General features: G+C 38.6%; 1 protein-coding gene across 6 annotated transcripts; it reads right to left on the bottom strand.

The window, feature by feature from the left end:
• Positions 1-13,091: 13,091 nt before the first annotated feature.
• Positions 13,092-54,216, bottom strand: Btbd3 (BTB domain containing 3). Of its 6 annotated transcripts, none has more exons than XM_047538559.1 (5): positions 54,081-54,216; positions 21,189-21,462; positions 20,608-20,698; positions 19,929-20,047; positions 13,092-17,086 (listed from the first exon to the last, which is right to left on the bottom strand). In XM_047538559.1, exons 2-5 carry the CDS (start codon positions 21,329-21,331, stop codon positions 16,054-16,056), a joined length of 1,386 nt encoding a protein of 461 aa, XP_047394515.1. In that variant the 5' UTR covers positions 21,332-21,462; positions 54,081-54,216; the 3' UTR covers positions 13,092-16,053. The 6 variants fall into 6 exon arrangements, with proteins under 6 accessions (XP_047394515.1, XP_047394513.1, XP_047394518.1 ...); XM_047538557.1 differs by lacking the exon at positions 54,081-54,216 and adding an exon at positions 52,325-52,507; XM_047538562.1 differs by lacking the exon at positions 54,081-54,216 and adding an exon at positions 38,304-38,322.
• Positions 54,217-72,089: the final 17,873 nt, after the last annotated feature.

The raw sequence follows: 72,089 nt of genomic DNA, 5'->3' as shown, positions 1-72,089 counted from the left end.
GATCCATTTTCAAGCTGGCTTTTCATTCCTGTGTCTTGTCCCTTGGTGAAGGACTGACCAAAACACCAACATGTCACCCCTCCAGTGCAGCTACATTGGGGTAGTTCATCTCTTACATGCCCACTCAGGGCTCCAGGAACAAGCAATGGCCTTGGATGTCCTAGCTTGGAAAGTCACACAGCATCACATCCTCTGGGCACCAGGACTCACTCCAGTTCAGAGGAGTAGACATCAACCCTACTTCCTACTTGATGAAGTAGCAAAGAATTTAGGATCATGCATAAAACTGTCATATCCTACTCATCGTCATCATCAAGCTCCCTCACTAGAAAGAAAGCTCTATGACACAGGAATCTTTGTTTTGTCCACTGCTACAGTCTCACATATTAGTCACATATCTTTAGAGAAAGAAAACAATAGGATACAGGTGTAGCCTATATATGGATGTATAGAAGAAGACTTACTTTGGGAATTGACTCATGTGACTATAGAGGCCAAGTAGTCCCATGTCACACCATCTGCAAGCTGGAGACTCAGAAAGTTGGTGGTATAATTCAGTCCAAGTTGGAAGGCCTAAGAATCAGGGGTGGGAACACTGGTGTAGGTCTCACAGTTTGAATGTGTAAGAACCAAGAGCTGTAATGTTCAAGGACAGGAGAAACTGAATATCTCAGCTCAAGAAGATAAGAGTAAAAATTTTCACATCCTCTGCATGTTTGTCCTTTAAGAGTCATCAATGGACTGAATGATGTCCATCCACATGAGTGAGGTGGATCTTCTTTATTCATTACACTGATCACCCTTAAAGACACACCCCAAAATAATGCTTTATCAGCTATCTGGGTATCCTTAGCCCAGTCAAGCTGATACATAAAATTAACCATCACACCTCAATACCTAGCAAGATATTGAATGAATGGATGAATGAATGAATGAATGAGGAATATAAAACCATGGAACCCGATTAGGCAGAAAGTACTAGAGGAAAGATTACAAGCCTTGAGGTATGCCACCACTTAGGGGTCTGATAAAGGAGAAAGTAAAAAGTTTCTTTCCTACAGAGAAATTGAGTCCTTCAGTCAGTCAAGGGAACATGTCCATCTAGAATCCATGCTTCAACCTCTGCATAATGCAGTATCTGGGGCACTGGATTCTCTGACCTCATGGTCTCAAGTGCCCTTCCTCACAATCACAGGCCATACCATCAGCATGTGAAGTCCTAGGCCCTAAAGGTATTTCTTCAATTTTGGATTGGAACAGACCAATTCAAATGTATGGGTTGAGGAAATACACATAAGCAAAGAGGCCCCTTGTACTACTAAATAAAATTTGGGGTGGAAACAGATAGGATGTGGCTATAGGAAAGGGGCCCCGGATCTGGGGGTCCTCTCTCCTCAACCACCACGTGCCCTGACACAAAACTCTGAGAGGCTGAGAATTCAAAACTTGAACCTGGCTTTCCATGCTGCTATAAAGATGTACATATGTCAAGGTAAGGTGATAGGACATATTTTACTTAGCAGTTGACTAGTTTGATTAGGATGCTAGGCCAGATTTAATATAACAGTTTGCTTAATTTATAACTTTTAATATTTAGATATATAATTTGTAGGTAGACATCTGTATAATTGTACTGGGTCCTGTAACTGTCAAAGCCGGGCATGGCTAGCTGGAGAACCTGCAGTGGAAGAGGCGGTTACTGCTACATCCAGAAGCCACAATATCTGAGACTCAACTCCGATCCACATAAACCCTTACTGCACTGGCAATTAAAATTTGCTAAAATTAGATTATGTTGCCACCAGGGAAACTGTGAGAATGCCCTAATGAAATCATGATCTAAACTTCCAGGCTTTTCCAGATATGATTATCGAAGATGAAGAATTTAGAATGCTTTCCTATTTAATTAGGAATTTTATGAACTAGGAGCCCTCATTTAAACAGCTAGGCATAAACATCAATCCCTGCATTTGAGAGGATACATAATTTAAGTTTTAAAATTCAGGAGTCTAATGTTTATGAACATCTAGTCTACATTACGTGCTGGTAGAGCTGGGTTGATCACAGACACACCTTTGTCCACAGGAGGGTCTAACACAAGCCAGGTTTACTGTGAAATGTGTTTTCAACTGAAAGTTATTGCAGTGAGTCTTGCTAGAATTGCAAATTAAATTTAAGGGAAAATTATCTCTACCCAGAAACTACATGCCCTTCAAAAACTCTTTGATCCTCTACTTGCCACAATTTTAAATATCTTTTTTTTTATTATGGAAACTTCCAAACATAGAAATATAGGTTGTACAATTCAGTGATTATCAACATTTCCTTCAATCTGTTCTGTTTGGTGGTAACTCTACAATGGACTCAAATACAGTCCTACTCTTTACCAAATGCAATGAAGATTTTTCTTAGTTTGGGTTTGCTTTTATTTCTTTAACTTTTTTTTAATCTTCTACCTGAATGAGATTCATGGGGTTTTGTTTGTTTGGTTTGTTTTGTTTTCTTTTAATCATCTGGAATCATGAAAACTTGCTCCCCTGATGGACATCTGCAGATAAATAAAGGCGTTCATCCTAGTTATGGATTTTTCACAACATTCATGTTCGGCCTTTCTTCTCCACCCATTATTGCACAAATGTTTCCATTGTTAACCAGAAAGGAAAATGCTTGGGGGAAGAAATGGAAAAGGTGACATCAATTTAACATAGCCTTTTGGAGTTAGCACAAAATGACAGGACAGCAGGAAGCGGTTCAAAAGCTTCCCCTGACAAGAGAAGCTAAATGATTCTGAGAGCTGCTCCCAATCAGGCATGGTATTGACAAGAGACCCACTCCAATAATGACCTATGGAAGACTGCATTCTGGCCATACACAGTAATTTGTTTTTCTAACCAGGGCACAGTAGCAGGACTTTGGAAGACTACACAGCCCCTGTGTAAATGGCAGTCACACAGCAAAACCCAGGGACTGGCCTCTTCTATTGATTTAGTCTATAAGAAACCACTTAACTGGGTCTGGTGACAGTGACCTTCCCCTGTATCCATCACTGTGACAAGATGGTTCCATAAGCTCTTCCACCAACTGCATCCCTCCCTGTTCTTCCCACCTGTCATGAAGTGGTCTTTTAGCTGTGACATGTGAATGTCTTTCCACAAGAGAAAGGCTCCATCACCTTCAATGTTTGCTAATGAATGGGGGTGGGGGGAGGGCAGGAAATGGGACAGGCTGCCCAAGTTCAATGTCTGTAGGAGAAGGTAAGTCTGAGATGAAGCCATTAAGGCGAGAAGGGTAGAAAAGGAAGGAGGGGTGAGGAGATTCAATGTCTTCCTATGTGAGGCTGATTTTACCCAGTTGTGGGGAGTGCAAATGCATAGTAAGGAAACTTCCATAGGGTCTTCTGGCCTCCAGGTATGTTCGAGCTTGCCAGGGGAAGGCCTGGTTCTCACAGGTGAAGAAGAAAGTCTTCAGTGTTTTCGTCTAATGCCAAGGCCTCAGACAGAGCTCTGAGAGGCAGCCGGAGTGTCCTTGTTTTTCGCTTCATCCCACAACCCTAAATGGTTGTGGGTCTGGCCTGTACTTCAGACTATTTGGAGGCCCAGAAGCTGAAAAGCCCCCAAGGAAAAGACCTGAGAAGATCATTCATGGGACTCTGGCATAAAGCTTGGTAAACTCACAAAGGCTCCTTATGGGGTTTGGGAGGCAGGCCAGGCAGATCTAACAGAACCACCTCCCCTACCGCTGGCAGCTTGTCACCATGCCACATCCCTCCCTCCACCCAAAGGAAGCCAACTCCTTTCCTTCATCCTCCTTCCAAAGGCTTTGCATCTCAGAGGAAATGGCGTGGCCTGCTCCCTCTCCCTCTCTCCTTCTCCCTCTCCCTCCTTCCTCTACCTGGAAAAGTGGATATTTCTTTGCAACTATAGGACCAAGCTCAGTTACTTTTCTACCCAGTTTCTAAACTCTGTCCCCAAACATGAGACATGACAAAGAAAACCCACCACAAATATTGCCCCCCCCCAAAAAAACACCCAAAGTTACATAGTAAATCTGTATATTGTAACCTATTAGAAATAGATGCAGTTACCTCCGCTTGGTTATGCTTTTGTGGGGTGTTGTGTTAATGGTGAGCTGTTTCTCCTGACTGCAGCGGGAGAAGCGTGGAAAAGGGATGGGAAGCTTTAACATTCTGTAGATGGGAAGAGGTTTGGCCTGGGAGGTACTCAATTGCAGCCCCAGTTTTCTGTAGAGCCAATCTCTGAAAAAGCCACCATGTCACACTGAATGTTACCACCAATGTAAACTAGACCTATGGTCAAGACTTTTTATTAATGATAACAGCACTGAAGTATATTTAAATACATCATAAATGTTCCATCTTGGCATTTGTTTATTTAAAAAAACATGCTGGCAGTCTAAACAAATGGAACAGTCTAAGTTGGTAATTCTCTCTGGATTTCTGACAAACCTATGAAGCAAATAAATCTCAAAATTGAGGTAAAAGTGCAACGATTCAGTAATTCTTCCAGTAACTAAGTTTCTGACTAGTTACCAAAAGTAAGCAAGTACAATTCCTGGGTGAGTGCTGTGGTCTGGGTCTGAATGTTTGGGTCCCTACTACTCATTCACGTGGGGAAATCCTAATCTCCAGGGTGATGGTATTGGAGGTGGGACCTCAGGGGAGTGATCAGGTTATGAGAGCGAAGCCCTCAGGACTGGGATTAATGCTCTCATAAAAAAGCCTGAGAGACCCTTCACCCTTTCACCCTGTGAAGACACATCTAGAAGCCACCAATTATGAATCTAAGAGTGAGTCTTTTCCAGACATTAAATCTGTCAGTGCCTTTATCTTGGATTTCCCAGCCTCCAAAAGTGAGAAATGCATTTCTGTTGCTCATGAGCCACCCAGTTTATGGCATTTTGATGTAACAGCTCAAACTAAATAAGACAGTTAATAAGGAATTCAGCAGGATCTGGGAGACTTCAGCAATTAAAACTTTCTGTGCTATGGAGAAAGGACACTGGGAAAGCAGCAAGGGAGGGGCTTTTAGAGAGGAAAGAATAGAAGACCAAATGCATTACTTCTCCCAAGACCACAAAAAATCTGGCTTAGGAATGTGACACCAGGACAAACCAATATTGGAAAGGCCTCATGAGAAACCTGTTCTGGAAGCCAAGGCACAGTGGTGCACACCTTGTAATCCCAGGTACTCAGAACCTGGAGACAGGTGAGAGGATGACAAGTTCAAGGTCAGCTTGGGTAACAAGCTGACTCAGGAAGGAAGGAAAGAAAAAGAAACAAAGCTCCACTATTTGAGGAGTTCCTTGGTGACAAGCTCACATACTGCAGAGATTAATCAAGTCTTTGCCGAACAGTCCTTCGGAGTATGGTGATGGGTCCAGGTCACTAGCAGGTGAAACTTCTCAGGTCAAACACTCTGGGTTGGTCCCACATCAAGGAGTCATGAAGAGATGAAGAAATCAGAGAGGAGCTCCAAGTGAAAAGGCTATATGAAGCTTCTTGCTAAACAGAGGCCCTATTCTTTCTCCCTCCTGCAGCCAACCCTTTCTGTAGAGTCTCTCTGGCCCCAAGGGGTGGCTGGACTGTTATATCAAACTACAACTCCTTCTTTCCTGCCCAAACTCGGAGAAACAGTACTCATTCTCTCCCCATCTTCCTGTGTCTGGATGAAGTTGGGGACCATCTAAGGAAAGTTTCCTGGGGGTGATGCTGTAAATAAGGATAAAGAAATGAAGAAGAAAGGCTCCTTCCTATTTGCCCCACAACCTTTTCTTGCTTTACTAGGGTCTGGTTTCCAGAGTAAAATTGAATAGTGGGGCTAAAAGAACTATATATGAGAATGCAAGAGAGGTCATAAATGAAAAGACAAAAATACTACATCTAATGAGGCATGCACTAACTCCAGAAGAGGGTTCCAGTTTGAGGAGCTGGAGCTAGGGGATGAGACACGGTCTGATGAAAAGCTCTGCCTGGAGGGCAGGATCCTGGGAGGGAACTCTCCTTAGCAAAGTCAAATAGCTACATGGTGAGGAAACTTGCCAAATAAATATTTGGGAAGTTTATTCTGTGAGAATGAAAAAGAGATTCTACCTCCACTCCCCTATGAAAGTTTCAGTAATATCTTTATGTTCAGTAATGCTTCTTGCACAAGTAGATTCTCTTTAGTAATCTCTGGGTGGTCTCAAGTAGAATTGAGTCTGGGGTCCAATTTCCAAAGGAGTTTAGTGTCTGTCTGTAGGCTCTTCCAAAACTCCATTAACATGGACTGACAAATTGCATGCAAGACCCAATAAGCCACCCCTCTAGGGACCACAGTCCTTGTCTTGTGACTTTGTAACCCTTCTCAGTAAAGAGGAGGAATCTAATTCCTCTACCTCCTGCACCTGGGTGGTCTTGTGACTTGCTGTGGCCAATGAAATGCAGAAGAGATAGTTTACAAATTCTAAGCCCAAGTCTTAAGAGATTGTGCATGTTTGTTCTTGTTGCATGTGACTCTTTTGTGCCTTCACCTTCACCATGAGAATGTGCCCAGGATACCTTGCTAGATGAGAGATGATCAAAGTCAAGTTGCCCCAGCAAAAGGTAGTCAAGTTCCACATATGGGAATAAGCCCGGTCAAGACCCGCATAGCTGCCTAGAAAATCTGGGGGAGCATGATGCATTGCCATATGCTGCATAGATTTTGTGCGTGCGTGTGTGCATGTTGTGTTGTCCAGGCAACAAAAGGCTGACAAAAATGTATTTCATGTGCAACATTCTGGGTATCAGATCAGAAGTGAGGAAAAGGACAGGGAACAGGGCTACAGATCAGGCTGGACAGGACTAGGTCAAGACCAGTGGGCAGGAAGGAATGTCAGCTGCATTTGGATGTTGGGAGAGAGAGTAGCACAGGCAAGCACAAATCTAAAGAGGAATGGGCACACAGGACTCAGAACTGGACCTAGACATGGGAAGGCATTGATCATGACCTTAAGTAGAGTATGATATGTCTTTGAGAGTTGGGACAAGCACAGATGGGCTTCTGATGTATAAATGCAGGGTTAGGGGTCCAGGAAGACTGTCAAGCAGGAGGAAGACCAACAAACTGAGATCAAGATTAAGAAGTTAAGGAATCAGGAGGCTGAGCCTTCTATACTCCTGGCTTACATCCATGATTTCAACCTACTTGAAACTGAAAAGTTTCAATTTGAGATGCAAAAAATTTGCAACTGTACTGAACACATACAGACTTTTTTTTTTCAAGCAATACAGTATGATGACTATTTTTGTAGCATTTTCATTGTATGAGGTATTATAAATAATCTAGAGATGATTTAAAGCATGTAGAGGTTTAATGTAAATACTACACCATTTTATATAAGGAACTTGAGTATCCACAGATTTTAGTATCCGAGGGGGTCCTAGAGCCAATCCTCCATGGATGCCAAGGGACAACTGGATTTCATCAGTAATGCAGATGGTTTTGTTTGGGGTCAGCTCCAGGGTTCATGAATTCAGGGTATAAGCATTGGGCTGATTAATGAGAGTGTGTGATGTCAGGGTTTCCAAGCAGGGAACATGGTGCTGAAGTTTTAAGTCCATGTGTGTGAGGGTAAAAGTCAGGATCGACTACTTCAGGGGCTCTCAACCCTTGAGTGAATCACTGGGAATCCCAGCTCCATATAAATCAAGGCGACAGGCTCTGCCCTGAACCCCCTAAATGAGACTCTCTGGGGGTAAGGACCTTACAGGTTTCTTTTGCAAAATGGCCAAGAATCTGATCCTGAAAAAAGAACCAGGAATGAACTTTGGGAAGCTAGCACCTTTGGGAAATGAGATCCTAGCATTGGCTCAAGGACCTTAAGAGTCTGCATAGATGGGGGTACCGATGGGGAAGTTAGAGAAGTGTCATGAACTGGGAGGCTTCTGGCACACCTGTGTTTACTTGAATAAAAGCAATTAACAACTCAAATATTCCCTGTAACATTCACTTCACTCATATTAAAGGTCAAAACTGCTTTTGACACATGATAAATAATTCCAATGATAAAACTGATTTTAATTCCAACATATTTGGAGAAATGTTACAGCCAAGATTGCCTAAGATTGTAGGCCACAACACAAGGTTATTTTAACACTAGAACTAGTAAAGCGGATTTTTTTAAACTTGCAAAATGCACGCCTCTTGGAAAATGTCTCAAAAACTCGTTATGCACACATGCGTTCAGCTTTTGCAGACGAATTTTCTGTGGACTCCTAGACAATTCCCTAACCGAGAAGGCGTCTGATGTGCTAGAATCCATCTGCATCAGAATAAATCATTTCTGCATCTCATTAACATGACAAAATTAAAATACTTATTAGAAACCTGGTTAAAGTACGAGAATTCCTCAATAATACAATCCTTTGTAGCTTCATATACTCTGAAGCTATTGACCACAGTGATTTAAAAGAACAGCAACAAAATTACTTTTTAATTGTCTGTATTGATGACTTGTTAAAGGGTATATAAAGGAAAAGCTAACTGGTTCATGTCATGTGTATATGAGGAAAATGCATAGATTTAGTTTGTGGACTTTTATTTTTTGTTCCACTTGTAACACTTACATGGTACTTTTCTTTCCAGGCACTGCTACAGAAAGACTGATTGAATTAGTTTTAATAATAACCCCCTGAGGAAGGCATTATTATCACCACCACCATTCTGGAGGGACAGGAGACTCAGAAAAGTTGAATAACTTGCCCAAGTTTCCATGCATATGAAACCAAGCTTCAAAACCAGGTGTTGGTCCTGCTCCAAGTTATGAGTAAACTGCTACACAATGTCCACTCTCTTTCCTTGCCTTTTACCTACAAGAATATAAAGACAGCCCAGCTCAGTGGCACATACTTGTAATCCCAGTGACTTGGGAGGCTGAGGCAGGAAGATCACAAATGCAAAGATAGCCTTAGCAATTTAGTGAGACCCTGTCTCAAGATAAAACATAAAAAGGGATGGAGGTGTAGCTCAGTGGTACAGTGCCCCTGAATTCACTCTCCAATACCAAATTAAAAAAAAAAAAAAAAAAAAAAGGAATGTAAGTACAGCACCAAGAGGGGGTATCTATAAATCAATGACCTAAAGAGGATAAGAGGATAGTACAGGAAGTGCTTTTTCTTCCTGTTCCATAAGAATAGATGTAAGGCAAGAGGTTCCATGCCAACTTCAGTCAAGTTGCTTTTTCAATGGAGCCCGGGGATCTCCTCTGCATACTTCCAAATCTTCTTCCTTCTCTCCATTCCCAGCCCTGCTTTAGTCTTCATTCGCATTACTCAGACTCAACTGTTCCATTTGCCTCTAGTATGATCCATCTATCCTTCTAGAGTGCAGACCAGTTTTTAAAACCAAAACTGTTGTCTCCTCTGACTCAAATCTCTTCAATGTCACTGCTTTATTTTGTAGATAAAAGTCAAACGGTTTTAGCCTGATGCATGAAGTGCCAGTTCCTGCTCCTGCCAGTCATTATCCTATTCCAAACCTGCCACACTAGGTAGTTTCGTTCTTCCACATGGACCTTTAACTGAGCCGTATTGAGCTGTTTGCCATTCTCCCCCCTCTGATTATTTCATTCCTGGAATTTCCTCCCCTCTTCCCAATGACAATCTGAATCGCCAACCTAAACCTAGATACTTCTAAGCTAGCCTTCGAAGCACAGCTTGCGCTTTATTTTTTATTCCTCTTTGGGGCTGGTCTGCATGCGCCTTCTCAATCACATGCAAACAGAGACAAGCATTCTTATCTTGCAACTTACCACTACTGATCTGTACCCCCAAAACACTATCTGTACTCCTCTAAACACTATTCAGCTCAGAGATACGCAGTCTGATCTGCAGAGCAGCATCATAAGGAACAATTTTTCAGACCCCACTGAAGACCTAACAAACTAAATTTCCAGGTTGGGGTCTAGTCCTCTGATTCTTCAGTGTGCTAGCAGTAAAGCAGCACTGCACTGGACTTCAAGTTCCCAACATCATACACTCCACCACATCTTATTGGTTTCTGACTCCCTGGATCAGCACCTCTGACTGCCTGGGATGAAGCAAACGATCAATAAAAGATCAATGAATGAATGAATGGTGAGTTAATCCTCTGAACGATTAAACCTTCTCTCTCTTCCGGGAAGCTAAATTGTGCAGGAAACACTATAAATATTCTTCAGTCCACCAAGCACCTACACATATTCTTAGAATTAGAATTTTCCTCTAAGAGTGAAAATCTATGACAAGTTTTAATTTTGAACTGGTTAAGGCTTAGTGTGTTGTTTCAACATTATAATAGGATACTAAATTAATGTGAAGTTAGAGTTGTTTAAGACAAACACAAAAACAAAAGTTAAAATTACATAGTATGCACAGAAAGTCTCTACATTTTCAAGTATTCTACAGTATAGCAGAAGGTGGTGCCCTCTGTTTCAAGCTTTGAAAGATTCTGTGAGCTCCCTTAAATAATCATTATCTTTAGGAAGGAAAATGAAAATTGGAAAGTCCCAAGACTACTACATATCAAAAATATTATCTCAGACCTTTTTAGTTTCTTACAACAGTCTTCATGCTACATGTTGTTCACATTTATTTCAGCCCTTTATATTAAAATTAATAAGGTCACTCCTGTGACTTTAAAATCAGTTTTCCAAGCATGATTTCACTCCTTTAAAATAACTGATGAAACAATTGATATAGAAGAGATAAACTTTTAAATTATAAAACTGTCCGCCAAGATAAATGGATAAATAAATGGTGGTACAATGGAATATCACTCAGCCTTAAAGAAGAATGAAATTAAGGCACTTGCAGGTAAATGAATGGAACTAGAGAATATCATGCTAAGTGAAATGTCAATCCCAAAAAACAAAAGCTGAATGTTTTCTTTGATAAGCAGATGCTGATTCATAGTGGAAGGGTGGGGAGGTGGGGAAGAATAAAGGAACTTTGGATTGTGCAGAGGGGAGGGGAGTGATGGGGTAGTGGGGATGGGAAGGACAGTAGAATGATGGACATTATTATCCTATATGCATGTACACTACTGGTATGACTCAGCATCATATACAGCCAAAGGAATGAGAAGTTATGCTCCATTTGTGTACAATGTGTCAAAATGCATTCTGTCATATATAACTAATGAGAATGAATTTTTTTTTAATGAAAAGAAAAACTGTCCACCAAAGTAATAGAAAGTACATCTTAACTTTGAGGCAATGTTCTGGACTGATGTCACACCAAGTGGAAAAGAACATCATCCTTATGGTAACTTCTAACACACCTGCTCTGCTCACTACAGCCTGAAGAGAAATTACGTAACTCAAGAGTAAACTAATATTTAACTACTGGCATATAACTATTTTGCTATGTCCTATACACAGACCAGTTTAAAGTACAGATTTGACAAAGTAAAGAGCAAGCTATTTTTAACCATTTTGAGGTTAGGTAGGGACTTTAGATGGCAGAGTATAGAACAGCATCTGCTAGTAAAATTCTTCCACTGGACATTTAAATAGAAAGGCAAATAGAAAAATTATTTTAAGATATTCAGAGTCTGCATAATTAGGAATTATATCCTCCACATCACACTCTACTCCCCAAAGAAGTTTAGAAAAGGTTGCCGAGGAGAGATGCCCACATTGGAAAAATGTACCCATTCTCCAGAGATCAATTTGTAGCTGCTGGTATCTTACACAGCTTGGCATACCATAAGTGGCAGTCTTCATCTCTTCACATCTACTTCCATCTTGCCTTCCTGGCAACTTCCTGGTTGAGAAACTTCACCAGGGCTAACGTTAGCTACAGAAATCAGGAACAGCTTAAACAGCAATAAGTAACTGAAGAGTAGACTCAATTTTTGAGAAAATTCTACAGTATTACTGTTTTTTGACTATAAAAGAGTGGTAGAGCAAGGGAAGTAGTTGTCAACAAACATAAATGACTCTGAAAAGAATGTTGAAATGTGTGCATTAGAAACTCAAAAAGCATGCCCATCTTCTATGGAAGTACCTCAAAGGCACTCAACACCTTGCTCTAACAGATTTTTCAGAACCACCACCCTGAGTTCTATACCATTTAGTTCTTCAGAAACACTTTCCATCTTTCCTGTTTTCTCCCAAGTGTTAAGTCAATGATTTTTCCAGGCAAGCCAGACTGTCAACTGGGAAGAAAGTGTAATTTCAGTGACTTGTTGATCTTGAGCTCCAACAATGGAGGAGGATCATTCCCAACTGTCTTGGGATAATGAAAACAAACATATGGATTAAGCTTAAACAGCAACAGAAAAGAGATAATGGCTAAGACTTTCCTGGATTAAAGATCTTTACAATTCATGTTGTAACTGCGATTAAGCTGATGTGAATGGGGAATTACCTTCTTCTTTGGAATAATTCCAAAAATCTTTTGAACAAGTATGCTGTAGAAACTAAAACCCAAGATGATGAAGAGGTTAACTATACACATAGGGGTTTCACAATAAAGTCTAGCAGAAAAGCAACAGAAAGCTACAGAGAAAAACAATATACATGTATATAATTATAAATGAATACATGGGTATGTTACGTGTATAAATATATATATATACATATGATATGGAGAAACAGAATGGAAAATTGAGTACATAACTGTATTCAAATTTCTTGTATGTCACTTTATCTTTTTTATTACTAGACTAACCTATTTCACACTGAGAGAAGCAGCCGTACTGGTCACATCAGAAGCCAGATGCCATTCAGTACAATACCCCGTTAGTACAGGGAGATCCAGACATTTGATCAAGTATAGCTTCAGAATGCTAGCCAACCACAAATTCCATAACAGGAATATAAATGCATCCATTCACTCCCTCTCATTAACTTAACAGTTAGGCTTTGAATAATGCAATTGATTAACATATCCATTGTTCTCCTATGCTTTTGCCTCAAATTTTTACTTCTTTAGGGATCAAAGATATCTGAATACTTAGCAAACGAATGCCCCTATAAAATCATCTCTGTAAAATGTAGTAGCACCAAAAGTGCCAGAATGAATTTTTTACTATTTCAAGGGATTGACAAAAATGCTGAGAAAACAAATCTATGAACCAGTTTTATTTTATTTGCATTTAACATGAGTATACACATTCATGTGTCTAACAAGATCTGCACTGTTACATTAAAAATACAGTACAATAACATTCAACATGAGGTACTTCATATTTATATATTTTTCCTTCATAAATAATGCTGTAAGCTGCTAAAGTCAAGCACACTGATGCATAAGTTGCTACAGTGTCTTGAGTTAGCTGAGCTTATTAAACACCTTAAAAAAAAAGACAGTTCAGTGCAATAATTATGTAGAAATTAGACCATTTACTTAAATACTATTTTAAGATATACTTAAAGAATGTTACATTAGAACTGCTAGCCTAGTTACCCTTTATCCCCAGTATGAACAATGACAAAGACTGCCAGATACATTGGGAAAAGCATCTACAGCGTACTCTGTTTAATAAAGTTGTGTTTATACACTAGAGTTGCCTGCCTTGTCAGAACAATGGTTTCTAATTTTAAAAGCTACAAAATTCAAAATCACCAAAGAAAACAAAGCAAGCACATTAGCTTTCATTCCATTTTGTTGAAAATGCGGAAAGGAGACTTGGTTTAAAATATGTAATTTTTTATTCTAAATACAATTTTTAAATTTTACCCACAAGCCAATCAGATGGTGAAAGTATGTGTGTGTGTGTGTGTGTGTGTGTTTCTCTGTCTTTTAAGTAACAGAAAATTAAGTTCTTCTACACCCAGTGTACAGGATCTCCTGTGGCTTTCGGCCAGCCGTTTCCTAGCTGTGGAGAAGACAACTCAAGCAACAGCAGTGCTGACTGTGAGCAGAAGGAATGGCACCACTCTAAGGCTGACCATCACACTCACCTCTTCAACTACGAAATTAGTGCTGAGTAACATTTCTTCTCCTCTGGCTTCACATCAAGTGCCTTCTAATCAGCCCTACCATTTTGCATGGTAGCTATGAGTTACTGAAATGTTTAACCATACTTTAAGAACAGAATCCTTTGCACAAGTATTTTTAATTGAAAATTTATCTTTATTTCATTAATACTTTGCCAAAACTACAACCTACCATCTCCATAATAAGAAATAACTTAGATAATTCTAGAAAGCTGTCCTGGGAGTATTCATCTATAGTCACCGGTAATAGCTTTCAGTCATCTATGCTAACAGACGTAGGTAAATGGCAAAAGTGATTAAAACATTTCCCATAATCCAGTGTTCTCCTCCATCAAGGGACACTCGCCAAAGGCGACAGGCCCACATCTACGGGGGAAAAAGCATCCCAGAAGCACAGTGAATAAGTAAGGGCAGTCACTCATTGGGCCTGGCCGGGACCAGCAGGGGGACCATTGTGTCCCACCTCTCACTAGCCAGGCAGGGAGGAGGCAATTCCTGAGTCGGCAATCGCACTTGCATGTGCACATGGGCTCACAGGTGCACACACACCCCAGGACTAACCCCTGACTCCAGACAAGCCAGTTTCAGGCTTGCAGAGCAGGAGAAGGAGGCGGCCAAGGGACCACACTCTAGGTGGCGGAGAAGCCATCTCAGGATCACACTGAGCAGAAAAGCTGCCCAAAAACACATGGATTCTTCAGCTGGCAGTGATCACACTGGGCACTGCCAGGGTCACAGGCACTAAACCAACAAAAGCCATCACTGAAGGAGAATTTTTTAATGAGTTTTTCCCTCCTTTGCTTACATTAGCCATGGACAAATAAGAAAGCCAGATGTGATGCTGATGCAGTGGATTTAGGTATAACAAAGTGTGTGTTACTCCAACCAATTTTTTAAAACCCTGCAGGCATATATTGGCACTTTAAGATGGCCAGAGGCCAGATTCTAGCAGTCCAAAAAGAGGACAGAACTATAATCAACAAATAAGATAGCATATGGTCAAAGATTAGATAACGTATATTTCAGGTTAAAAAAACAACGAATAAAAGTTTTTTATGACATTAACATGTAGTGCTACAAAACCAGTTGTTACTTCATTCCTCTAAAGAAGTGTTTGGTCCTCTTTTAATGGGGAGAAAGGGAACAGGAATTCTATACAGTACAACTCATAAAAACAAGCAAACAGTGGTAACTCAAAGCTATGTGGCAAGAAAAGAGTGGCTTTTTCAAACTGTATTTCAAAATGCATTATTAATTAAAGTACTTGTAGTATGGAATTTTTTAGGTTCTCTTTTAAAATCTTTAGTGTAAATTAGCAGGTCTGCAGTTTTTTTCTATCGACAACAAAATTTTGTAATTTCATTACTTCTAAGAGAAGTAATGTTCATATTGTGTTACCTTGTGTTCTTAAAAGAATGTCTCCTTTTAGCAGAAGTCTTTGTGTATAAAACACCACTCAATTCCTTACTTTCTTATTTTACACTGCCATTTTGAGTTAATGTGCAATAATCTTAAGAGTTTAGGATAAAACAAAAGCAAAACCAGAAGGAACAAATTTAAAAGGAAAAATGTAAGAGCCAAACATGACTACTGTCTACATTCTAAATTATTACTTATTATAAAGTAAAACTTCTCTTAAAATTGTACACTGAGGTTTATCTGGTTTTCTTTTTTTGGGGGGGTGGGGCTCTGTTTAAAAATAACTCTTGATGTTATTATTTTAGACTATTTCCATTCATCAAATAAAATCCAAAAGGAAATTTGAGGTGATCCAAAGTTTTCTTTAGAGAGATGAAATTGGGAGGTCGGCGGGACATCTGAGAGAGCATCATCTCCCCAAGTGTACAGACGCAACTCTGAAAACCACAAAGCCTTAGTAAGAACTTGGCCCTTTTAAGCATATAGTTAAAAGCGGAATGCTGCATTTTAGCCTGTACATTAATTAAAAGGGTGAAAGAAATTAGAAACTGCCTACCGCTTCATTCATTACAAATTACCTGCACTGATCACATATCTGCAGATGAGCTAAGCATCAAGCAAGGAAGGGCCAGATGTGCACCTTGAGCTCACACTGCTTGGGGAATTGAAGCTTCAAGCATAGAATATAAGTTCAGGGATCTGCCCTCCTTGTACCCCAGTGCCATTGGTGCTATCTGAGGAGCACTGAAACTGGACAGTCACTTTGCCACACTGAACTTCCGTCATGCCTTCTTGTCCAAAGTAGCTGAGTTCATTGCCATCCAGTATCACACTGGCTGTATAGAAGGTGTCTGGCTCTATCTGCACTGGATACTCAAACCACACAGGGAAGGTATTGCTGGATCCATCTGAGAAGTACTTGCTCAAGTTCTGCCCCAGGACAACACCCTGCCGCTTGAGTTCAATCTTGGCACTGTATTCTGCAGAACCACAGCTGGAGCCATACAGCCCAAAGCCCGCAATGAACACTCTTTTATCAACAGCAAACTGGATGCTGTCACAGCGACCCCGATAGCGCCACTGGTTGCTCCGATAGGCACATGACTGGAAACGGTGACAGCGCTGGGGAACCAGGCCCTTACGGGCTTTACTCACAAACTGCAACTCTGGCTTTTTGGCTGCAGTGTACCAGAGGAAGATGTCGTTGGTCTCATTGAGAGTTAATACTCCGGACTGTGCAGCACCATTTGCAAAGTCATCAAGGGCCATTGTGGGTATGCGGATCAAGTAAAGTGCCTTTCCTAGGACCTTACGTTTATTTTCAATGCTCAAGGCTAGATCTTGTCGCTGGCATTCTACTTCAGCCCAGTTGAGAGCTGCCTCAAAAACCACGATTTCTTTGGCATTCAGAGTTTCCCTGCGGAGGATACTTTCTAGTGTCTGGAAGTCGATATCGCAGAATCCCTCAGACTTGAGAGCTAACTCAGCCTGGGCATCGATCACCTCCCAGCAACGCTGGGTCAGGTCAGGCTCCTCAAACAGACAGCTCTGGGAGAGGAGCACACAGGCATTCTTGGCGCTCAGGCTTGTCTCCAGGAAATTAACACAGGCTCTGGCAAGGTGAGGGACAATGTACTTTTTGGCAGCATACAGTGTGGCCAGCACTGTGTCAGCAGCCAAATCAATTTCATCACAATAAATGTATCTGAAAGAAAGCATACAACATATAAATGGAATTTTTACAAAATGAGCACGCTCCACAAGAAAAGAAGCAACTACTTCCACCTTTGTTCCAAGAACATCATCTTATGTGACAGTTCTTATAAACATGCTTAAAGAAACATCTAAATTATATTCATAAATTATGATTATCTCAGTAGTAAGTTTGTATAATGAAAGGCATTAACTTAGTCTTACCATTCTGGCCCATGTTTCATTAAGTTACATTTAGTGTCTTCTCAAAAAAACTAGAAGATACTGTAAGTATTCAAAAATTGACTCAACTCAAAAAAGAAATAGCAAAATTGCATTACATGTGTTATGTTTAAATAAAAACAAAATGCCTTTACTACTATAATTTCAGCAGGAACTGAACCTTGACACTTTTGAATTTTTCCTAAAGATAATAAAACCTGATACTAAGTATTTTTCAAGTAGATCCAAGTTCAACAAATTATCAAATATGGACTTCACCCAACAGACTCTGTACCAGTTTATTTTTTTAATTAAAAACTTCTAAATTCCCCCTTCACATAATATGTTCTTTTCACCTTCAGAATTAAAGAATACATTTTTTTCCATATGTACTAATTAAAAGACAAAATGGGAAAACTTAAATGTGCAGTTTCTATGTCAGTAAACCACTCCTATCTCAGGAGATGAAACACTTCCTGGTGTTTTGGAGGATGGTGGTAGTCTCTCAAAATGGTATGTGAAGGCAGAAATTGTCTGCTTTTAGTAGACTGTTAAGGTTGACATAAGAGTGAGAACTACACAAGTGATAAATACTAATAACATTTAACTTCATAATTTTTCTTGCTAAAGTACTTTATCTAAAGTTTTCCTGTACTTATTCTATTTCATCTTAATAAAAAAACACATAACTCAAAAAAGTATCAATAGCTTCTGTGACAAAATACAGAAATTCAAGCATGCAAAGAGAAAAATGTCCACAATCACAAATGAAACCTGCCCTTTTCCTCCTCAGAAGCCTTTCTATCTCTGATAGGCTAAGCCAGATGCCACTGTTAAGCCTCTTGACAATAAACCTGCAGCTCAGTTCTGCTTTGACCAAGAGCCAGGATCTTGGGGAGGATTATGGAACATGGTGAGGAGTTTGTAGCTCTTACCTTGGAATTGTCAAGGGCACAGTCAATCCCTTTTCTTGACAATCCCTTCTCCAGGAATACTGGCTTCTCATCCACAATGTACCAGGGAGGAAACCTGGTCACCAGTATCACAACCATGGCATGGCAGCTAAAGGCATCCTACAGCATTTCTGATTCCTACCACTTTATGTGGACTGACTGCATGTACAACTTTAAAACACTGTATTAATATATGGTGTAGGCAATACATCTGTGAGAAAAGACACTCGATCAATGTTGAATCAAATGAGTTAGGTGAGATATAACTCTTGGCCATCTTGTTTGTTTCCTAATTATGCATATGTCTAGAACGACTCAACAATGTACTTGACTGCAGTGAAGCCCAAAATGCTGAACTAGTTAGTACTGCATTCTGCTCAGCAACAGAAAACATTGTCAAAGACACTAAGCTGACTTCCTATGATGCATGGTGGGTGAGGGGATCCTTGCAGGTAAAACTGGTTTCTGTATACACATCTCTAAAAGATGACAAAGATGAAAAATGGTAGATGAGTTTAGGTTTTGGTACTTCATATGCTTTCTTGCCTTTTATTTCCCTGTCTCCTACTGTGAAGGTCCTAGTCAGCAGCAATTAGATTTCAAAATCATAATATGATAAAAGATTAAATACTTTTAAGTTCTAGAACTATAATTTTTCAGCAGGCAGTAATAATACATAGCAACATTTTAAACTATTTATGGTAGCACTGTCCAACTTGTTGACCTACTGAATAATTTTTGTCAGTAATTTTATTTATTTCAGTGAAATGAAATCCCTAGAGCAGCAGATGACCTTGAACTCAATCTTAGCATTCTAGAAATGAATGCAGATTAAGAGAAAGCATATAAATAATATTTAGAATAACAACTAAAATTTAATCACCGAGTATACTATCACATTGTCTAGCATTGGTACGTGGTAGAGAAGATGATTCCAGTATCTGTTTGGCATATACTGGAATCTATAAAAGACCCTCTAGATATAAAGCTAATTTTAGTAAGTACATTACATATACTTTTGTATTTCTAGATTACCAATTGAAATTTTTCTGTATATATCCACATGAAATTATAGGAAACTATTTATAACTTTCAAAAATTTCTCCTCCACATCAAATGCAAATGCTTCTTATCCTGGAGAAAGTGTCCGATTTTACATAAGAGTAAGTGTAACACGTGTGCAAAAAGATTGGATTAAGTCAACAGACAGTGAGTTCTGCATTTGTTGTTAGGAGATAACTTAGAAAACTTAGAAATCTTCCAACTCACTCATAATGTTTAAATAAGGTATATAATTTCTGGAATTGTGAAATAAAAATATATTTCTTTGAAGACTTCTTCACACACACTGATTTCAGAGAGAACATGTGCTATTAAACAATGCCTACACCTGAAAGTTATTCTTCTTTAATTACAAGTCATTAAGAACCAAATTGCTATACATGCCACTTGCCCCCACATCCTGTGCCAAGGTATGGATACATGCGTGCATCAATCCACATTCTTTCCAATTGAAGATGAATAGCAGTTTTCTCCAAAAACATGTACAAGGTAAGCAGCACCCTCTTTCTTCATCAGAGTCTCCTTTTTTGTAATGCAGAACTTACATTTAACTTTGAAGCCAGCAGCGTACAAATATAGCATAAACAAACTCTTTCCAAACATAGGAATAATGCTTACTTCAGCATGGCGAGAAAAGCAGCAGGTTCGACATCTGGTATACGAATTTCATCTTTGTCCTCAGCAAGTTCTCCGTAAAACATCGCGTGGAACACAGAGCTCCCAACAGCTAAGACATACTGTGGAGAAAGGGAAATCTTATTTCATGCACTAAATTGAAAGCATTTTCAGCAAATCAATCCAGAAAAAAAACTCTAAGCAATCAGGTTTAGTGGGTATAGAGTACCTAAACCTGTTCCTTTGAAAAAGTCAAGATACAGGGTATTTTGGCAGGGAAGCATAAGATGTTCACATAAAATAGTCTCTATGCTAATTATCACAGCGCTTTGAGAGATTAATGCACAGGTCCCCTCATTGCAAAATAAATACAATAAAAGCTTATCTCACTGATTTCTAGGAAAGGGGTCAACACATGGCTTTCCTAACCTGTCACAACAACTTCCCAGGGCTGGAGAGTTAAGAGGGTATGTTTTTGTCAGAGATACAAAGCAGTACAGTAGAAAACAATGAAAAAATTAAGCGCGGCCAAAGCCCTTTGGAGAGGGTATGCTTTCTCTGTAACTGGGTGAAACATGCACTGCCTGCCATCGGCAAGCTGCCCACACCAAGTTCCAGGCTGACTGAGAGGGTCCCTTTTTGTAAATCTCAGGACAAAACCAGTAATGCAGCTGTTGCTTACTTTGTGTCCTGGCAACCGCTGAGTCCCACCTGGTGGCCCAACCACAAAATGTACATCTGCCATCAAATCATTATTGAACATCACCGCATTTCTATAAACAGAGGCAATTCATTAATTCACAGCAGCCGGCATTCTTAATCCCCTTCCCCAACATGCAAACCCCACAAAAAAGAATCACAAGCTAAGCAATAGTTTAGTAACTTCAAGGCAAAATAAAAAATAAAGGTCCTAACTGAATAACTGTTTGTAGTCATTGCAAACACACAGGAAGTACCAAAAGTTTAAAAAAGAAAGTTATACGAACTTTTCACAAGGCTAAGGAGAAATTAAAGGTTTCTGTTTTTCATGGCCTATAGAATATAACCCTGTCACTTAAATGTTACAGCTTGCAAAAACATTTTTATCTAAGAGGAAAACAGCTGTACTGTTTTGGAAAAGATACAAGGCAGTTTTCCATTACCAATAAAGCTTCTGGGAAAAAAGGAAACACGGATTTGTGTTAAAATACATTACAGGTTATTCAAAGCAGAAACTTCAACACAGGAAAACTTTTAAAGTAAATGTGCTGGCCCAGCCCTTACCTTTCTCTAATGGTGGGGTAGAGACCTTGCCAGTTGGGTGCCGGGATCAGGTTGTTGTTGCTGAGATTCTGCTGGTGGTACTGCTGGACAGTGGTGCTGCTGGAGTTGGCTGGTTTTTTCCGGGGAAATATATCAGCAGCCATCTTCTTCTTCTTTTTAGTCTTCAAGGTAATTATTTCATAACAAACTGGGGGCAACTTGCTGCTGCTGCTGCTAGAGCCGCTGCTGTTATTTGCTTTCTTTGAGCTTTTCTTGGACCTGTTCTTTACCGTCTCTGGAAGCATCAAGAAGAAGGTGAGACATTTCATGTTCTTTTCCTTGTCATCTACCATGAGTACAGTATGTTTCTCTTTACAGCTAGATATCCCAAACTGGTTCAAACATCAAGGAAAAGAGGCTGGCTGGAGCCAAGATGTTAAGAAACCAACAAGCTGATATTTTGCTTCTTTTCTCAGCCAGGCAAGGTGACCTTTTCACTATGTTGAACAGAAACTGGCTTTAAGTTTTATCCAGTACTGGGTCTGTTAAATACATCCCCATCATGATTCCTGTTTCTCTTACTTGCTCATAAAAACAATCGTTTCCTAGATCACCTGAAAACGCTACACTGAGCAAAGACGACAGGCACAGAGCTGTAGCACTTGTTTTCTGAATTAGGTTAGCAAGATGTGCTGGAGCCGAGCGAGTCTGTTCAGCCGGCTGAAGTTGTGTGGTGAATGGATCGGAGGAGAGTAGGTATTACAGCCCTGCAGATGGAGTCAGACAGCCAGTGCTCCGAGCCAATAGCTGAAGTCACCAATCATGATTGGACCAAGCAAAACAGTGACACCTATTGTAACGTGCATAGTTCTGATATTAAAGGAACAGCAGTTGTATTCTCTGCCTACTGTATATTTAAATAAGACAAACAATGTATGAAATATATTTGAACACAGGAAGGGAGGAGTTTATGCCCACAGATTTTTTAGTAGACTATACATTTTTATTTTCACAGCTAAACAAGCAGAGTCAATTAACAAAGCATAGAACAGATAGCTATTCTAGATTTCTGGTAAAAATCTTTTTTCCAGCAGCATTTAGTTTCAAATATTTTAGATAAAGTCCTCTAGTCCGTAAGTTAAAAAGGATTAACAATATCAAAACCATATCAAACATATTTATTGCATCTGAAAGAGGAAGGAAGTAGTTTTCCCTTCTTTTTCAGTGTCTTTGAATGCAAGTTATATTCTAGTACAAAAGAAGAGAACTAAGACCACATATTTAGTTTACCTTTCAATGTTCTCTAGCTCCTATATAATGGTCTTTAACAAGAGTCCCAGGTCACAAAATATTGTTAATTAAGATAAAATTATCTACCAGTAGGCTGAGCTGCACCAAAGCATAAGACAAATTCTAGATGTAAAAATAACATTCAAATGAGACAAATCTGGTAATCAGTGTTTAAAGACTGTAATTCACTAAAAATATGTCAGATGGTGCCCTGTTCTGGATCTCAAAATTCCAACTTAACTGTTATGTCTACATTTAGTCTTGTTATAATTTTGAAGAATATAATCTACAATTTCTAACACAAAACCAATAATAAGGCTATTTAAGATGATAAATGTCTTATGCTACCTAGTTAAAATGCAAACAGGTTCTCTCTGCTTTGGATCAGAATATAAGCTACAGTATGGTTTTCAGAAATATAAATCCTCCAACAATTTCTAGTAAAAAACAAAAACCAAAACACCTGTGTAGACTCTACATATGCATATTTATTTGTAAAGAGGGACTAATGAAGAGATTTCATCTCCCTATTTGGATTACTCTCACTTATGGGAGGTGCAGCAGCCATTTGCCACCCCCCAATCTAATGCACCCTTCTAGACCACAGTCCTGCTTCTTGCACAATTTTTATGTAAGTAATGACTCCCTAACAAAGTGAGAGTTTAGCAAATGAGAGCTATTAGTGTTAGTATTAGAATTAATAATCTAATAAAGATAATACACCAAAATAGTCTTTAAAAGCCCAGAATACTAAATCACTAAGTTGAACTAAACAATATCCTCCTTTCTGTCATTACTATTATTCTTAAAATGATTTGCAAAGCCACTGCAGAACATAACTGTGTAAGAGAGCCACAGTCTTTAGCACGAGGTTACCCATCCCAATTTTGGATGGACCCCGAGTGCTGCTAATTTATTGTGATTTGCAGCAATTATTGTATTATCAACCACAGGGCTAACCATATCATACATCTATACACTTACAAATGACCTTCAAACACATTTTAATGAACGAAGATAGAGGGATCTAGAAAGGAGTTTAAAAAGCACCTGGAAAAAGACATGAAGAAACAAGTAGGCTCCTGTTTGAGCTACCTACTCAGAATATGGTTAAAAACCAAAGGATTTTGATTCTTCCTTGCTACTGAACTTTTGGATCACATCACTCCTCAGCAAGGCCCCACCCTGGACAGGCTCTTCTGACTGGAACTCATCTCATACACATTTCTCCTTAGGTCAGAAGTAACCAGAATGGAAAGGGAAACCAGGCACTTTGAGGAGACATCGTTAACGGGGCAGCTGAATGAGACAAAACAGAAAAACATACAAGAACAACATAGAAGGCTCTGTAATTTTTATTCCCTTTGCATATAACTCAATATTTACCATAGAGCCTCCAAAAAAAACATGATTTTTTTGCAACAATAACTGGAAGAAAAAGAGTACATGCAAATACTTTGAGAAAGAAAATTAAATAACATTTTAGAAAATAATCTTTCTGAAATTAAAAATTCTAGTTATGTAGAATATTAAATTTTGTAGAAAAGGTTGAAAATGCCAGTTAAAATGAAGTAGTGCTAAGTCTGAATCACCTAAAAAAGGGCTGCAAAGAGGGGTGTTATCAGTTTTCACTCAGGTGAATGTATGGACGGATGAGCACAACTGTTTAAAATCAAGACAACGGAAAAATTATCTGATAGCTATCTTTTCTTGCCACAGTAATAAGTCAGGTAATACAGGTTCTTGCTACGAAAAGTGTAGTCCCAGGATCTGCAGCAGCATCGCCCAGGATCCTTTACTGAATGAAACCCAGAATCTCAGTCAGATTCTACATCAGAATCTGCATTTTAACAAGACCCTTCACATTTATAAGTGGTATGGCATTCAAGTTTGAGGAAAAAACCTCATAGAGAAACTAAAGGACATTATAGTGTCTTCCCAAAGATCCCATACCAACACATGCTGCCACACTTTACATTTCAATTCTCAAGTTAATGAACAAACAATTCAAACCATTTTAACTTGGTTTGGACATAAAACTAAGCCCTTAAAATCTTGTTCTAATATTCTTCTGGTTAAATTTCAACATTTTAGGATTTGGGGGTGCAGACAGCCAACTGTCCCAGGATATCTGTTAATCCTATGGAAAAGAAGTTTAAGATCAGATTATTTTAGAGAATAATGAGAGAAATAATTTTAGTGGGAAAACAAAGGCCTCGAAAATGCCAAATGTGAAGCAGATGAACTATCTTTTAAAAATAATCTACTTCACAATTCTATTTTAAAAAATTAGCAATGAAGCAGGGTAAAATTAGTAACAAAGTAATGTGGTTCAATCCTGGTTGGGCCACTTGAAGTAACACAGGGACAGCGGGACTTGAACAAATCATTCAGCTTTTAAGGGCCTCAGTGTCCACAGTTATAAAATGAAGAGGTTCATCTATAACAGAAAAGTGTTTCTCATCTACTAAATGAGTTTCTCCAACTTTGTGCTCAATCCACAGTAAGTACTGCATCCTATATTCTGACAGTATTAACACAAACATATAGATTCATACAAATCAAAAGAATTTACAAAACAAAATTTACTCTGATATTTTCTACTTTATTTTTTATTTTTGTTTTAATGTTGATCTTGACCCGTTCAATTGTTCTCATCAAACCACAGTTTAATAAACATTGGTCTAGAGTATTTTGAGGGGAACCATCAGAGTTACCATCCAGCATATTTTTCTATCAAGAATTTGGACCAGGGAACACCAGATGGAAAGGGGAGGCTCCACTGACAATGGGGTGTCCATGAAACCCTTCAACCTGCATGCAAAATTGACAGAGTGCATTTGTTTTTCTGGAAAGAGTAATGATAGCTTTCATCTACCCTTTTGAGCAATGCATGACACCTAAAACAATAAAATCTCATGAAAAATCTAGTACTGATTTAAATATATACGATTTTATGACTTCTCCCTTCATTAAATATAAACAGTTAAAAATTCCATCTATTCAGTCTATAACCCAAACCTATCACCTACTGGGTTGAAGGACAATAAAGGATAATAAATAGCCTTGCATTAGATGTTGTGTATACAATAGGAAAGATTAGGAAACAAGTTCAAAAGTTGTTAGTTAATAATAGTGAGTTTCAGTTGAGTTTATAACTACTAACAAAGTTGAATGACAATGATTGATTTCATTCAAATTCTCAATAATAATAAAACTACCAACAAGATTTTAAGCTTCCAAAGAAGGCTTATCAGTCATTGTACTTTAGTATAATTTTACATACACAGATCTGGAACATGAATAAGATTTGGAATTAAAAGGAACTCTAGAAATCACGTAATACAGCTCTTGGCTCACAGATAATGCAAGTGGCTATCAGAAGTTTGAAAGGGATGGTGAAAAGTCCACAGTCAAGTAATGGGGTAATGCCTGGGCTAGAAGGCAGATATACTTGCCATGTTCTGTTTAATCCACTCACTCTGATTTTCACTCACAGTAATTACGCCACATCCTTACATAATGTACTGTTTGTATTTCTAATCTACTGTATAAGAAAAATACATGTGCAAAGTTTACAGAGATGATATCATGAACATGCACAGACCACAGTCCTCCAAGGGCACCCTACAGGAAAGAATGCTGAAGACACTTTCTGGAAAGAAGCAGAAGAACTGTTAACAGGAAGGAAGAGCCAGGAGGAAGCTAGTCAACAACAGAAGAGCCTCTCCATATTAAATGAAAGTTAGAAAACCAATCATTCATGGTTAACAGCAAGTGCTACATCCACAACTCACAATACTGGCAACTCTTGTTTAACATGCTCTAACTCTAGACTCTGTCTGGACTTGTACATGGTTTACTACAAGACACCTAAAAAGCAACAACAGTGAGGTTAACTGAGGTTTAAAAAGAGTAAGTAAGACTAAAAGAAACTATCACTTCCAAAAACAATTTATTGATTTATTGCACATAACAAACTGATAAATCATGATGGAATAGTATTTTGTTTTTCTTTATTTTTCCTTTTAATACTAAGCAAAATTTAGTTATACGTGTGATCTGGAAGGTAAAAAGATGAGTGACAAAATATTGGCAGTTCCTAAAGATAGCAGCAGCTGCTGGAAAATAAACTATGTGCTTTCTAAATTTGGAAATAAATATGGAATCAAGCATTGGCAACATGTATAGTGAAAAAAGCAAGAGCCAAATGACCTTAAGGCTGGTAACTTAGGATCTGTGAGCCTCATCTGCCAAATAGTTAATTATATCCAGCTCACCCCTCTCATGTTTACTGTGAAAGAAAAATTAAATGTTTGTGAAAGCACTTTGATAAAGGTGGAAAACACTACAAAGGTAATCTCTATTAGTAGCAACTGTATCCAAGCAGGAAATTTTATTTGTGATGCAAACCACAAAAACACAAAAACCCCAAATAAATCTGGCTCCCCATCCTTGTACTTTTCCAAACTGCACAGCTCCAGACATCTCTCTCCAAGCCTGCTCTTGCCCCACCTGTAGATCACATGGGTCCTGAGTGGCTATGAATCTTGCTCTGATTTTGTAAATGAGGGTCAATAATCAAGATGCATGTTGTATGTTTTGTTCAGGTCCACACCCAATGTCTGAATCCTGCAGGGTTTTTTTGGGTTTTTTTTTTTTTTTTTTTGCAGTGCTGGGGATCGAACCCAGGGCCTTATGCTTGCAAAGCAAGCACTCTACCAACTGTGCTATCTCCCCCACCCCTGCAGCATCATTTTTAAAGCTGGACTTGGAACCTGCATTCCAGGCCAGTTGCCCACCGTAGACTTCAAACCTCAATGAGACCTCCTGTTAGCTGATGCCCTGGTGTACCTACTTTCTGACAGAGCCTGAAGCTGCAAGTGGTCTCTCTAGTCCTCTACAATGTTTATGCTAGCAACTCAATTTGACCTCTCTCAATGATGAGCCAGTACAAACTCTAATACCAAGAGTGATAACTAATACAAGCCATTGAGTGAGGCATACCCAGAGCTAGTGTCTAGAAGGATGAGACTCATGGTCAGTTTTATCAATTCATCTCCTTTTCACTGCACAGACCTTCAGTTAATCCTGAAGTGTACTTTAAATTTAGGAGGAAAATGCCTAAAGTTAGAATGCCACAATTCTCAGGAGGCAGGAACAATGACTCTTTTTAAAATTCTATATGGCATTTAACATGATATTTCATGATTACAGCTCTTAAACATACTGTGTCTCAGGGTGCACCTTGTTTGGAATACTAAACAACTCATCTAAATTCCAAATTATTCTCTTTTATATGTTAAGTGCAATGATCTTGAAAAGGAATATATAAAATTTATCATGAGATACTCTAAAGATAGCTACTTAAAAAATATGACTATAAATTCTTTTGTAGAGTTTAAGATACTTTGATTAAAAAAAAGTAGTCAACTGGAAATTTTTCAATACTGTAGGTGATCCCATATATTTCCTCAGCTATGTGATTTCTATTCTGATTCTAGGTTTCAAGAATTAAACAATCTATATAATATTTGGCTGAAATAATGATTTATTTAATGCTTCCTTTATATTGAATATTATGATTTTGACCTTTACACAACTAAAACACCATGTGTAAATACATGTACCATATTTTATTGATTATAAACTTCCCCAGAAACATACATAATTTTAGCATCTCTGAAATTAGGTTATATCTTATAATTGATGGCATCAACTGAATATAACTATTAGGATTCTTTTCCTTAGTGTACATAAAACAATGGCATGTCTTACAACTAATGGCACTTTACTGTCAGTGAAATAAGGAAAGATTTATGTAATTCAAAAGAAAGAAAGAAGGTTGGTTAATTATTCCCTTAACCAAGCAAAACAGAATTCTGGCTGAACTAGATTAGAATAATTGAGCTTTCATCAAGTAGTCATTTGATAAAATATATAATCACAATTCTCAACTGAGACTGCTACTATGACAACCATTGATATGGGAGAATATCAAGATGGAAATCTCAAAATGAGAACTTCCATTGCCAGGACTGGTGAGAATTCCAGCATTAATATAATCCATTTCTAATACTTTCCCATAGCACACAATTATACATGTATACAAAACTGATTCAAAGTCTGTAACTTTCTGGGCAATACTTGCTAAAGATGTTTATCAATCTAAGATTAACTTACCACAACTTCATATATAGCCATAAACCTAGAGCTAAATGAGTCCTTAAAAGATACTGCTTACTTTCAAACAAATAGAACCTAAAAATGTTAGTTTAAAAGGGAGAAACATTATTAAATTATATTGGATCCCATTACGTACACATATCTGACTCTGTTAGGTACGTGAACAGTTTAACTAAAGAAATGTCCAGGGCTCAGGAATTCTCTTCTGAAAAGCTCTAACGGGGGATATTCTGTACCAACAGGACTTAAATACTATTAGAAATAGCTGGAACAGAACAACCTCACCCAACCATTCTGTGGCTTTTTCCAGGGCATTTGCTTTAGATGACAGAGGAAGAAAATCATGTTTTTTTGGTCAAAACAAGATAGTTTCAAAGACAATGTTTACTTTGGCTGGTGATTTTTTTTTTTATGATATTAGGAAGATAATCACCAAGAACATCTCCACAATCATATCATCAAAATCCAAAGCCCCTCTGACTTAAGAATGTCTTACTCCACTTGGGAAAGCTGTCCCTTTCCATTGAGCACATGGAATGGAATAAAGAATCCAGCAATCCCCAAACCAAATATTCTGCATCAGTCCTGATTATCAATGAAATTGCAAATGTCACAGTTCAATTTTTCCAATATTCACAAATCCTAGGGAAAACCTTTACAAGAAATCGAAGATTGAAAATTCAAGTTACCTAAATATATATTGTTAAGTCACTTAAGGATGTTTAGAAATAAAATATTTCTTCCATCCTTCTACTTACCCCCACTCCGCCAAACACCTGAATGAAACAAATAATCTTAGATTTTAAATTGTTTTGAGAAAAGGTAAGGCCAGACAATTTTGCAAGACATTTTTTTTAATTTTAGCAATACCTCATAGAAAAGACCCATTACAATTTTGTATTTTGATAAGGGTCTCATTTAATTTGTACTTAATGAAACATCATCCTTCATTTCTATAATATATGTGATTAAAATGAAATATAGTAATTAAAGGAAAACAACACAAGATCTAAAACTAAGAGGTCTGCCATGCTGAGTGAGGTATAAAAAATTCTACTGTAGGGGAAAAAAAGCTGTGAAATTAGAAACTATTTTTACTTTCAACTTCCAACATAACTTCTCTCAGGTAGATACAACAGATGAAATCACAGTCACATATATTACTAAAATGAGTAAAACTATTTCCCAACAAAAAAGTTCATGTGGCATTAGAAGCCTATAATAGAGGTTATTATAGTAACCAACTTCTGGCAAAAACTTCACATAAAATCTCTTCTAAGTCAAAATTTAAAAAATGGTTTATGCTACTTTTAATTAGCTTTAACCTATACAATCCCTTGGCCATGTTTTGAAGGACCTGATATTAAGGTTCAGTGTACTATAAATGTTGGTATAACCTTAACTAAATCAACACCAAGTAACTTTGAGAGACTCCATTTGCTGCAGGAAATAATCTGGCACTGATAAAGTACTCCCTTGTTGCTCTCATCCCTCATGCTGTTATAATCAGACTAGAAGCTGAGGAGTTTCCATACTTAGCTTGATTTCATGTGTCAGAACTAAAAAAATAAGATACTCCAAACAAAAATTCAATTCTAAGGATATATTCAGCAAGTCTATTTTTCTTTTTTGTAATTAAGATCTACTATTTAAGTAGGCCAGTACTTGAACTACCTAGAGGTATAAAATAAAATAATCTAATTGCTCATAAAATAATACTCAAAGTCGTCTCACTTATAAAGTCAAGACTATTCATGGAGACATGTTATTAATTTTGGGATTCCCCAATTTCTACATCACATAGCCATAAGCAGATGGCCTTCACATATGGACCTCACCTCTAATGAGCAGACTAAAAACATTACAGTCAAAATACACCTTCAAAGGGTGGCAACTCAACTGTCAGTACCTTAATTTTGTTTTAATAACACAAAGAGAAGCAAGCATTTCACTATAGTTATTAGATGCATGGACTTATACATATGAGATCCATGCTAATGATGATAACTGGAACCAGACCAAGGAAGAGCAGAGTGTCTCTGAATATGGTTTTATAAAGAAGAAAAGGCATTGAGGAAGGCAGGATGCACTGGAACTATGCACTGAGTGAGGAACAGTCTATTTTGCAGGGTAGGTGAATGAAGAGGACAAGTTAAAGGATTAGCTAAAAAGTTAAGGCTGACTGGAGCAAGATCATCATGTGGTTTACCCTCACTGAGAAAACTGATATTTGAGTCGGTTTCCTCTGCATAAGAATTTTACTAAGCAGCTGTGCGACGACTGGATCTAAGTTTAGTATAGAAATCCTAGTTGATGTCAGTATTTGCTTAAAGTAATACCCCCTGGTAGAATTTAAAATAAAACATTTTTTAAAAAGACCAAAAAGAGCCAGGTGTGATGGCATGCATCTATAATCCCAGCAGCTTGGGAGACTGAGGCAGGAGGATTATGAGTTCAAAACCAGCCTCAGCAACTTGGTGAGGCCCTAAGCAATTCAGCTAGATCCTGTCTCTAAATAAAAAGAGCTCAGTGGTTGAGAGCCCCTGGATTCAATTCCCAGTACCAAAAAACCAAAAAGATCAAAAAGAAATATAAAGTGGCACCTGACCAAATCTTAACTGCACTCCATGATTCTCTTCCTATAGAGGTTATCAGGTGAACTGAGTATGGGCTCTCTTGCATGTCAAAGGCATGCAAACCAAGCATCTACCCAGAAAGGATAAATTCTATTTCACTTCTCAATGAGGGTAAGCAACTTAACTTGCAGTGCATTTTAGATCTCCACGACCTCACTCCAACTCAACCTCACCTCTTTTGATTTTTTCTCTTCATTCACTTATCCTATAACCATACAATACCCTCACACTACAAATGGTTCCACTGCTTCATGCCATCCTCACTGTCTTTACTTGCCTACTGAACTACCTACTGAAAGTCTACCTGCCCTTCAAGATGCAGTCTACAGGGTAGAAACCTAAGCAAGGAAGGTTTCCTGGTGCTTCCAGACTCTTTATGGCCAACTGCAATACTTTCTCACATTCTATCCTGCCTTATGCTGCCTGACAAGAGTGTGCATTATTATCTGAGGACTATATCTTATATTTCCAATGAAAGCTAATAGTGACAAACACACACATCTGGCTTTTCAATAGTTAATGTAAGAAAAGGTTCAAACCCAACACTTTCAAGTCCAATTAGTACTGTAGATTGTATTTGTGGAGTGCAACTAGTCTAGAGATAAAATGGTCTGAGACTGAAGTTATAATTTTAGTTGTCTGAGTTGCAAGTTTAAACTATGTGCAGTGGCAAATAACCTAGATACCTCTTAAATGTGTCCTGGGGCACTCCTGAACATGTCTAAGCACAGATATAGAATTATAATATTATATTCATCTTGCAGCTAATCCAAATGAAAATACTTAAACTCAACTAAAGCAAGTCCCTACATGTGTTCAAACTAAGGCTTCATTGGAAGTCTAAAATTCAATGTGATACAAATATTCAGAGAAGTGTGGGTTAACCAGGAATAAGAATCAATTACCAGGACAAAGCTGCTTTATCAACCAACCTCAATTCATGGTCCAGCATATTTATTTATAACACCAATAGAGAATTTTGGTGATTTAATGAACTGGAAAGGATGAAAAATTCTCAGTAGTTCACATGAAAGAAGCAAAGCCGTAATATGAATAATCCCAAAAAATGGATAATTAAAAAGACTTTTTATGTGGCTCTGAAATGTGTTTTGTCTGTATTTAACACTGAATGGATGAATTTCCACTACATTAGACACACCCAATCTTCAAACAAAGTAGTAAAATAGGCTTGTGTGTACAGGGCAGTCTACAAACTCATGCTTCCCCTGCAAACAAATCACACTGCTAGCATGGATGATATCTCATTTTAGATGACTGCGGAACATGGGTGCAAGCAGTGAAAATATACTATTTGTATTTCTGTCTTGTTCTACCAAGAAGCAGTGTAAAGCAATCAGGCATTTGACTTAAAATAATAACAACAATCACCACTGCAAATTTTCAACTTCAGTCTATACAGTATTATAAAGTATTATATTATTTATTATTATAAAGTATTTATTATTATAAAATATTATACAGTCTTACAGTATTATATAAAAATAACTGGAGATGATAATATCAATAATGGAGTACCTAAATATTTTGTTCATGGCTAGAAGTCTCTGGCTGGACTAGAGTGTTTAGGAAAGGAAACTTTTACCACTAACAAAAATGATTTTAAAGAACATTAGTAGTGTTGAAAATGTAAACAATCTGTTTTAAAGTCACAGTATGAGTTTTATTTTGGCCAAAAGAAAAAAATAAAAACTGCTTAAATTTTCAAATAACAAGTTCAGTTGGTTAGAAAAGCTTTTCTTAGAAGGTGGGATGAAATAAATACATTCTGAGTGTGCCTGTTGGATATGATTTAAAAGCATTAATCATTTTAAGCAGTACTGAACTTCACTAGTTAAAAAAGTATTTGAAGTAGGCACAAGTGACTGAATCCCTCTGAAGTCTCTCAGCAACATCTGGTTCTAGTGACACACAACTAAAGGACCTCATAGAAGGCCCATTAGCTTCAAACAGAAAGACAGGGTTTTCTCCAGGAGCTCCAAAACAAAAGGACAGGTCAGTAGCCTGACTCTGTGACTTTCTTTTCACTACCAGTGCTTCTGGTTCCTAAGGCAGTTGAAGGACACCCCAGGGAACCCTGAACAGCTGAAGGGAAGACAGGCTCAAGAGCCCATCAGTCACCTTTTCCTCTGCATTCCTCACCACTCCCACCCACATGATGGGGGATTTAGGCAAGTAGTGAAACAGCCTGGGTGAATGCAGATTAGCTACTGTACTTTATGAATGTACTGTTTCTTGGGGAATCACTGGGAGATGTGGGAGTAAAAAAAAAAATGTTTATTTTATTAAGCCTCAACCCTTGAGTACATACCTTTTTTTAATATTCCGTGTCATGAAATGGGAAGCATGCATGAAACATATCTGATAAAACTGAAATAGAATGGCTGCCTTGAGAAAAAAAACACTTGTTCAATGTTTTGTGTTGCAAGTCAAACCAGCAGCTTTCTTAAAACATCGGTGTCACTTGAGAGAATAAAGTGCGCTTATTCAGACTTAGGTATCTGGTCGACATTTTCTCAACAATGAATAAAGTGAGCCTGCCACTTCAAGGAGAACTGACAGTATTTATTGTTGATGATGAAATTCAAGCCTTCAAGCAAAAATTAGAATTTTGGAAACCTTGATTATGAAACCATGAGCCTGACAGCTTCATAACACTTAAAAGATTGTTCTGATGAGAGCAGTGATAGTAGATGAATGTGATTTATTTGATATTATATAATGAAAAGTGTCAACATCTGAAAGATTTGCATAACTCAGTGAAATAATGTTTCCTAATAACAATGCAATTACTGAACAGAATCATACATTGGTTAAAAAAATCCATTCAAAGTACAATCAGACCAATGGATTTTAGTATAATAATAGTACGTAAAGTTCACTGATACAGTTTTAGATTCCACATGCAATCAACCTCCAAGAAACCACCACTTATCAAGTTTGGATGAGGTATCAAATATACACAATTATCTAGAAAGGCTATTAAAATATTCCTTTCTTGTCTAGCTATTTTATCTGGACGAGGCCAGATTATCTTCAAATACTTCAATCAAAATATTTATTTTTAAGTAAATATTTAAAATTTTTATGTTTTCAATTTCGACTCTAGTAAATATTAATAGGTACCACTTCCACAAAAAAGTTTCCGGGCTTTTCAAAATATTTCAGAATACAGAAGGATCCTGAGACCAAAATAAATGAGAACCACTGATGCCTAGCTCCATAAGAAGTTTGGATTTTATTGTTAAGTGTGATGGCAATACTAGAGGTTATTAATAAAAACTTTCTTAAAAAACTGTACATGATCAGGGCCAGAGATAGGTTTTTACACATACCTTTTTCCTGTTTCACTCAACTAGAAAACAAGAACTAATTCATAAAGCATAATTCTCAACCATTTACTCCAAAATATTGTTTTGCACATAGCAGACAGACTGGAGAACACAAGAGAAACCTGACAATCTGTACCACAAAAACTAACATCAGCAGTCAGAGCTAATACTCTGTTGTTCATGACACTGAGTGGCATCTTAGCACTGTCCTACCTCAGAAGATTCACAGAACATGAACTGCAAGATCATTTTAATTGATATGTTAAGTTGCTAAATTTTAAATAAGTTTTGAATAGACACTGTTCCTATAAACTTCACATAAAATGAGAAAGAAGCAAATATTTTTCTGGAAATTTGCTTCCTCCTGAAAGAAGTAGCAACCTCTGCTGTTCCAAAGTAAGCATGGCTGTCATTGTTTAAGAATTTTTGTTCACTGTTTTTTTCATTTAAAGAGACACACATCTGGCAGAAACTGCTTCTCCCCACCAGTGTCATTTTAATACCTACCTAAATACTATATTGATAAGGTATGATATTAGATATTATATGATATTAAAACATTCCTGTAGACAAATAGAATAAAATGGTTTGTTGGACATAAAAGTAAAGACTTTGAAAAAGTCCAAAGGAAATATATCATCTACCACAAGTAACTTTTCATTAAAAATAGTCTTTTACTAAGAGTTGGTATTGAAACACTTCCTCAGTTTTGAGGTCGTGCATTTGAATAGGATTCTGATTCTCAAAATATTGCACACTTAGTAATTACATAATGTTATAAAAAGACTGCACATTAAAATACAGGTTGTCCTGATTTGGGCCATCTCATTTCCTCATAAACCAACCCAAACACCATTATATACTGACATCTCTAATTCATACTCCACAGTCACATAAATCCCTGCTAATGTTGAGTATGATGCCAGAAGCCTTTGGTTAACCAAGAGTTCAGGATTGATTTTGGCATTCTGAGAACTTCTTAGCTTTGGTAAGAAAAAGTAGTTAATAAGGTAATCCAAAATTTCAGGTAAGATGGACAGATTTCACAGGTCCCACAGAAATACTTATTGAATGGTATAAGTTAACTAGAAAATATACTAATTGCTACAAAGAAATTATACAGCATTTATTAAATATGTGCTGAAATCATGTGAGGGCGTGGTGAAGAAATCTACCATGCAAGACTGACCATGACTGCACAAATGTACTCTCCTTCCACTCTCCCTCTCCATTCAGATAACAGCCCACCTTTCAACAGAAGGGCTCCAGCTTCAAGTATGTAGGTGTCCTATTCCTTAAGGCCACAAAAGGGTGAGCAAAGAAAGGCACACTCTGGGATGCAACCCCATCTACAAAGGGCTGCACAAGAGAAGGCAACAATTAAATCTTCCCTCTGAGCAGAAGGTACTTCTAGGCAGCTTCTCACTACCTTGAATGTTGGTAATAAGATTATTTGGGGAAGAGTTGCCTGCTCTAACCCCAATTAAGAATTTTATCAATTTTCAGACTTTCTAGGAACATAGATCATTCCCCAAAAGCACATTTTACAGGTTATAAAAATAAGTGGTGGTTTATGTTATAAACTCTTCTTTGTCCAGAGATTTAAAATATAATTGTATCTAAGGACCAAATAAGTCTCTCACTGCTGAGTAGATAAGTTTGCTTGTGCTGGATAGGCAAGATCACTACTTTCAACAATGAAACAGTAGATGAGTAGAAAAAATAAGGTGGCAATACAAAAAAACTAAAAAACTTTCATGAAGGCAGCAATATTTACAAGCGTCTCTAAACCAAATGTAGAACTAGAAAAACAAGGTCTTTTTTTCCAAATGGGCTATCCATTAATAGCCTAAACTACAGGAAATGCAATCCATAGGTAAACACTTTCCATTCAGACTTGGTCCATAGTACTATTTAGGATTCAATATAAAATAACTTTTTAATGATGTGATTTTCAAAACAGTGAGTCTTCATAACAGCAAAAACAGATCTAATCAATTACAAAGACAAGGCAAATTCTTTAGGTTGATGCATTCAGAATAATGATGCTTATGAAATTTTATTTCTGTATCATAATAATGGCTAAAATGTTTACACCTCTAACTGAACTGGGGAGCTGTTCTTGCTCACACACTACCGCAGAAAAATTAAACAGAAATAACATACATAAGAATCTAGATGTATCTTGAAAAGATTAGTAGAACTGAAGAAAACTTTCACATTTTTGTATTTAGGTAATTGCTGTAAGGTCTATGCATTTCTAAAGATGCATACATCATGATTTTACTGTCTATACTTTAGTTGCTTTATTTCTAAAATAATCATCCTTTGTCTTATAAGCAACACCACTTATTTGCACAGCAATTCCAACAGTACAAATCATACAAATATTTCTTGCTCTCTTAAAAAGGAAAGAGAGTCTGAGTTTTTGAGATATTCTTGGATTTGAAGGGCACAAAAGGAGGAATAAAATCACTAAGTGCAACTTGAAAACTACTGCTATAATGACTGCTGTAGGGACGACTGCAGTGTATTCTTGTCTGCGAAACGCAAGGTAAAGGACTGAGATCTTTGATTTTGTGGACTTAGTATCATGTTCAATTATGTGCCTCTCTGGGGTCTGAAGGGTTTCAAAATCACCTTATAGAAATGATTTCAGCTAGAACCTCAGAGGGAAAAAGGCTTAAAGGGGACATGAAAGATGTCCTGAATACTAAGAAAGCAATGAAGGAAAAAATGGTTACATTCCACTTTTAAGAGATAAATGCCACTGAGTTAGAGAACAAAATATAGTATAAGTACATCATTAATATTTAACAGGGAAGCCAGGCATGTTTTGAAAGGCTCCTCAGTGATATCACTGTCTACCCTTGGTTAAGCTGAAATCTGAAAGAAGATTCTAGAATTCACACCTGAGACTTCTGAAAGTTAAGTGACCTGGTCCTACACATTAACACAGCTTAGTACTTTATAGACAGTACCCTATTTATACCTCTTAACCATTTTCTGTATTACTATCTCCATTATAAATTATACATGTCCTGGAACTTCTCCCTTACTAGTGGGATGATAAACCACTGGTGTTGAATCCACAAATGCCAAAAGATTATGCATATACTGCTTTCTCACAAATTCACTGGGGGAAAAAAATGAAGGAAGACTATATTCATTCAAAAACTGTTTACTGAGCATCTTCTATGTGTTAGGCACTTTGGGGACACATTAATGACCAAACATGACATATCTGACTGGGTACAGTAGTGCATGCCTGTAATCCTAGAAACCCAGAGGCTGAGGAATGAGGATTGTAAGGTTCAAGGTCAGCCTCAGAAACTCAGCAAGGCCCTAAGCAACTTAGAGAGACCTTCTCTCAAAATGAAAAAACAAAAAGGGCTGGGGATGTGGCTCAATGGTAAAGTACCCCCAGGGGCTCAATCCCCATTATCAAAAAAAAAAAAAAAAGAAAAAAGAAAAATTTGCCTTCCTGGAGTTTATAGTCTAGCAGGGGTAAGGAAGGGAGACAAAAAAAAAAAAAAAGTATCCTATTGATGATTTAAAAGGTAACATACGCGCTATAGAAAAAGAAATAGCAGAGCACTGTAGGAGAGATACAGGGTGCAGTTCCCAATTATAAAGTGAAAACTTGAAGGTGAGGGAGTAGATCATGAACTTACCTGGAGTGTGGGATACAATATTACAAGCAGAAGGGAAGCCCACAAATATTTAAATGGGAACATGCCTGCCATGTTCAAGGAAGAGTAACCGAGGCCGGACTAGAGAACAAGAGGGAGAAATGATAGATCAGTTAGTTGGAACCAGACTGTGTAGGACTTTGTGAATCATAAGAAATCTGGTCTATTTTTCAAGAGGCCACTGGCAGGTGGGGTTCATGTTGTTGCCATTGTGCTGGTTTGTGTTGGTTGTTATTTTGTGGTGCTGGGATGAAAACATAATCTGACAATATTTTAAAAACATTACTCTGGTTGTTATTTTACTCAAGAGAAAGCAGGGAAGGAGAAAGGAGGCCAGTTATTTGTTAGGAGGCCACGGCAATAAACCAGGCAATAGAAGCTAGAAACTAGGGCAAAGATGCTGATAGTAGAGGTGGGAGTAGTGGTCTGGATTTACTCTGAAGGCAGGATTCTGGATTAATTTATGAAGACAGGGCAAAAGGATTTGCTATGGATATAGAGAGGGAAAGAAAAAAATCAGGATGACCCCAAGCTTTTAGGTATAAACAACCTGGAAAATGGAGCAGGATGCAGGTGGTGAAGATTTGCAGAAAGATTAGAAATTTCGTTTTGGTACTGTTAAGACTGAGTTATCTTTTACATATTCAAGTAAATAAGTCAAAAAAGTAGTTGACTCTCTCTGAGCTGGAAATATACATTTAGGAGTCTTATGCAGCTAGCCTTGTGACTATTTGTGCCAAGAGCTTGGCAGGAACTGAGCCTGGGTCCTTTCCAAATTTATAGACTGGTTAAAAGAAAAAACTAGCATAAATTTAAAAAACAATGGAAAAGAGGAAACCAGCCAGCCAGTGGTATAAGAGGAAAGGTTGAGTGTGTGGTGTCCTCAAAAATCAAATGCAGAAAGTATATCAAGAAAGAAGGGATTACCAATTACATCAACTGATGTCAGTAAGTAGAAATGAGAAATGACTACAGAATTCAGCAATGTGGAATACTGTCTTTCGAAACAGCTCTGGTGATTGTCTTCTGCCCCACCTCACCCAAGAAGATATGATTATGCATTGAATACCATATTATGTTTCAATCTTCTCATGAATTCAATTGTTTTTCGAAAGAATTATCCACAAGGACAGGTTTGATCCAGTTTGATATCTGACACTAAGGTCAGTAGACTTGTTAATAAATATATGTAATAAACTACAGATGCCAATGGTCATTTACTAATATTTAATTCACATCCCTTAAAAAACAAAAATAATTTTAGGTAAAATGGAAATAAAAGGATAAATTTCCTTTGTCCTGATGAGGAACCATGATAAACCAAAAGCCATTATTCTTTTCTACTGCAGTTTTCCTATTAAAGAACAACAGGAATTTGTACAATATCATCATTACTATTTGATAATGTTACAGAAGCATTTTATAACATTACAGAATGCTAACTCTAATGCAACCTGCCATAAAACCAAAATAAAAGGTATAATTATTATGAAGAAGCAGACATAAGAGGCATTATCTGCAAATGATTATATAACTAGAAAACCCAAGAGAATAAACTGCAATGCTCTTAGAATAAAAGCCAGCTATAAAATAAATATATAAAATCAACAACCATCTTAGACTAGCAACAGCCAATTCGATGAACACATCACAAAAGCAACAACATAAATACCTAAGAAGCCTAACAAATACTTGGAGTAAGGTAAAGAAAACAAAACTCAGCCAGGCACAGAGGTGCATGCCTGTAATCTCAGTGGCTGGGGAGGCCGAGGTAGGAGGATTGCAGGTTCAAGGCCAGTCTCAGCAATTCAGCAAGGCCCTAAGCAACTTGGTGAGACCCTGTCTCAAAAAATAATAAAATGAAAAGGGTTGAGGAATGGGTCTCCCTGGTAAAGCACCTCTAGGTTCAATCTCCAGTACCAAAGAAATAAAAATAAAAAAAGAAAGGACAGTGTGACTTGCTCTACCAGATTTCTACATATTCTAAATCTAGGATTAAAAGGATTTGACATTAAGATTAGAGATGAATTGTGTAGATGAGAAAGATCTAAAACAGAGGCAAACTCAAAAGGTATTAAGATCTAAAAATTTCATAAAGGAAAAACCACAAAATAATGAAGAAACGATGGACATACTTTAGATACTGATAGAATTAGCAAATGGAACGGGGAATGATATAAAATCAACTCATTTCCACATACAACCACAGAATTTTAAAAGATCTAATGTTTCCAAAGTTTTTGTTTCATTTACTTCATCTCTTAGCTTTCTAAGCATAAATGTTTACAAGGAAAAATCATGAAGGAAAAGATAAAGACCTGACCATATAAAAATGGGTTTTGTTTGAAAAAATACCATAAAGTGAATCATAACACAAATAATGAGTTGTGGGGAAGGGGGGGAAAAAAAAACCCTACAAATATGATAAAGTCATAATATTTTTCACATAAGTTATTTCCAATCACCTTTAAAAAAAAAAAAAAAAAAAAAAAAAAAGCATCATTTTTAAAAGCAAAATGGCAAAGTACCAGAACATGCAACTCCCAAAAGGAAAAACAAGGAAGCAAATCACTAATTTCATTAGTTGAAAAAAAAATTAATTAGAAATAAAATACGATCAGTTTTACAGAAAATCAAGAAGGGATTAAACACTGAAGTCCTAAGACAGTGGGTAAAATAACATGTCATGGCATAAGCCATTTGGCAACAAGCTTCAGAATTGTAAAAGAGTTCACCTCTGCCCCAGGAATTCTGCTATAAATCTAGCCTAAGCAAGTTAGAGGGACTCAGACTTCCAGGCAAGGGCATTTATCTCAGCTCTTGCTATTTAACTGAATCTATACCCTTGCCAAATTAGCCTTCCTATATTTGGTTCATTCCATCTCACCAAAACTACTGTGTGGGAACAGTTACTCTTATCCCACAGAAAGAAGATTAAAGAATTAGCTGATTAAGGTCACTTTGACAAGAGGCAGACAACCCAGGTTTTGCAACCTGAAAATTTAATACCATATTCTCAAACAGAAAAAATGGAAATTAAAAAAAAAGTATAAATGGAAATAATTAAATAATCATGCATATCCATCATTAAAAACCCTATTTTCAAAGGACTTAAAGGCAGAGAAAACATTTGTGATATAATACTAAGTAAAAGGGCAGTTAAAACAACATATAAAATTAAAATGCCAATTTTGTTACAAACCAGGTTTATGCACACAAAGAAAAAGGGCCAAATGGAAGCATATCATCCAATTAACTCTTACTGATTTCTGGATGGTGTGACTGTGATTTTGAATTTCTTAATATTTGCTTCAGTAATCTCCAAAGTATCTACAACAGGGATAAGTACTTTTTACTTTAAAATGTTGTTCAAAAATCCAAAAACAACAGAAATTCTCAACTACAGTTCTTTAATTTAAAAAGACATTAACATTAACAGTATGGTAATGCATTTTTTTTCAAGAATTATCACTGGACCACTAGATGGAAGGAGATACTATACTGAGAAGGCTTAACAGTAATTTTAAAATGTGTGATGGAAAAAGGCAAGATTAGGTAAGAGGCAACTATCTTAGCAGCACAGAATTACTGATGAAATTAGAATGTTTATCAAATGAGGTTTCCACCATTATTTACTTCCCATAGTGATAAAGGAAAATATTTAGCTTTATAGAATTTGCTTATAGCCCAGTTAACTGACATTTAACTAGCACATAAAAACAAGAGATCTTGGTAGGAGAAACCGATAACTGACAATACCCTCTCAGAATCACTGGAATCCTCAAGGCATTTTGGAATTGACTGAGTTGATAAGTTACACAGCAAAATTTAAAGGATTTCAAAAAACAAAATAAAAGTCTGAAACTTATAAATAATTTATTTCTGCACTATTTTATTTAGAACAGTTTTAGCAGTTCTATGTAAGACAAACTGGAATTAGCTACCCACTATCTCTTTTGAGCATGAAAAAATGAATACTTTTTAAAAAATTGATCTGTGTGTGTTGGGGGATGGAGGAAGTGAGCAAATGCTCAGACTGTGTCTTTCCCTTGGTTAAGGTGTAACATTACAAGTGGTTTAACTTTGTAAAGAATCTGGAGCAGGGTGCTTTCTAGGAACAAAACAACTTGAAAAATCTGATAATGGCATTTTTTGCCACAAACTGTCTAAAAGTTTTTTGCATAGCTGTCCGAAATTTCACTTTTTAAACTGCTTACATATGTTTTAGGACTTTAGAAAAATGGTGCACACAATTTTTAGGTTTGTGTACCTGAAAGGAAAAGTATTAAAGACAAAACTGCTTCTACCTCATTTTGGAACTTGGTTAAACCAGTCTGGGTATAAGGACTGGGAGAGAAAAATATTTGGGGGAGAACAACATAGTTGCAAGCAGTATTACCCTGTACAACAGCATTAATAGTTCTACAACTGTCCTAGAAAACCTAGAACTGGATATGCTTACCCGTACCTGCACTGAGTGCAAGAACTAAAAAGTGATTTAAAATCTTCAGAAAAGAGTACTGTTTAGAAACACAGTGGAGGAGGGCCTGCCCACTTCCTCTGAAGGACCTCTTGCTATGGGGAAACCACTGTTAACTCTTTAAGTACAGCACCTGCTTCCAGAAAGATTCTGCCTGAGGTTGGGATATGTTAATAGAGTGGAGCTGGGAGAGGATTAAGGCAGGAGGGGAGTTGACAGAGGGTTAAAAGGAAAAGCCCCTTGGCAGTGGCAAGAGGTCATAAAAGGTGAGCATAACAGTACAGAGACACAGCAGCAAGCTGTGAGACCCAGATCTGAAGAGTGAGACCCATGAACAACAGAGGGTAAAATAAAAGTATTCTTTCTTTAAACATTGAGAGTTAAGTGTAGCTCCCACAGGGAGGGGTCTTGAATGGGCAACCACTGAACAGATACTGCCTAGGGATTTATGTTATTGATGGTGGCAAACTTTAAAGCTATTGGTTGATGATCTTTGGGGAGGGGAGTTTCTTCATCCAATCAGAGTGAGATATTCAGTGATCATGCACCTCCACCCAATCAGGGTGTTGATCATGTGCTGTTCACATGCTTGTTCACATGTCTGACCATAGTACTCTCTGGCCCATCAGACACTTTGTATCTGGAATTGTGGCAATGAAGGTCCAGCCCTGACTGTCTATCAAGTTTCCAGCTCCTGCTCTTATTCCTGGCTGAGTCACCCTAACTACCATTAAGGTATTTGGATGATGACCACTATAGCTTCTTCAGGGTGGATGCGGGTGCTGGTTGTGGCAGTTAAGGAAACTCCTCAGTGGGTCTATCTAGAGGACCTCAATAATGCACCTGCTGCTCCATCTTTAGCACCATCTTGATTTTGATGGCTTCTAGGCAAGAAGAGACAAATTTCATTAAGGTATTTATTTAACATACATGGACCAAAGACCAAAGGTAAACACACCATAGATAAGGGGACAAGTAAGAGCCACAATCATCTAAGGAGCTGTGCTGCAGTGATGTCCAAGTTTCTGATCCAAGTTTTGTAAGTGGGCCTGAATCTGGGCAAGATTGTTAACATAAAAACAACATTCTTCTTGCAAATACACAGGGATGGAAAGGTCCATCCCTGCCAAGGGGTCTACCTGTTGGGTTAGTTTTTGGACCCCCGCAGTGGTTTCCCTTAGTATCTTAGCCAGCTAGGCAGAGATGTACTGAGGTTTCTCCAAGAGCTGACCCTGCAGTGCCTCCTAGTCCTGATATCAAAGGTATTAGTTATAGGGAGAGCAGCAGGTATTGCCCTTTTGTCTCCAGAACAGCTTTTAAGGATTAAGGATCTGAGGCACCTTAGTGTACCCTGGTAGTATTGAAACTTCTGGGGCCAGGTAAGTCAATGAGCAACCACCTGCCCACACAGGTAGCAAGGAAATACATGTCTTATCTCTACAAATGAAAAATAGACCCTGTTCTGGCTCCAGGTTTATTTGGAAGCCAAACTGAAAAAGCAAGGGGGTTTTCGTTAAGATGATATGGAGCCAGAAAGACTTTCCCAAATTAAATCATCAATTTTATTCCCTCTGGATAATGTATTGGCCCAAAATCCAATAATATGCATTTTTAAAAAGAAATTTTGAGAGAAAAATAGTAATGAAGGTCAGTTCCCTTAAAAGCTACTGAACTTCATCGTGCCAAGAAACTGGAGGTGTTAATTTTGGAACAGAAGGAGGCCTTACAGGGAGGGGGGAAATTTAAGTGTTAAGAACAAATGCTTTTTGTAGGAGTTTTCATATTACATGTTAATTGATTGTATAGGGAAGAATGCCACCCTCTCCCTGCTGTGGTATATGTCCCCAGGAACGTCCGGAAGTGTAGTGATGTATTTTGAAATCCCAAGATAGGACCATCAGATGAAGAAGAATTTTCAAAGCAAACCAGAAATGACAATGAGGTGTTCATATGAAGTTCACTGAGCCAAGAAAGGGTTGCGGAATCATTACTGGTACTAAACTCTTTGGCCTGGCTCTGAGAAATCCTTCTCCCATGCTTTTAAAAACAGTTTTTCTGGAGTCATCTGGTATAATTTAAGTTTTTCAAGTCTTCAGAGGGACAGGGATGACAGTTCCAAGCAACTGTCCTCCACATACCCAATTATCAGTTAAGTTAAAGGCAGAAGCGAAAAGTTGAATCCACACTAATACAGTTCCCATATCTACTCAAAAAACAGTATAACTACTATCTAATATCCTAGACACAACCACATTTTTTCTCATCTATTCCAAGAATCAGGAGCAACTTATGTTAGTTCCATTCCAAAGATCAGTTATCCCAATTATCAGTATCAGACCCCAAATTCTCAAGGGCATTGCTACTTATCTCTTTTTCTGAACAGAAGTTTTGAGATCCTCCAATAGCTCACAGGAGTACTGGCTGGAGTCTTTTTCTCCCTGGGGATGCTGATCTTCAGGATTTTCTGCTGAGTTCTAAGGTTTAACTTGAGAACGATGGATCTATGAGTTGATCCAAACCACTTTAACTGCTGTGGAAGTGGCTAGGATTACTGTATGAGGCCCCTCCCAGGTGGGGTCTAAAGATGGAAAGAGTGGGGAGAGATTTGACCAGTACTAAATCTCCAGGACTGAACAGCTAGGAGCAGTATTTCTAATCCATACCCCTGAAAGTTGTTGTAAGATTTTTGGAAATTGGCTATGGCTGTTAAATCCTGTATTGTGCTGTTTCTTTGTCAAGTAAGAAGTCATTAGTGAGGAATGCCCATCCATATAACATTTCATAGGGGCTTAAGCCTAAAGTCTGTGGTGTGTTCCCTATAACATTTCATAGGGGCTTAAGCCTAAAGTTTGTGGTGTGTTCCCGATCAGTAGTAAGGCTATACAGGAAGTAAGGTAGGCTATAGGAAGTAGGTTTCTTAAGCTGATTTTCTAAGGTGTCTTTTGAGGATATTGTTGGTCTTTTCCACCTTTCCTCATGATTGGGGCCTCCAGGCACAATGCAAATATTGTAAACCAAGGAGCTTTAGATACAACTTGAGTGACAGTTACCTTGAAGAAAAGGCCATTGTCACTCTGTGATCTTTTGGGAAGTTCAAACCTAGGAATGATTTCAGAGACCAGGATATTTATTACTTCTAAGGCCTTTTCCATCCTTCAAGGGAAGGATTCCACCCAGTTGGTGAAAGTATCTAAACAAACCAGGAGATACTGCATACCTCTTGATTTTGGCATGTGAGTGAAATCTAGCTGCCAGTTTTTCCCAGGATACTTACCTTTATGTTGTATATCCAAGCGAACTACCTTTTTATTGAGGGGATTGTTCTTTTGACAAATTTCACAGGCTTTAGTCATCTACTGAACTGTCTTTAGGAGATTTATGCCTGTGAATAGCTTTTATACCATGTGATGAGTTTTATGTATGCCCAAATGAAAAACCTGGTGAAGGGCTTTAAGACCTTTCACTGATTGCCCTCTGGTATGAATGACTTTCCTTCCTGTTTGCACCCATCATTAGGGGTGAGGAGGGTATCCCAGTGAGAGGGGCCCATTCTTTTTCAGTTTGAAAGTACTGAGGCTGTAACTCTTCAAGAGTCTTCCAGGACCACAGGTGCTTCTATTTTTTTTTTTTAAATTCTTTCTTTTTAGTTGTAGATGGACACAATACTTTTATCTTATATATTTATTTTTATGTGGTGCTGAGGATTGAACCCAGTGCCTCACACATGCTAGGCAAACACTCTACCACTCAGCTACAACCCCAGTCCCATGCCTTTACTGTTCTTAAAGGTAGCAGTTCTTGGCTGTAGCTTTAGCTGCCTGATCAGCTAGTTTGTTGCCTTCTGTGACCTCATCACTTCCTTTTTGATGACCCCTACAATATATGGCAGGGACTTCAGAGGGAAGGTAAATGGCAGAAAAGAGTCTGTCAATTTCCTTCTGGTACATGATGGGAGATCCATTAGATGTCAAAAAAATTTTCTCTCTTTCCAAAAGCAGCATGGGCATGAAGAACTAAAAGGGCATATTTGGAATCTGTATATATATTAACACTTTTATCCTTTGCAATTTCTAGGGTTCTGGTGAGAGCTCAGTTCTGCAAGCTGAGCACTAGTTCCTGGTGAGAGAGGTGAGCTTTCAATAGTTAGTTGTCTCTAAGGTGATTACTACATATCCCACCTTATGAAACTCCAGCTCCATGAAGGAGCTTCCATCTGTAAAAAGAATTAGGTCAGGAGTTTCTAGGGGAGTGTCTTTTAAGTCTTCCCTAGCAACATAGGTTTGGAGTATTACTTGTTCACAGTTATGTTCAGTTTCCTTTTCCTCCTCAGGGAGAAAGGTGGCTGTGTTTAAAGAGGGGCAGGTTTTTAATTAGACAGTTGGTCCTTCAAGTAATAGTGCTTGGTACCTGAGGAGTGAATTATCTGAAAGCCAAAGACTCCCTTTGGCCTCTAGGAGTCTTACCACATTATGGGGAGTGAGTACAGCTAAATCTCTTAACATCAATTTGGTGGTCTTGGGGAATAGAAATGTCACTGTTTTTTTTGCCTGTAAGCAGGTTGGCCATCCCTTTGCACCTAAGTCCAATTCTTTGATCAAGTATCCCACAGGTTGTTATGTGGGTTCTGTACTTGAGTGAGAATTCCTAAAGCTATCCTATGTCTTTCATATACTTGTACATAAAGAGGCTGTCCACTGGGGAGGCTCAAAGGAAGTGCCTGAAGTAGTGCCTTTTTAAGTTGGTCAAAGGCCCACGGTTGTTCAGGTTCCCATTCCCAAAGATGGGCATTTGAGTTTTGAGTGTTTTTTATTAACTTATAAACAGGATGGGTTATTGCCCCATACCCTGGGATCCACAGACTACAAATCCCTGAATACCCCAATACCCTCTTAGTTGCTTGAGAGTTCCAGGCAACTGGAAGGAGGAAACGGGTTTAATCCTTTCCTTTTCTAACATTCAAGTTCCCTTGCTTAACAGTAATCCCAGGTACTTGACAGATACTTGGCAAAGCTGGGCTTTACAGTTAGAGACCTTATATCCTTTTCTGCAAGAAAATTAAGTAATGCTTTGGTACTCTTGTGTGAGATTTCTTCCGTTGGGGCACAGAGGAGAAGGGGCACTTACTGAATGACCTTTGTTTGTGGATGGCTGAACTGGAAAAAATCCTGAGCTAGGGCCTGTCCAAACAAGTGTGGGCTATCTCTAAACCCCCCGGGTTAAACAATCCAAGTGAACTAAGTAGATTGGTCAGAAGTGTCTTTAAGTGCAAATAAAAATTGGGAGTCAGGGTGTAAGGGAATGCAAAAGAAGGCATCTTTTAAATCTAACACTGAGAACCATTGAGAGTCCCCTGGAATTTGAGATAGTAAAGTATAAGGATCAAGGATGACTGAGTGAATGTGGACCTGCTTCATTTACCAACCAAAGGTCTGGTACCATTTCTCATTGGGCTTTTGTATCCCCCAAACAGGACTACTACAAGGACTACTGCAAGGTTCAGAAGTCCTGTATTAAGTTACCTACTATAGTTTGTAACCCTTTGTTTCTGGTTTTAAGACATACTGTTTCTGATGTGGAAAGGAGGTGGGATCCTTAGGTGGATTTTAACAGAAGTTACTCCTTTCTTCCTATTTTGCCTTGAGTTGCCTATGCTTCTGAATTAATGTTAGTCTCCATTAATGGTAGACAGCAAGTTCATCCTGGTGCCACAAGAATGGCTGGGTACACACAGACTAAAATGTCCCTCCTTGGTAAAGGGGTTGAGTTCTCAGGCATGATTAAGAAGGAATGCATAAAAACAATGCCACCCCATTCACAGCACAGGGGTCTTGAGAACCTTCTAGTTAGGGGTCTTCCAGGCATTCCTTGTACAGTTACAGGAGTGTTGAGAGGAGACCAAGATTTAAACTGGGACAGAAAAACTGGCTCCAAGTCCAAAGGGAAACTAATTTCCTTTTCCTCTGTGGTCATGGTTACTCAAGGTTCCCTTATTATGGACATGATAATCAGAGAAGGGGAGTCACTGAGGGATGCCCTGGGCCTCCTCAGTCCTGCTGCTGGACCACCAGTAAAGTGCTTGAACCTGGGACCATCACCTCCAAGTACATCCAACTTCCAATGGTCCCCCTTACAAACACAAGGTTTGGGAGGCCCCCCCGCCTTGACTTCCATGAGCAATCCTGCTTGAAGTATCCTTCCTGCCCACAACTAAAGCAAGCAGAGGTAGACTTCCTTTCTCCCAAGCCTCGAGTTGAGTTGACCTCCTCCGACGCAGCCACTAGGGCCACTATCTTTCTTTTGTCCTATTCCTTCTTCCATTTAGTTTCCTCCTGATCTCGACTGTAAAAAATCTTACTGGCTATTTTAAGATTATTATCCAGAATATTATAAGGTTCTAAGGGGACTCTGGAATTTCCTTCTGATGTCTGAAGCTGACTGGGTTATAAAGTGATCTCTTAAGATCATTGACCCTCCACAAACTGGTATATTTGGTCAAAGCTCCCTAAATGTTTTTAAGAAAGCAGAGGGGAACTCCTTGAGCAACCTGAGATAACTTAGAGTAATTTAAAGGTTTACTATAAGTCCTCCTGAGTCCTTCTATAATACAGGAGCTGAAATTGTTTGTTTTCAGTCCCCTATGGAACAGTTAGGGTCCCAGTGGGGGTCATCTTGAGATACTGCTTGTCTTCCTATGGGGAAATGTTCATTTCCTTGGTCAGTTATCCCTGTTTCCAATGGCTGCATATAATTTATCCCAAGATACCTCAGCAGCCTTGTAGGACTTCCATCTTTTCATTTGAAGTCAGGGTTTTATTGAGAATCAACATAACATCTTTTCATGCCAGGTCAAAAGTTTGAGTTAGTCCCTGAATAAACCTCAAAATAGCTGTCAGGGTCATCTGAAAATTTCCCTAAGTCTGTCTTTATCTGCTTTAAATCATGTAAAGAGATGGGAGCATGCAGTCTGGTAGGTCTCCCATCTATGCCCATACCTGCTTCTCTCAAAGGCAGAAGGAAGGGATAAATATGGGATGTTTCTTAGGAGACTTGGACATCTCTGGGGTCCCTGGATAGGAAGGCAGTTATGTGGTGTATTATTCTTTTTTAAAGAGAGAATTCCTTTCCAGATTTGGTCCTAAAGTGAGAATGGCAAAAAGTACCATAACTATGTGGCTTTATTTTTACATAATTTGGGGTTGTCTCTTAAAGCAAAGAAGCCTACACAAAAGGGACTTCAGACCATTGACTCTCTTGTTTGCAAAACAGATCTAACTGTAAGATGGTATTATAATTGATACTTCCCTCCGAAGGCCATTTCTCCCCACACTCCAGATTATACTCAGGCCAGGCTCATGTGCAGAAAAATATTAGGCATTTCTTTTTTGATGTCTGGGGGTCAATTCAATCTCAACTATTTAAGATACATTTTAAGGGTGTGTAGACAGTAGAGGGAGTATTTCCCATCTGTAAGACAAAAAGGGAAGAACAAAGCATCCCCTGGTGTTCCTTCCCTTCTCAGGAGTGAGCAAGGTAAAGTTTTGTGGCCTATCAGATTAGTTGCTCTTTTCGATGTGGCCCTGCATCCTGTGAGTCCCTGTCTATTATGACAAACCTTGACCTCCCTGTGTTGAGACTACCACTAGCTGGAAAACTTCTAGAGGGAGAATCAGCATGAAGGTTACTGAGTGCTTCTTTAAGGTCAAACCTCTGAGCACTGACATACCAGAAACCAACTCTCCATCAAATCAAATCAACAAGTTCTTCTCAAACACCAGTATACTCCCATCAAGACAATCTCCTGCATCCGCCAGGTCCCCACCACTGAGGTAAACCAAGTCTTAAAGAATCAGAGCCCACACTTGTTCCAAAGTCCCCAAATGACCACTGCATAATTGGCTAAACAAAACAACCATCATTCTAGGTCACCACAATACAGCTGACACACCAAATATACGCAACTAGGACATTCACATACCTGAGAACCAAACATGCCCACCTGAGAGCCCCATCCAAGCACCAACATGAAAGTCCACAAGATGAAAGCCCTTGTAGACTTAACACAGGCAAGGCAACCATCCTGCGTGTACCAGTGCTCACAAGTCTCCACTCCACAAAACCCCACACCAACACTCAGACAAAACTCCTGGATAAACATACCCAGTCCCCAGATGTATACACACCTCCAGTCACACACACCAAGGGCACTGACCTTATGCTAAAACCCCAAACAATAGCCATCTATTCAACCAGTCATGAAGCAAACACTTAAAAGACCCCAAAACAAGTATAAACTCCAACCTTTCGAGTCCCAGTCTCCCAAGCAACAAAAGCCCACAAAACAGAAGAAATCATCCTGACAATAAAGAGCAGACCAAGACTCCAAGAAAACACTGCCAATCCAAAAAAGAACCAGATCCTGTCCTGTACCAGCACACCAAAACTTGCCCCCAGAAAAATCCCAATGTTAACCAACTGTGCTAATCATAGCCAGTTAAATCACATAAACAAACTTTTTGAGATTTACCTTCCACAAACCATCCATAACTTTCTTAGACATTCTATAGCTTATTTATATCCTTGGTTTTCTCTTTCTTTCAACTTTTCCTAGCAAAATACGTCTCCATGCCTATAACTTTCTTTTATCCCTTTCCTACTTGGTGACCCTTGGTGACCCTTTCGCATCCTGAAATAATCCTTATGATTCCCAAATATCACTTCTGTCCACAAAACAAAGCACTTTAATAAAACAGTCAATATTCCCCACATTCCCTGCCCCTTTCCACAGCCTGGACAAGGAGGCAGGCCTGATAATGTTCTGGGTGGTATCCCCAATTAAGGAGAGCAAACAATTGGTTCCCTTCTACCAGAAGAGACATGCAGTCATTGATTATGGTTAGCTTGAATTATACCTTGCATCATAGGGTCTAGCCTAGAAGCTGTTAAGAGAATTGAGGCAAGAAATCTGCAAAATTGGTGCCTATCTCAGAAGCAACTTCCAAGGATATGATTGGGGTTTGAGCTCAAGGACTTGAAAATTCCCAAAAGCCTCATCTATAGGTCCATGTGAAACCACTGAGGTTCGGGGTGAGGGGGGCATATCAAGAAACCTGGGTTTAGGGGGGTTGGGTGGGGATGGTGGGTAGCAACACAGAGATAGAGATAGATTGATTTTTAGCAGAGGAGTAGAGAAAGGAGAGACAGATTGCTTGGCTCATGGTGGAGATTAGTGGGTTGCCTCTTCCTAAAGACTTCAGATCAACCAAGACTTCATATCTAAATCCAAGGTACATGGTGTAAGGGTGCCCTCCACCACGGAGCTGAATCAATCAGCAAGTGAAAGAGGCAGACACTTGAACCAATTCAGTTGACCTGGTCTGTGTTCCACAGAGAAAAGCTGAAGTAGAGCTTGACCAACAGTCCTCCATGAGAGACAAAGGGGATTGATTAATCCTCCAAAAAGTCTGTCACCCATGTCTTCAGACCAGCACCCATGCTACTAGTTCCCTTGGTGTGTTTTACTCACCCCTCCGAGGAGCCCCGAGGAGCCCCCAAATCTGAGATGCCCAGCAGCAAGGTGTAGGTTCTTTGTCTTGTGGATCCAAAGAATAAGACCCATGGACAATAGACTGTAAAGTGACAGAATTTCTTTCTTTCTTTAAACAGAGAGGAAGTGTCGCTCCCATAAGGGAGAGGTCCCAAATGGGTCCCTGCATAGCTACTATCTAGCAGTTTATGTTATTGTTGGAGGTGGCATATAAAGTTATTGGGTAATGACGTTTGGGAAGGGGAGTTTCTTCATCTAATCAGAGTGAGACACTCAGTGATCATCCAATCAGGATGTTAAGCATGTGCTGTTCATGTGCTTGTTCACATACTATCTGACCCATCAGATACTTTGTATACAGGATGTTGCAATGGAGGTCTTCCCCACTCCAATCAAGTATCTAGCTCCTGCCCAGTGTCAACACAAATTAAAAACCATTTAGAACAATGTTGTGGGCACCAGAGTCATATTATATTCTGCTTCCCGCCTTTCCTAGTGGGAAACAAACCACCCTTTGTGAGTCCCTCCCTGGCTAGGGAAAATGAGCTAGAATTTCATTCCATCAATTATAAACTGAACGTCACTACTTTGTAAAACTCAAAAGTCTTGACTTATGTTAAGCCTTTAATTCCCAAACATTCGAAAGTACCCGGGCACCTTTAAAAAGAAAAGAAAAAAATACTGTGTGCTTTAATTGGCCTGGGCTGCAATTTGGGCATGCCAGAGTTTTAAAACTCCCCAACGATTCTCCCATGCAGCCAAGTTTGGGTACTACTGTATTAAAGATCTGGGGAGGTGGCAGGGAGTATTTTCAAAAGAAATCGAAAAGACAATTATCTCCTTCGGTCTTTTTGAAACTAATCATAGAATCAGCCAGTTTTCTCCAAGCACGCACAAAACAATAGGCTGCCTGATAAACAGAAATCCCCAGCAAACACTAACAAAACTTTGAGATAGTACAAGGCAGTATGACTTTTATTCCCAACAGAGCAAACATCCTTCTTACCAAAACACCAAACTTCTACATCTATCTTAAGAGCGAATGAACTTCAAATGCCACTCTGAACTTGGAGGACGCGCTCCCAGGACCAGAAGGAAACCGACCCCCATAATCGCCCACCAACACTCGCCAAGGTCCTGCGGAGAACAGAGCCGAGCAAGCCCTTGGGTGTCGGTCCTGGAGCACCCAGCCACACACCCGTCCCCCTGGGCCCCGCCCGCAGCGCCTTAATAAAGTTACTTGGGGGAAGTTTGCTCCGGCTGGTTCCCAACTGTGCGCCTCTCAGGGCGAGGGGGTGCGGCCGCCGCTCGCCGCCGCCACCTGCAAGGCGCCAAGGCTTCCCGGCCGCGCCCCCTCCTTGGACCTGTGCCCCCTCCCTGAACCTGAGCCCCCTCCTGAGTCGTGCACCCAGCTGGCTGGAGCCGGAGCGGGTTCGCCTCGCCCTTCCGTAAGGTCGCTGAGCTGCAGTCTACCCTGCCCCTGGCCCGGGGCGCCCCACCTAGAGCGCCCTCGGAAAGCCCGTGGGTAAGGCCAGCGCCTCGCGAACCGAAGCGAGAGTCCCAGGAGCACATGCATGCCCAGGCTCCAGGTGGGCCGCCAACCGGCTGCCCCCGGCCGGGCCCAGCCCCAGTTGGACACTCCGGCAGGCGGCCGGGCGCGCGCCTCTGACCCGGCGGTCCGGCGCTGCGCACGCGCGGAGGCGCCCGCTCGCTCGCCCGCGGCGCCCTCACTCACCGCCCGAGCTCCTCGTCGCCTCGGGCGTCGCCGCCGCTCGCCACCTCGGCCCGGTGCCCGCTCCTCAGGCCCCGGCCGGGGCACTCGGGGATGCAGCGCCCGGCGGGCTCGGCGGGCACCCGCACGCAGGGCACGCTCCCCGCGACCGCGCGCGCGCGCCCGTGCGCCGGGAGGGGCGGGGCGACGCGCCCGGAGGCGGCCCTGGATACGGAGCATGCGCAATGTCTGCTTCTTCCTAAGGTCGAAGTAGTGGGCGGGGATCCTGGACCCGGTGTAAGGGAGGAAGGTGGAGGGGGCTTCGTGCTCTTTCCTCACGGGAAGGCGTCTTCCCCCTCGTCCCGTTAACTGCAGTTTTGTTCTCTGCTTCATGTCAATTAATCTAGCAAACATTTATTGAGTACCTACAGTGACAGGATAGGGCATCCTCCAGCAATGGGGGAGTTTGCATTTGACTTCAGGACTCCGTTTTAGACACTGATTTCACCTCTCTTTTTGAACAGATGAGAAGAGTGCGTGAATAGAGATCATGCGTTACCTAAAACTGGAAACTTTAATCCCACTCAAACGATCTAGAAACTTCACTGAGAAATGGAAGGATAAGCAGAGTCCGAGTCAGCAGTTAAGTTCGTCTGGTGAGAAAGATGAACACAAAGGCATTAAGTAGCAAAATGGTCAAAGAATATGTGAGCCCATGAGTCCTCTTGGGGGCAAGTTTAGCCCGACTGTTGTTCATAGTGAAGGGTTGAAAGGCTGGAAGGGTAGTTGAAGCTCATCTGGAAATAATTTTTAACCCTTAGCTCAAAACTAAATGCAGAATTTAGAAATATAAAGTGAAGACTAGAGACTTGAAATGCCACAATATATTGGAATATACTATTGGAATGGTTATAAGTAGTGGAGCCTTAAGATCAATTGTTTGCATCAAGAACAGAAATGATGGAAAAGTTTCTGGATTATGGAGAATAAGGTGACTCAGCTCTGTCACTGCTTTTTTCAGAGAGTTGTCTATCATGACAAGCACATACCTCATTAGAATAGATGGTCATCTTTGGTTAATGTTTCTATCAGTGGATAAAAGACACCTCTAAAATATACAGGCACGGTCACTAAATGTTTCTTTCAGCATGAGTTTATCTCTAGAAGAGCATATTTCTGCTTAATTGAAAAACCATTACTTCAACAGACATCTGGGCTTTGGAAAACAAAAACCAGTTTTATAGAGTCCAGATGTCCCATAATAAACTGTCTATTAGTATCCAAATATCTCTGGGCCTTACTGTGCACATCTGTAACGTGGGATCATAATATTTACCTTAATAATGGTATTTTTTATGTGTCAACTTGGCTAAAGCATTGTACCCAGATGGTCAAACATTATTCTAGATGTTTTTTAATGAATGTATGTTGTAGATGAGATTAACATTTAAATCAGTAGACTTTGAGTAAAACATGTTACACTCTATAATGCATGAGATTCATCCAAGTCATTTGAAGGTCATAATAGGAAAAGACAACGTCCCTAAAGCAAGAAAGAATTCTTCCAGCGGACACTGCCTCTAGAATGTAAGTCTTTCCTGTGTTTCTGAACTGGCAGCCTCACCTGCAATTGCCAAGATCACACAATCACATGGGCCAATTTCTTAAAATAATCTCTTTCTAGGTAGACATATTCTAAACAATGTATATCAATACCCATATATATGTACATATATATACACATACATACATATGCATAAAATATGTATATCAATATATGTATATATGTGTATCTAGAATATGTATTCTTTACACACACATACATATATATCTCCTTTAGAAAATGTATGTAGATATATACCCTTTAGAATATATAAATATATATATATATATATTTTTTTAAGAATGTGTATATTCCTTAAAAACACATATACATGTTGTTATAGTTTGGATCTATAATGTCCCCCGAAGGCCCATTGTTGGAGACTTGGTTCCCAGCTGGTGACTCTATTGAGATTTAGTGGAAAATTTAGGAGGTAAGGCTAGTTAGAGGAGGTAGGTCACTAGGGGCATGCCTTTGAGGGATGTATTTTGTCCCTAGAACTCTCTCCTCTCTCTCTCTCTCTCTCTCTCTCTCTCTCTCTCTCTCTCTCTCTCTCTCTCTCTCTTTCTCTCTCTCTTTCTCTCCCCCCACCCCACTCTCTTCCTTCACCCCCTCTTTCTCTCTCTCCACCTCTATGCTTCTTGACCACCCCGAAGTGAGCAATCTGGTCACACATTCTTGGCACCATGATGTTCTACCTTGCCTCAGGCTCAAGCAATGGAGCCAGGTGACCATGGAAACCTTTATATTTTAAGTAAAAATATAAATCAGCTGAGTGCGGTGGCACAGGTCTATAATCCCAGCAGTTTGGGAGATTGAGGCAGGAGGATTGTGAGTTAAAGCCCTCCTCAACCACAATAAGGCCATAAGCAACCTAGTGACACCCTGTCTCTAAATAAAATACAAGATAGGGAATGTGGGGCTGGGAGATAGCTCAGTCGGTAGAGTTCTTGCACAGGGCCCTGGGTTGGATCCCCAGCACGGCGCAAAAAATAAATAAATAAAAAGATAGGGGATGTGGCTCAATAGTCCAGTGCCCTTTAGTTTAATCCCCAGTACCAAAAAAAAAAAAAAAAAAAAAAAAAAAACAGTATAAATCTTTCCTCCTCTGTGCTGATTTTCTCAGGTGTTTTGTCAATATGACAGAAAACTGTGTAATGCATATGTATAGATAACATACATGTATCTGTAACACACCATACAGATAAAAAAAAAAAAAAAAAACAGCAAGTCCAAAATTGACATTCATACTGAAGTTCCACATCACCACACTAAAACCTGAGTTATCAACTTGTAGGATGTGGCCTTCTGAGAAGTCAGGATAGAAATAAAAGTCATATCCTATTGATCCAAGATTTTGTTATAGCCCTATAAGAAAGTAATCTTGAAACAACCAGTCCTCTATCTGTTCCTTGTTCCTTCTATTCTCTACCAATAGTACTTGCTCATTCTGTTTAGCTCCTTGGAACACCTTTCTGTTTCATAGACTGGTTGCTGCTCAATTCATAAATCATTAATAAAAGACAATTGAACCTTTGAAACTCAATTTGTGAAAATTTTTTTCTTTGATACACACATATAAAAAATACATCCTGTGGTCCCTGTTTCTATGGAGAATACTGGTGAGTACACCTTGGAAGTTTATAAAAATATGTAAATTAATTCCAAACTGTAAAACAAGCATTATAATCTTTAACTTGCTAGGTTATGAAAAATGAAATAAAAGTGGGTAAAGCACCCAGTTCATAGCAGGGTCTGAATAAATGGCAACTACTATTGCTTGTGAATGAGCCCTGGAGGCAAAAACTGAAGACAGGGAAGAGGGCACCATGAAAGTGTTTTCTCAGTTCATAAACAATATATATGTAAAAAACAAATTCAAGAGGTTAAAAAAAAAATGTGTGTCATTTCCAGCTCTGGCAAACTGAAAAGGTAATACATATGTATGCTTTAACCATTTGTAAATAAGTGACCTAATGAGCCATTGTAACAGTTGTCCACTTTATGCTTTGACTGTAGTACCAGATGCTCTGCCACTGTGACTTATATTTAAGAGGACATCTCTCTCTTTCTCTCTTCCTCCTCCCTAGTTGTTCCCCATCCCTAATCTCAGGGCAAACAGAATTACCTTTCTTCCATCCTAGGCAGTGCTATCTGTCCTTGAGCACACACCCATCACAGGAAGGAAGTAATTCAGACTTGGGGATGGTGAAGGATATGGAGAATAAGTCCAAGGACATTTTCTGTAGCTGTTCCCCCACTCACCTTGTCTGGGGTAAAATTGAAACTTTTGTCATTTAAAAGCCCAGGCCTCAGTCAGAGGGAAGGAACACAAAAGGAACTGGCACCTGACTGACACCTGATCTCCCCCACCCTAATGGATCAGGCGACCCCAATACAATGAACCCTAGGAACTACCCTCCTGTCCCACCCTAAATGAAACCTATAAAACCCAGACCCCTGCTTTAATCTACCGACCATTTCCTGCCTGAAAAATGAGACATATCAGGTGTTTGACCCATTGACTCCACTGCTGAATAAAGAAGAGCTTGGGGATCTGAGGTCTGCTTCCCACCTCCCACCTCAGTCATTTGTGCACCATTTGTGCTTACATTGGTACCAGAAGATCCCAGAAATGACTGTCTCCCAAATTAACAAGTGAATTACAACTCCAACAGAGAACATATGGAATGTAACCTTCCAATCACTTCTTTAAAAGCCCCCTGTACCTGCCGAGGAGCAGAATCGCAGCCTCAGGGACAGGGGTCCCCTGTGTTTCTCCTTTACTAGCAAAGTAATAAAACTCCTTTTCCCCTTTTCTCAAACCTGTGCCCTCATTATTGGATGGGGACAAGGAACCAGCTTTTGGTAATATCATTAACCTAAAGATAGAGCATAGCTATACTCTAAAACAGCAAACATGCAAAGCAGAGATGTGAATCACTTCTGAACATTTTATTCTAATTTAAGTTCCAGTTCAATTCGCTCTACTTGCTTCTAGGAAGGAAAACCTAAGAAGGGCTTTTGAAATAATTTTCAATCTCTCAGAAGCGTTGCATGATACAGCACTCAATCCATTTCAGTGTGTTTACTGAATCCCTTCTGGGGAAGCCTATAGCTATAGAGTACACAAAAGTTGTTAAAATATTCCATTTATTCTACAAATATTACAATTTTATTACATGCTAAGTAATGTTCTTGTTCTCAGGGAATTTACCAAATGGCCTGGGGTGGGGGGAAAACAAACTCTAACTATAATTTAAGGCGGAATTGGACAAGTATCTTAAGAGGAACATAAAAGATTTGGTCAATTGTACTTCATGTAGGCAGTTAGAGTTGGGAGCTCACTCTCCTGATCATGGCTACGCTGTGGTTCCCAACTTTGCATATTTGGGTTTGATGAAAACCAGTGAAGTACACCAGAACATTTGAAAAAGTTTTGAGCAAAGTTGATAAGAAAAAAAGAACTTACCAAATAAGTTAACTTTCTCGTTCCACTGACATTTGCGTTTGAACTCAGAGGATATCAGAAGAGAAGGTAAGACAGGAGAAGCACAATCCATTCAGATCTAAAACCTTCCCTTTGTTTTCTCTTTCTTTGTGGTCTTGGCTATTATATTTAAAGGGAATTTAAGTTTAGAGTAAAAATAATTAATAATAATAATAATCTTCCTGTTTTCATGAAGTTTTATAAGAAAAATATATAAAATTAACATAAAAATGAAAGGCAGAATTGGGTTTAATGTTATGACAGTGAGTTGGAAACCATTACTAGGGAGTCAAAGGTAACATGCATCTTATTAGTTCTGTGTCCAGTGCTGCTATGAGGTGACATCCTTTTTCCTTTAAGCTAAAAATAAAATATTCCATTTGTGGAATAAAGCAACTCCAGGACTTACAAAAAAATAAATAAATTCTTTGAGGGAAAATGCATATCATTTTAGTAACCTTTAAGTAATCAGGATGATATTTTTTGCAGAACTTGTGAGTATATTCATCCCTTGAGTTTTGCGACAGTAACTGGGAAATAAATTAATCTAGGGTTAAAACAAATCCTGCACTAGAAGAAGAAGACTTTTAATAAATTGAAAAGGAATGCCCTTAAGTCATGGATGATAATTATCATCTGATGAATAATAGTGGTAATAATAGAAGATGTGAAATAAGTTAAATCATATCCTGGCCCAGATTTTTTTAAAATTACAAACACATACCCTAGACAGGTGCCTTATAAATTTAACTAATGTGCTAGTTTTAAATGATTTTAAATTAAATTTAAAACACAATTAGCCCCACACTATTTTTGTGCAACCCTCTCCTTTCCATGGTCTTTTTTTTTTTTTTAATTAATGCTATTTAAAAACATTCAAACAGACCAGTTTCATAAGAAGAATGTTGTCTCTTCACTCAGTAGAGCGAGTAATGTAGGTGCTTCTTACCTACCATAAGAATATTTGATCATGAAAAGATCAAACTTAACAAAATCAGTAGCAAGCCAAGTATTGATTATGCTTTACAGGTTCTATCTCCCTCTTTCCTTTAATATTTTATCCCATTGACAAAAAGTTATTGATCAAAACATTTCAACAAGATGATTTTTGCACATTTTAATTATAACTATATCTCAAATCCTACATAAACTTTACATAAGTACAACATTTATAATATTAAATTGAATACACTTCTAAAAATTAAGTTCACATAAATTATTTGCATAAGCAAAAGCAAAAACATTTGCTTACGCAGAAGAATCTCTCTATTCTATTGTGTTATTTTTTCTTTTTCTTTTCTTTTCTTCATTTTCTTTTTTCTTTTTTTTTCTTTTGAACCAGAAATTGAACCCAAAGGCACTTAGCCACTGAGCTACATGTCCAGCCCTTTTAAATTTATTTTTCAAATTTTGAGACAGGGTCTTGCTATGTTGCTTAGGGCCTTGCTAAGTTTCAGAGACTGGCTTGAATTTTTGATCCTCCTGCCTCAGACTCCCAAGTCACTGGTCTTATAGGTATGTACCCCTGTGCCCAGACATTATTTTTTCTTTAAAAATGAACCTCCTATAGTACATTATATCCTGTTTTTGTGAATGTAAACACATACTTCATTAAGCAAGTTCTTGTAAAATTATTTGAACATTAAAATAATTATTTCTATTTGTCATATTTCTAGGTTAGTGAGGCAATCTAGATCAGTGCTCTTTAATAGAAAGAAATGTGAGCCACAAATGCAAGCTACATAAGTAAAGTTTCTAGTAGTCGTATTTTAAAATAAAACAGGTATGATTAACTTTAATAATTTATTTTATTTAATCTATCAAAATATTATCATTTGAACTTATAATAAATTTGAAAAAATATTACTAATATGTTTTACACTTCTTCATACTACATCTTCAAACTCTGGTATTTTGTTTTCATTTAGAGTTTATCTTATTCAGACTAGCCACATTTCAAACACTTCCAAGGCATTTGTGACTAGTGACTATCATGTTGCCTAGCACAGATCTAGGACTAAGTCATTAGTTACCACAATTGGCTGTACATTGGAATCACCTGAGAAACTTGTAACTTTTTTTTTTTTTTTTTTTTTTTTTGTATCTGTGTCAATGTCCCATGATTCTACAGCATTTGGATATTACCTGGGCATTTTGGCTTTTTGAAAAACTGTTCAGACATACATAAATCTGAGAATCACTAGTCTCACATTTTTTAAAAGAAGCACATCAAATCTTTCATGTTTAGAAATCAGTAGCAATTATTCTTGTATTTTCCTTACTTGAAACTATCATCATTTGAAATCATACTGAAATATATACCAGTGCATATAACTTTTTAAACTATATGATGTATGTTCATCACTAGTGCATTTTAACACAATTACTAATTGCTTATAACATTCCAATGTTTTGGTTAATCTGGTCATAAATTCAAATGTAACATGGATAATTCCAGATTCAGATCTAATCTCAAAACATGATGTGAGCTACTGAATAGTGACACTTCTGTATAAGTTTGGTCATGTAGGAAAAAAATTTCCCCTGCCCTCTTGAGTTCAGTGTTTGGGAAGCTGTGAGTTAAACTGAAATTCCCAAACAGGAAAATGGAGTTTATCTATATGCACATGAGAATGCACGAAAAGAATGACTCTCTAAACATTTAAAGATGTGAGTTTCTATGTATAACTTTAGGGAAAGTTGGAGAAAGGACTATTATGGGAAGAACATATGCATTTCTAGGAAAACCAATGGGAGATACCATGATTTATTTGTTTATTTCTTTACTTATTTATTTATTGTGGTGGTGGGGATTGAACCCAGGGCTTTGTGCATGCGAGGCAAGCACTCTACCAACTGTGTTATATCCCCAGTCCCCTACCTGGATTTATTTTTTATTTTTATTTGGTTTTGTTCATTTAATTTGTTAATTTATTCTTTTTTTGAGACAGTCTCACTATGTCGCCCAGGCTGGTCTCTCATTCCTGAACTCAAGTGATCATCCTGCCTCAATCTCCCCTGTAGCAAGGACTACAGGTGTGTGCTACTGTACTTGGTCAATGGAAAATAAAAGTTTGTGATATTGTTAGATTATACATGTGCAAGGGGTCTTCCCCATCTTTTGATTTAACTCCCCCCAAAGAGGTTATTCATGGCAACCTCATTCCCAGAAGTTTCTGCTTTTACTGTTGTATGTGGAGCTCTGAGAAGCCTTCCTTCTATTTCTGCTAAATCTGAAATGTCTTTATTATTAACATTGATCTTGGTATCAATTCTGGGGTCCCAAGTGGGTCCCATAGTTCTCTGAATTCTTTTCTTTATAATTGTTCAGCAAATCTCCTAATCGAGACTGTGCTTCTGGCAGTGGCTCGAGCTATCTTTCTATCATGACTACATTTATTTGATGTTTTAACTACTGTGTTCAAATCCCACATCCTAAGTTAAAGAACTGACCCTCATTTATAACAAATATTTCCCATCTAGTTTTCTCCTCTCTCAATTGATTATCTATGCTTAATATATCAAGTATAGCTAATACTATTGAGTAACAACACATCCCAGGATTTAGTGGGCTTACATCAATCACCTTGTCAACCTAAAAGGAAAGTCAAGGCATAACCAAGTATAAGAACAAAGTTTATTCAAGCCAAAATGAGGATGGCCATCAGGGGAGAAAACAGGAATTCTAAGTTGCCTGGAATAAGTACTTCCAAAATGGTATCTGAGCAGATCTGGGTTTTCTCTGAAATGTCTTTATTTTAAATTGAAAAAACAAGAAGATTATGGCAATTGCATTGTTCAACAAGAACAGCACAGGGTGTCCTCAGTCACTTACGTTATACATTCCAGGTTAGAATTGTGATAAGCAGGAAAAGACTTTTTTTTACTGGGGTTATTTATTATGTTTGTGGCGTCAAGGAGTCCACAGAAACCTGCTGTGCTAGGGCAGCGTGACCTGGATGACAGTCATGTTTCCCCCAGGGCTGAAGAATTTTGTGACCTCATTATTGTGACACTTTAAGTCCTTTCTCAATCTCTGTTACTTTCCTGAAGTCTGTGGATCTGCTGGGTAGCTCTGCTTCTGGGAAGGTCTACACTAATCTCTCAATCATCCACATTTAGATGGTGGGTTACTCTGAGGCTGGTTGGTCTAAGATAATTTCCAACAAAACAACTCTTATCTGCTCCATGCGGTCTCACTAATCTGAGATCAAACCTGAGCTAGCCTACTGAACAATGAGGGACCACCAGGAACAGAAGTGAACCAGTACATTTCCAGAGCCAGGATTGTATCAAGTTTTCACTGTCTCCTTGGTCAAAGCAAGTCTCTTGGGCAAGCCCAGAATGAGTGCAGGAGATATTTTCAAAGGCAATGGATATAAGAATTTGTTATGATATTAGAACCCTGTATTTGATATCTAATCTACACATTGGATACATATTTGTATCCAATATGTAGATTAGTGCATTTAATCTACATATATGGTGTTTTATTCAAATAGTTCTATCATGTTTTGTTCTATCCATTTTCAATTATGCTCATGCAGCAACGTTTTCTTTATTATTACGGAATTGAGAATCTCTCCTTTTTGTAAGCTGGATCTCTCCTCTTAAGTTTTATTAGTTTTCTTTTTCATTTTTAGGATTATTCTTCATAGTTCAGTCATTTTTTACACTTTTTAAATCTCCTTTTAAATTTGCTTATGTGGATAGACAATAAATACAATCTTTGATCAATTAAGCAAACAGTAAATAGATGCAATATTTTTAAAAGAATTTATGCATTGCCTTGAGTTCCAAAAATGTTTTAAGTCCTATACATTTTGTCAAAATTCTAAGTCTGATTTCAATAAAATTAAATAAATAAATTGTTCATAACATACAATATTAATGAATGTTCCCTCCCTACCTGCCCATTGTCCATTCAACATTTGTGGTGTACGTGTGTGTGTGTGTGTTTTTTTTTTTTTGTATTCCTTCTCAACTGATGGCTCAATTCATCATTTAAAACCTTTCCATATGTGCAACACCTTGGGTTTGATTTCCAGTACCTCTCCCTCCAAAAAAACACTCCATACACACATACACACACACACACACACACACACACACACACACATCTTTATCTTTTCTGGTTGAATTTTGAGAAAAGCAGAGTTATACACAGGTTCTTAAACTCAGGCATTACAGTTAAAGGCATTGTATTTTATCAATCTGCAAAATGACTGAGCTATGGTTTGAGATCAGAACAAGTTGTAGTTCCTCCTTAAGGGTCACTTATTTGGCATCTGGAGTTTGACAGTCCTCTAGGATTTTTTATTCTTTTTCCCTTTAAGCAGGCATTGTAAATTATTTGTTATGATAGTAGAACCTTGTAAGAGCAAAATATAGCTCAGAGAGCTTGGAATTGCCAGGCAACATTTTGAGTGTCCATTAGTAAATGACAAGAAATAGACTAAGAAAGCACCACCTAGTTACGTTATGCTGTTTGTCCTTTGAAAATGTTTCTTCTTGTATAAATCCTCATAAGAAAGAAAAGACTGTGCAACTGGATAAGGCATTCTTTCTGATCAAATAACTTGTACTGGGACAATCCCTGTGGACTCTGATTCTCCCAAAGTTACCTTCGTGGGTTTGAGGAACATAGGGGTCCAATGTGATGACAAACCGCTATGTCCCCCCAGACTGCCTTTTTTTGGTTTTCCTCAGAACCAAGCACAAACAGAATTCAAGTGAAAGTGGTTTACTTGGCAGTTACCCAAGGAAACACTGGTGGGGAGTAGGGAAGTGAAACAATGAAGGGGAGGTAGCCAAGTTACCAGTGTGGGCAGCTGGAGCTCAGTTCTGTTGGGGAACGCTGGGAGCTGGCTTAGAAAACAGGGCCGAGATGTTCTGATGAAGGGCCAAGGGAGCTGGGATCATTTCCCACTAACTCCTGTTCATCAAGTGACAAGAGAGCTGGAATCATTATCCACCAACGCCCATCCATCAAAGACTGCAGGTTGCTATCAGAGAAGCTAATTTCCCAGGATCTTCATTCAGTTCTTGCTCATGAGCTGAACAAGATTCTGTGTCCAGAAAATGAGGCAAAGAATCTCAATTGCTGTCAATTGAAAGTCTAGTCTTTTTGCACATGTATGAGCAGAGCAGCAACAGGATGCATTAAATACATGGAGACTTCCAGTGGCTTCATGGAGTTCCTTCCCTGGAAGACCTGAATATCTTCAATTCCCTTCAGAGATTGCCTTTTCCCCCATATTTACTTTTGCTACCTTCTCTGATTCTCTCAAAATTCTGTACCCCCAAATAGAGGGATGCTCTAAGGATGAACACACTGGATAGCAGTCTGCCATTTTTCAAGGACAAGATGGAAAAATACAGGGTTTACCAAGCCACCAGGCTACGGGCACAACCTCTGAGCAAGGCACTGCACATTCAGAGTATTTCCTGAAAGTCTGGAAGAAACTATACAAAGGTATAAGTGTACAGATCTGAAGAAAAGGGTGTTAGCAAAGAACCATGTAGAACAATGATTCTCACTGGAGGAAATTTTACACCTGATCTCACTTCCCCATCACCTGCAAGGAGATATTTGGCTATGGTGGGAGACATTTTTGGTTTTGGTTGTCACAGATGAGAGGGTGGTATTACTGACTCTCAGGAATGATGGAATGCTTACTAAACACCCTGCAACTCATATTAGAAAGCCCTTCCCTGAAAATAACTAGCCATCTCCAAAGTTCCACAGTAATGCTGTTGAGAAACCCTGATCTAGAAAAACATAAGTGGGAAAAGAGGAAACTGCAGATCATGCTTCCCAATTTCCTCTCCAAATCATTACGCCCAATTTTCACTCTAACAAGCAAAGTTTCCTTTGATTTCTAAAGGTGATTCTAAGCATTTTGAGAGGCACAGAAAGAAAGCTCATTATGTTTTTTGAAACTTTACTAAATCGAATAAGGGAGTAGCCGTCTGACCTTTCAAAATGTTTCCAGATGCTAAGCACTGGATTGAAATGCTAAATCGAAAGAACCAACTATTACTGATTAGTAGCACTATGGCAAAAAGGGCAGCTTTCTTTTGACAGAGTGAATCATGAAGGATGGAAAGATACTGACACTCAGTGATTAATTTCTGGAAATGTGGTTGAACGAATCAAATTATGTATCATTTGATGCCATTAAATTTGAGTTCCTGCATTATATGTAGACCTTTTGCTTTTCAAGCATTCTCAGTGTGTGAAATTGAATGTGCCATTTACAAGCTATCATGTAATTTTCTGTTTTCTGAAACAAAAGCAACAATCTGGGTACATTAAAGACCATTATATAATTGACAAACCTGCTTTTTAAAATTTGATCCAAAACACAATTACTATCATTTGCCAAATGGAGCGCTACCTTAACAGTGCAAAACCATTTAAAAAATTAAGATAACTGTGTTTTGTTTTTGTTTCTATAAGAATACCTTCCATGTGTATACATTCTTGTAGTTTACAAAGTTTCTTTTTTTATGCCCATTAACTCACTTGATTTTTTACATCAGTCATATGAATAGAACAGATACCAATATCTCCATTTTTAAATTGAAGGAGCTAAAACTTGTGGATCATAATTGGCCTATAAAAAAAAAAACACAGGGTGCCAACTATTTGTATCTCATAGTATTACACTGACTTGATTTTGAATTTCAAGTTTTAAAAATTTTATGAAGTATTCCATATATATAGAAAAGTATACATAAACCATAAGTGTTTAACACAATAAAATTTCCACAACGCTCATGAAACCAGCTCTCAGATCAAGAAGCAAATTCTGACCATCTTCCACAAAGTCCCCAATTACCCCTCTTAGATACTGCTGCTTCCCTCAGGGGACAATCAATATTTTTATATCTGACAGAATGTATTCATTTGCCTGTTTTTGAATTATGTATAAAGGGAATTACATGGTGTGCCCTTCATCGTGACCTCTTTTGCTCTTACTGCTTACACTGGATATTATCTGTCCCTTTCGACATAGTCATTTTGTTAGCGTATATCACATCATGGAGAAGAAATTTTGTTTCAGTTTTAACTTTTGGAGCACAAATATTTTGGTATCACTTGCCTGCAGGTTAACTGATTTTGATACTAAGTTTTTCTCTTCCTAGTACCCACGTATGACTCACTTCAAAGCCATTCATTTATTTCAGATAATCCATAGCATCTGTAGGAACCTTCTTCTGGAGGTGACCTCTGGTCATCTCATTAGAGTTTGGTGCCCATAAGGCACGTAGACAAGTAGTTGCTTCAGTACTGTAGGTGCCAAAACCTCTGAGTGACTGACTACTCTGCCTGTACCTAGAGGAATTTTGTCCAGTACTCCATACTATTGCCAAAGTCCAAGGCTATTAAAGAACATTGTATGGACTCAGCTTGACCTAACCACAGCTCTCTTAAGTCATAACCACCACAACTGCACTTGAGTAACCAAGGTCAGTTTTCCCTACATAATTTCCCAACACACTGTAAATAAATAAAGCAATTAAAGTGGTATGTGGAGCTTTATGACCACACCCTGGTGCTTGGTTCTGATATTATCTTGAGATAAACCAGGTATTCTGTCTTGAATGAAGTTGCTTTTTGTCACTTTTATGACCCAAATTGTGGGGATTCTACCTGGTCTTGCTGCCACCCAGGACTATGCCTTCTATCAGTAAGTTCCTCCAAAATTGCACTCGATGAAATCCTTGGGTCTGTCTACCTCTTTCTTAAGTCTCATGGCAACTAAGGACTGTTCTTAGACACTGGGATCAGATTGTTCTGGAACAAACATGTACTGTGCTCCATTCTGTTCTTACTTCTTGAGAACCATATTCCATGTCCCACTAAAAATGTTTCTCAGATTCCAAAGTATTATGTCTGCCTCCAAGTTCACCCCAAGTCCTGATCCAGCTAGCCAAATCCTATCCAATTCCACATTCCAGTCCATACTTCATAACTTCTCTGTCTCTGGGTTCATCATTCTTGATGACTAGAGGTTTGGAAGAAGCATTCTCTACTGACTTCAGCATCCATCTCTTTATTTTTCCCACTTCTGATCCAACAACTTCTGTCTAGCCTCCCAAGAATGTGTGCCCTCCTCGAAATGGTTCACCCGTTACAAATGCACTTCCAGTCTCAATATCAGATAACATAGGATAATATGCTATAAATATAATTTTCCAAGGAAGTAGGATAATTTGTAAGTTAGAAAATTGGGAGCTGTCCATAATATTAGAGAAGTATCTCTGCACTCTCCTTAGATATCTTGCAGAGCTACTCAAGATGGATAAACCCAGTGTAACACTGGTCTACTTTATGCTTTGAATATAATCCTTGCTGCTCTGCCACTACAACTTATTTTTAAAATGGACATGCTTCTTTCTCTTCCTCTCTGCCTACTCCCGGCTAATCTCTCCCCCTCCTAATCTCAGCGGAAACAAGATTACCATTCTTCTCCATCCTAGGCGGATTTATCTGTCCTTGAGTACACACCCACCATAGGGAATGAAGTAATCCAGACTTTGGGGATGGTATCAGAAGATCTCAGAAATAACTATCCCCCAAATTAACAAATGAATTAAAACTCCATCAGAGAACACATGGAATATAGCCTCTGAATCACCTCTTTAAAAGTCTCCTGTTCCCGCTGAGGGGCAGAAACACAGCCTCTAGGACAGGGGTCCCTTGTGTTTCTCCTTTGCTAGTAAAGCAATAAACCCTCCTTTTCTTTTTTCCCAAAATATTGTCCTCTGTATTGGATTGGCATGTGGGACAAGGATTGAGCTTTCAGCAACACTAGGACATCAAGGGAAATTGGAGCTCTTTAAAATGGACACATTCTACATTCAATGCTTAGGCCCCTAAGGTCCTACAGTGTAACCAATATCCATAAGGAGGGACAGCTATAAGAAGACTTTGCTTATTATATTCTATAATTCTACTTTTGCTTTTATTAACTGGGTGGATTGTCAAATAACAGTTTATAAAGAACTACCTCCAAATTGAGTGGCTTAAAACAGTCAGCATATAGATAGCTCCTGAGGGTGAGGGTTGGTTATCAAGGCTGGCCTAAGTTGAGCAGTTCTAGTCTTGGTTGGACTTACTCACATGTCTGGATTTATAATTATCTAAAAAGCTTTGGGTGGGATGGCAGAAATGACTGTCTCTGCCCTAGGTCTTTTTCTACCCCTGAGGCCAGCAGACTACATAGGCTGGTCTTTCTCGTGGTGATGATGAGAAGAGTGAGCAAACCCAGTTGTGCAAGGGCTTTCCAAGTCTCAGAAAATATTACATTCACTGATATCCCAATGACCAAACAAGTCATGTGACTGGAGCCAAGAGTCAAAGTGGGTGGTACAGCAAAGTTGGAGGCATGGTACAGGAAAGGGTAAGAATGGGACTATTTTTGTTCTCTATTGCATCAGGTAATCTTAGGCAAGAAAATCTTACTAAACCTCAGGTCTGCTATCAATAATCTGAGGATGATTACAAACCAGAACCTTCTCCCAAATTGTTCTAGTCATTTAAAATGTAATAAGTAGGTTGCAAAATCATAAGTGCTACAAAAACTGTTAAGTGATATAGGTGACTTATCATTATTAATTATTATTATAATTATGGACTGGGCTTGTGGTTCAGTGGTAGAGCACTTGCCTAGCATGTGTGAGGCACTGGGTTTGATTCTCAGCACCACATAAAAAAATAAATAAAGATATTGTGTCCGTCTACAACTAAAAATACTTAAAAATATAATAATTATTACTATTATTATTATATTTACATGTTTGGCTCTAAGCAAAACTCTGAGGTGAGTGAGCTTAGCTCACAGTGCCTTTGTCCTCAAAAGTGGTTCCAAGTTGTACCAGGACTCCCAGATCTTCCAGTACAGTAGTCTACTGAAGTACACAGAGAATGAATAAATGAATAAAGTTGTCAAGGAAATGACTAGTCAATGCTCATCCTTTGTTGCATACAGTCAAATGAATTAAGTAATTTCTCTGCATACAGCTTCCTCAACCTGTTCTTATCAAGTTCCATAAATGCAAAACAACTATAAAACACACTTCCAAATAGAAATCGCATTACAATGTATAGAAGACTATATGTTACCAACTAACATGGGAGCTACCAAATCTTCTTAGAGAAAAACAGAGTTCTCAGGAAGACACTCTGTAGCTGGCAGGGATGAATGGAAGTTTTCCAGGCCCACAGGTGCAATTTTTTTGGGGGTGGCGGGGATGGATATTCCACATTGAGGCAATGGCCTACATAAAGAATGTGTCTGAGAGAGGTAACATGTTAGAACATTGTTCAGTAATGCTGGAATTTAAAGTAGATCATAACTGTAAAGGTAAATAAAGTTAGACATGAATTGGGGGTCATGAAAGTATTTAAATAAGTGGCATGCTCAGATTTCAGTGTTAGAAAGACTACATGGTTCAGGTGTAGGGGGACATGCCTGTAATTCTAGTGACTTGGGAGGCTGAAATAGGAGGATTATAAGTTAGAGGCCAAGTTAGTAAATTAGCAAGGCTCTAAACAACTTAATGAGACCCTGTCTCCAAATTTAAAAAAAAATTTAAAAGGACTGGGAATGTGACAACAGATTGACATTTATTTAGAGCATACTTTGGCAGACCAAGGAACTAGTCATTGTGGAATATCTATAAAGATGAAGGGACAGACCACTGATTATTAGCAAACAAGTAGCTGTTGGAAAACATAGAATAAAAAAAGCCTCTAAGCCTGTGCATGGTGGTGCACACCTGTAACCCCAGCCACTCAGGAGGCTGAGGCAGGAGGATCACAAGTTCAAGATTAGCCTCAGCAAAAGTGAAGTGCTAAGCAACTCAGTGAGACCCTTTCTCTAAATAAAATACAAAATAGGACTGGGGATGTGGTTCAGTGGCCAATTGCCCCTGAATTCAATTCTTGGTACCAAAAAAAAAAAAAAAAAAAAAAAAAAAAAAACCTCTACTGAGAAACACATAATGCTGTGGAATGATTGAGAAAGGAGTGATTGAACCTTAATAGAAAACTTTCATGTCAGGTAGCTGGGAGATATCATTTTAAGTCTGGATTGTTCTTACTTCTGTTTATTGCCATAATAGATTCTATTTCCTTAATGGGAAACCAGTTGAATGTCTTTTGTTCTTTCTTTCTAATCTTTGTAAAAACTAATACAACTCAGATTAAAGCTCTTCTAGAATCTTCTTATGGAAAAGTCTGGGTTAACATTGAATGAATGTCTATTGTAATAGCTTGGATATAAGATGTTCCCCGAAAACTCCTGTGTTAAATAAAGAATGTCCATAATTGAAGTGATTGGATTGTGAGAGCTATAACCTAATCAGTCCATCCTAGTTTGAGTGCACTGACTTGGTGGTAACTGTAAGGCAGGTGGGGCATAGCTGGAAGGGGTGGATCACTGGGGGTATGACCTAGAAGGGTGCCTTTTCCTTTTGGCCCCTTTCTCTCTCTGCTTTTTGACCTCAATGAATTGAGCAGCCTTCTTTCAACACACTCTTCTGCCGTGATGTACTGCCTCACTTAGGGCCCAGAGTTAACCCACCATGGACTGATCCTCTGACCTATGAGACAAAATAAAATTTTCCTCCTTTATTTTGTTCTTGTTGGATATTTTGGTAATAGTGATGCAAAGTTGACTTATGCAGAGACTTGGTATCATAAATGAAGTCATTGCTGTAACTAACATGACCATGTGGTTCAGAAATCTTTGGAAATGGTCTGTGGAAGGAGTTTGGAAAAGTTTAGAGATGTAGATTGGAAAATATTGTAAACAGAACTTAACAGGTGATTTTTGTGGGAGCTTAGAAGATCAGAATGCAGACAGTAAAGATCCGGCTCAGGAGGTTTCATAGGGAAATGATGCAATTGGAAATTAGACTAGAAGCC

The sequence above is a fragment of the Sciurus carolinensis genome, chromosome 2 (genome assembly GCF_902686445.1).
Source record: "Sciurus carolinensis chromosome 2, mSciCar1.2, whole genome shotgun sequence".
Lineage (NCBI taxonomy): Eukaryota > Metazoa > Chordata > Mammalia > Rodentia > Sciuridae > Sciurus > Sciurus carolinensis.
This window is presented reverse-complemented; position numbering and strand designations above follow the sequence as displayed.

Excerpts from the sequence above, each read along its gene's own strand:
- Btbd3 (XM_047538557.1), bottom strand. The coding sequence starts at position 52,484 with ATGGGAGCGACACTTCCTCTCTGTTTAAAGAAAGAAAGAAATTCTGTC. Across the intron at positions 20,699-21,188 it reads TACCCCACCATTAGAGAAAG|AAATGCGGTGATGTTCAATA; the intron begins GTAAGGGCTGGG and ends CTCTGTTTATAG. Across the intron at positions 17,087-19,928 it reads GCTTTTCTCGCCATGCTGAA|ATACATTTATTGTGATGAAA; the intron begins GTAAGCATTATT and ends GCTTTCTTTCAG.